At 43.6% G+C, this 69,054-nt stretch overlaps 3 protein-coding genes across 3 annotated transcripts; 1 reads left to right on the top strand and 2 right to left on the bottom strand.

The window, feature by feature from the left end:
* Positions 1-9,856: 9,856 nt before the first annotated feature.
* On the bottom strand, positions 9,857-16,506 carry LOC311123780 (phospholipase B-like 1; the record flags this gene model as incomplete). Its single annotated transcript, XM_084198012.1, has 11 exons — positions 9,857-10,039; positions 10,226-10,332; positions 10,662-10,847; positions 11,646-11,786; positions 12,511-12,711; positions 13,387-13,531; positions 13,897-14,031; positions 14,224-14,365; positions 14,589-14,672; positions 14,838-15,060; positions 16,431-16,506. The coding sequence occupies 11 exons, from the start codon at positions 16,504-16,506 to the stop codon at positions 9,857-9,859; spliced, it is 1,623 nt and encodes a 540-aa protein (XP_084054138.1).
* A 6,536-nt stretch (positions 16,507-23,042) lies between these two features.
* LOC311123778 (cytohesin-3) lies at positions 23,043-39,087 on the top strand (the record flags this gene model as incomplete). The annotated part of the gene is made up of 12 exons (XM_084198010.1): positions 23,043-23,121; positions 23,337-23,401; positions 24,172-24,238; positions 24,629-24,747; positions 25,487-25,567; positions 25,931-26,043; positions 29,667-29,815; positions 30,555-30,666; positions 36,008-36,084; positions 36,630-36,701; positions 37,021-37,175; positions 39,015-39,087. Exons 2-12 carry the CDS (start codon positions 23,364-23,366, stop codon positions 39,085-39,087), a joined length of 1,056 nt encoding a protein of 351 aa, XP_084054136.1. The 5' UTR covers positions 23,043-23,121; positions 23,337-23,363.
* A 6,485-nt stretch (positions 39,088-45,572) lies between these two features.
* Positions 45,573-58,249, bottom strand: LOC311123779 (voltage-dependent calcium channel gamma-5 subunit; the record flags this gene model as incomplete). Its single annotated transcript, XM_084198011.1, has 5 exons — positions 45,573-45,833; positions 46,236-46,381; positions 46,728-46,868; positions 55,139-55,225; positions 58,054-58,249. 5 exons carry the CDS (start codon positions 58,247-58,249, stop codon positions 45,573-45,575), a joined length of 831 nt encoding a protein of 276 aa, XP_084054137.1.
* Between the last annotated feature and the right edge of the window lie 10,805 nt (positions 58,250-69,054).

Here is a 69,054-nt window from a genome sequence, read left to right as displayed (position 1 = left end):
AAACAATTCCAGCGAGTGACTGTCGCCGACGCAATCAAGTGAAATATGCTGTTGAATACAAAGATGAAAGCAAGAATGAGTTGCAGAACATCTGAAAATTATGAGATATCTGTGGCATTGTGTTGTGTGACAAAACTGCACATTTTGGAGTGGCCTTTTATTGTCCCCAGCACAAGGTGCACCTGTGTAATGATCATGCTGTTTAATCAGCTTCTTGATATGCCACACCTGTCAGGTTAATGGATTATCTTGGCAAAGGAGAAATCCTCACTAACAGGGATGTAAACAAATGAGTGCACAACATTTTAGAGAATAAGCATTTTGTGCGTATGGACAATTTCTGGGATCCCTTATTTCAGCTCATGAAACATGGGACCAACACTTTACGTGTTGCGTTTATATTTTTGTTCAGTGTAATATGTTAGGTGAGGTCTGCATTCCAGTAAATGAGGAGTCCCAGTACAATAACATGTTTTTCAGATCAGATGACTTTAGCGAACTGACTGATGAGCTTAGCAGGTCCAGGTACTGAAGGGAGAGTAGTGGGAAATTGTTGTCTCCATTTACACAGAGGAGCTGTGTGTGTGTGTGTGTTGTGTGTGTGTGTGGATGGGGGTGTGTGAGTGGGTTGGTGGGGGTGTGTGGGTGGGTGTGTAGGTGGGTGTTGGTGGGTGGGTGGGGATGTGTGTCTGCGTCTTTTTGGTGCTAGAAAATACTTTAATTTTAAAGACTTTGATTTACTTTGAAATGGTGGGAGGAAGATGGAGAGAGAGAAAGAGCTAAAGGGAGAGAGAGAGAGAGACAGAGAGAGAGAGAGAGAGAGAGAGACGTGGAGAGAGAGAGAGAGCAAGCAATTGAACGATAGAGCGGAAGAGAGGTCACATTCACAAGGAGAATAAACAAATGGTTTATCCTAGAGGCTGTTGAAATACATCTGCATGATTCGCTCAGTGATGGTGATGGAAATTCCCTTCAGCCATTTGTTTAAACAGGAGAAGACTTACTAGGACAGAGTGCTTTATGACCGGCGTTAAATCAGTGCAGCCAATAACAATATCAGAGACATGAGACTGTTGTGCTAATGAGAGAGACGGTGGCTGAGGTTAGCACATGGTTTCATCATTTTACATATAACTGTAGAACACTTGGCAGGGGAGGGTTCTGAGTGTAGAACTATTTTCAATGGGGAGAGGGTTCTAACCTGAGAAGGGTTTGGGTGTTGATCACAGAACCTTGCTGGAGAGGGGTCTGATGGTCTAAACTCTTATGTTCTAATTTTAGAACAGTTTGGGTTCCGATGACAGAATTATATACTGGGTCTGAACTCTGGGTGCTAATTGTAGAACTATTTGGGTTCTGAGCATAGAACCCTCTAGTCTGTTCTGTGTATTGAACTTTGGAAAAGGGTCATTGAAGCAAGCAAGCAGCAGACAGCTTTAGCCGGGTCCTAAGAGCATTCAGTCTGACTCTACACAGGAGCTACTGCTACAGTAGTCTGATTACTACCAAGGAGATGAGGGTAAAAAATAGCCAATGGAGCCCTCCGAAAGAACATGGCTCAATTTGAAAGTTTCACACGTTTTTTATGAGACAGGCTTATAGTGAACAGTTTTTCAGGAGAAGATGGAGAGGAGAGGAAGATGAAGAGGAGAGGGAGAGGAGAGGGAGAGGAAGATGGAGAGGAGAAGGAGAGGAGAGGAAGAGGAGAGGAAGAGGAGAGGGAGAGGAGAGGAGAGGAAGAGGAGAGGGAGAGGAGAGGGAGAGGGGAGGAAGAGGGAGAGGCAGAGGAGAGGAGAGGAGAGGAAGAGGAGAGGGAGAGGAGAGGAAGAGGGAGAGGAGAGAACGAGGGAGAGGAGAGGAAGAGGAGAGGGAGAGGGAGAGGAGAGAAAGAGGGAGGAAGAGGAAGAGGAGAGGGAGAGGAGAGGAAGAGGGAGAGGAGAGAAAGAGGGAGAGGAGAGGAAGAGAGAGAGGAGAGAAAGAGGGAGAGGAGATAAAGAGGGAGAGGAGAGGAAGAGGAGAGGGAGAGGAGAGGAAGAGGGAGAGGAGAGAAAGAGGAGAGGGAGAGGGAGAGGAAGATGGAGAGGAGAGGAGAGGAGAGGAGAGGAGAGGAGAGGAAGAGGGGAGGGAGAGGAGAGGAAGAGGGAGAGGAGAGAAAGAGAGAGAGGGAGAGGAGAGGAAGAGGAGAGGGAGAGGAGAGGAAGAGGGAGAGGAGAGAAAGAGGGAGAGGAGAGGAAGAGAGAGAGGAGAGGGAGAGGAGAGGGAGAGGAGAGGCGAGGAAGAGGAGAGGGAGAGGAGAGGAAGAGGAGAGGAAGAGGAGAGGGAGAGGAGAGGAGAGGAAGAGGAGAGGGAGAGGAGAGGGAGAGGGGAGGAAGAGGGAGAGGCAGAGGAGAGGGAGAGGAGAGGAGAGGAGAGGAAGAGGAGAGGGAGAGGAGAGGAAGAGGGAGAGGAGAGAGAGAACGAGAGGAGGAGAGGGAGAGGAGAGGGAGAGGAGGAGAGGAGAGAGAGAGAGAGGAGAGAGGGAAGAGGGGAGAGAGGAAAGAGGGAGAGGAGAGGAAGAGGAGAGGGAGAGGAGAGGAAGAGAGAGAGGAGAGAAAGAGGGAGAGGAGAGGAAGAGGAGAGGGAGAGGAGAGGAGAGGGAGGAGAGAAGAGGAGAGAGGAGAGGAAGAGGAGAAGAGGAGAGGGAGAGGAGAGGAAGAGGAGAGGAGAGGAGAGGAGGGAGAGGAAGAGGAAGAGGGAGAGGAGAGAGAGGAGAGAGGGAGAGGAGAGGAAGAGGAGAGGGAGAGGAGAGGAGAGGGAGAGGAGAGGAAAGAGGAGAGGAGAGGAAGAGGAGAGGAGAGAGGAGGGAGAGGAGAGGGAGTGGAAGAGGAGAGGAAGAGGAGAGGAGAGGAGAGGAAGAGGAGAGGGAGAGTGAAAGAGAGAGGAAGAGAGAGATGAAAGAGAAGAGAGAGATCCAGCTGACAGACTGGATGGTTGTGGTGCCACATAGCTACAGTAATCTGTCAGGAATTACTGACTGAGTGGCTGTCAAAGGAGCTGCCATTGTGTGTGTGTGTGCATGCACGCTGTGTGCTTGCTTAAATGTGTGTGTCCCTGAGTGCACTCGTGAGTGTGTGTCTGAGTCTGTGTGTGTGCGTGAGTGCATGTGTGTGCCTGCAAGCATTCTTGTGTGTGTGTAAAGGAGGGAAAACATTACACCACACCACACCTGTACCTGAGAGAGGAAACAAGCCAGCTAAAAGCAATGAGCAGTGTAGCTGTAAAGCTTCAGCCAACAACACAGTACTGCAGTCCTACTGACCACTACTGACCCTCAGAGACAGAGGTGGACTCATATCTGGGGTATGTATTCAACTCAGAGACAGAGCTGGACTCAGATCTGGGGTATGTATTCAACTCAGAGACAGAGGTGGACTCAGATCTGGGGTATGTATTCAACTCAGAGACAGAGGTGGACTCAGATCTGGGGTATGGATTCAACTCAGAGACAGAGGTGGACTCAGATCTGGGGTATGGATTCAACTCAGAGACAGAGGTGGACTCAGATCTGGGGTATGGATTCAACTCAGAGACAGAGGTAAACTCAGATCTGGGGTATGTATTCAACTCAGAGACAGAGCTGGACTCAGATCTGGGGTATGTATTCAACTCAGAGACAGAGGTGGACTCAGATCTGGGGTATGGATTCAACTCAGAGACAGAGGTAAACTCAGATCTGGGGTATGGATTCAACTCAGAGACAGAGGTGGACTCAGATCTGGGGTATGTATTCAACTCAGAGACAGAGCTGGACTCAGATCTGGGGTATGGATTCAACTCAGAGACAGAGGTGGACTCAGATCTGGGGTATGGATTCAACTCAGAGACAGAGGTAAACTCAGATCTGGGGTATGGATTCAACTCAGAGACAGAGGTGGGCTCAGATCTGGGGTATGGATTCAACTCAGAGACAGAGCTGGATTCAGATCTGGGGTATGGATTCAACTTAGAGAACACAAAACATAGCAGGCGGAGGTGGAGCAATTGGGTAAAGATGGCTTTTATTTTGTGAACAGTTGAGTGATATTGCAGGACACTTGATGACAGATTGTGTGGTATTTGACTGAGTCCTAGGCGTGAGGTCGTAACAATGCTATATTACCATATTCCCAGTACAGAGCCGAGCCAAACTAAGCTGTACTGGCCTGGACTGGTTATGCTTCCACCATAGTTGCTGGAATTATGCTCAATGTGAAAAGAAAGTATCCAGCCAGCACAGTCCGGTTCAGGTCGCCCTGTGACTCAGACACGTGTTTTGGGTTTTGTCTTCCATGACACACTTATTCAATCTACTTACATCATTCAACATTCTCAGCTGTGTTGTTGCACATATTTCTGTGTAATTATAGTAACACAATGAGGAGACTATGGTGTGCGCTTGTATAAGTGTTCCTGAACTAGCCGTGATGGGAACTTAGTTTAACCCAGCCTGTGTTTGTGTGGTTACTATTGTTACGGCGGACCAGAGTCAGTGGGCCTAATCAGTGCAGACATCCTCGCTTCATTGTCACAGTGCAGACCTGGAGAAAATCAGGAAGTGGCTCCGCTGGCTCTGTTTATTAGTTGTTCCCTTGCCTTGCTGTCACAGTAGGCACTAGATGGCCATGCTAGATAGGAACATGTTTGCTATATTGTCAGAGCTTTGTAAGATGACCTTGCTTGAAAGGACAATAGTGGCCTATTGACATAGCTACAGTTGAAGTCGGGAGTTTACATACACTTAGGTTGGAGTCATTAAAACTTGTTTTTCAACCACTCCACAAATGTCTTGTTAATAAACTATAGTTTTGGCAAGTCGGTTAGGACTTTTTGTGCATGACACAAGTCATTTTTCCAACAATTGTTTACAGACAGATTATTTCACTTATAATTCACTGTATCACAGTTGCAGTGGGTCAGAAGATTACATAAACTAAATTGACTGTGCCTTTAAACAGCTTTGAAAATTCCTGAAAATGATGTCATGGCTTTAGAAGCTTCTGATAGGCTAATTTACATCATTTGAGTCATTTGGAGGTGTACCTGTGGATGTATTTCAAGGCCTACCTTCAAACTCAGTGCCTCTTTGCTTTACATCATGGGAAAATCAAAAGAAATCAGCCAAGACCTCAGAAAATTGTAGACCTCCACAAGTCTGGTTCATCCTTGGGAGTAATTTCCAAACGCCTGAAGGTACCACGTTCATCTGTACAAACAATAGTACGCAAGTATAAACACCATGGGACCACGCAGCCGTCATACCGCTTAGGAAGGAGACGCGTTCTGTCTCCTAGAGATGAACGTACTTTGGTGCGAAAAGTGCAAATCAATCCCAGAACAACAGCAAAGGACCTTGTGAAGATGCTGGAGGAAACAGGTACAAAAGTATCTATATCCACAGTAAAACGAGTCCTATATCAACATAACCTGAAGGGCCACTCAGCAAGGAGGAAGCCACTGCTCCAAAACCTCCATAAAAAAGCTAGACTACAGTTTGCAACTGCACATGGGGACAAAGATCGTACTTTTTGGAGAAATGTCCTCTGGTCTGATGAAACAAAAATAGAACTGTTTGGCCATAATGACCATCGTTATGTTTGGAGGAAAAAGGGGGACGCTTGCAAGCCGAAGAACATCTAGGATCAGTTTTCTCTTTTTGATCATAATGCATACTATTTTTTATGGATAGGGGGATCTGATCCTTGATCAGCCCTCTTACTCTGAGACACAGTGAATATGGGCCAGGGTGTTCTAGAATCTCTAGAGTATGTTATCTATCTGCACTATACTTGCAATCTTATACCGGCAGCCAGAGACAGCTATGCATTATGCAAAGGTCCTTAAGTAGCCTTAGCTAGCCTAGCTAGCAGTCACAAGACTAGGGACGCACGTCCAGGCTGGGGTAAGCATGGTCAGCATAACAGAGCAGTTTCAAAGCCAAGCCAGCCAAACGTTAGCATGGCAAGATAGCACAAACAGATCTGGGACAAGGCTAGTCCAGCGCCACTGTGTCTGAAACTTCTCCAGAGAGATTTTCCAACTTGATCCGACAAAGGGGATCACCAAGTCCAACTCCAACGGTTGTACTGATTCTATCAGGGCTAGAGTTCGTCACAGCATCACATGGATCAGGAGATGAATGACATCGGTTTATCATTGGCGTGGAGAATTTGCATGTCGTCTCCCTGTCTTCCTGATTCAAGACCTCTGACTGTGACTGATCGCCAGGGCAGAGAGAGGTCTGACTGAGGAGGTGGAGGGGACAGGATGATAATGTAGTCATAAGTACATAAAACGCAGTGGCGGCTCCTGAAAAAATTCTCAGGGGGGGCAATTTTTCTGATGATTTAGGACAACTTTAGAACATCAGACTGTTGAACAACAACTCTCTCAAACATTTGTAATGATGCTTTCATTTGTTTTACCTCCGACACGAAGTTGTCTGATTCAAATCTTGAGAAGAAAACATTCAGTTCATTAGCCATGTTCTGGCCCTCATATCCCCCAAGGTCAGCACTGGTTTTTCCCCTGCCTATATGGGGGGCACTAGCCATGGATTTAATCCCTTGCCAGGCCACCCTTGCGTTTCCTGAGGAGAGGGTCCTCTCCACCCTTTGCTTGTATGCCTCCTTGTCCACCAGTATCTGTCTTTTTATCTCACGTTGTACATCTCTTAAAGCCTGTCTATCACCCCCAGCATAAACTGCCTTCTTCCTATCAAGTAGTGATTTTAGATGTTTTGATACCCAAGGCTTGTTGTTAGGGAAGATTTTACAGGTCTTAGTAGGCACAACTGACTCAACACAGAAGTTTACATAGTCTGAAATAACCTCTGTGAGTTCATCCAGATCAGAGCTGGTGTCCTCAAATACCTCCCACATTGTACAGTCAAAACACTCCTGGAGACAAGTGATACTGTTGTCATTCCAGATCTGGACAGTTTTAACTGTGGGTTTCTCCCTCTCCAGGAGGCGACAGTAAATTGGCCTGAGGTAGACCACATTGTGGTCTGATGTCCCCAGAGGAGGTCTGGTGGTGGCAGAGAACGCCTTTGGTATTGTCCCATAGCACAAATCAAGAGTCCTATTTTTCCTAGTGTGACATTTCACATACTGATGGTATGTGCGCAAGACTTTGTGCAAGGTACAGTTGTTAAAATCCCCTAAAATAAATTTGGGTGCGTCGGGGGAGATGGATTCCAGTTTCTGTGACAGATTATAAATAATCTCTGATGCCTTTGTTATATTAGCTTTTGGTTGAATGTACACAACGGTAACAAACAATTGGGGGAACTCACGGGGCAGATAGTAAGGTCGCAGTCCCTGCTGTATTGGATTCCGCTGCCAGCAGCGTTTTCATTATTTAGTCCGTTCGTAGCTGGAAATCCATGGTTGGCAGAATGTTTGTAAACTAAGTGTACAAATTAAAAACATAAAATAACGCCACTAAGTGTACAAATTAAAAACATAAGATTAAAAACATAAGATAACGTCACACACACTGCAGGTCGCAACAGAGCCGCGCCCCCGGCTCTTTTCTTAGTTACGTTACGTATGACGAAAGCGCGTAAGTGCAAGCCCTCAGAAACCCATAGAGATTGTATTGAAAGCTCTGATATTTGAAAAAAATTGATTTTACATTAGAGGCTATGAGAGACTTCTGGGCGATTTTCAACCTGACTGAAATCGCCCCAAAACGGGCGGGGACATTTGAAGCACGACTTTAGCCTGATTGGACATTTAGTGGCAGTCTGGCAGATCAGACGTCTAGATTAGAACACTGATATGATATAATTGATTAGAAAAAAAATCCCTTCCTTTTCCCGTTTGGCAGTGCGTCGCCCATATCGCCCTAATGAACACACCGCCCCTGGCTTGTAATTATACTTCAGTATATCTGACAAAAATATTTTTTTTAAAAACTGAAGTAGCAAACTTTGTGAAGACCAATACTAGTGTCATTCTCAAAAATTTTGACCACGACTGTACACGTGCCACTTTCAACCAATTTGTGAGTCGGACATTTCCATGTTTCTTAGTTCCGACTAGAACGTGAACGCGGCAACTCATGCGTAGGGACAAGTCATTGGGTCGAACGGTCGTCTCGCGTTAAACTGCGCATGTGCAGGCCGTCAAAATCAAAGGCACTCCTTCGATATGTTGTTTTTGACGAAAATGAAAACGTGTCAGTTTGTCACTATCACGAAGGTGGAGTAATACCATGTTCAACTACTTGACATTGGCACAAATTAACGTTGTGCCTTTAGATGTCGAGAAAATTAACTATGGAAGAATTTTTCACTTCACTCCTTGACTTCTCAAACCCGGCCTGTTTCGCAAGTCTCGCGATGTTGTGCCTCTGGGTTTAGTGTGCTAAAAGAGTTAGCTAGCTAGCCAGGTTAATGTTACCTCATCATCTTGGTATCCGGACTCATCCTCCACAACTTGATCATGCAAAACTACAAATCCCTGCAAGCTCCTGCACGTCATCTCTCGCTGACACCTTTGCTAAAAGGTATTGTGTCAATAAAAAACTTGCACAAGACAATTCACAGAATTGTCCATTTAAATAAATGTAGCCAATTTATTAATTACTACATTTAACTAACATTAGATAGTTAATCCAGAGATTCTTACCTTTGCCTCAATTTAGCAGTCTCGCCCAGATCATCATGGCATTTGTAGTTCTTTATGATAGCCACATTAGCAGCTAATTAGTATTTCATTTTTTTTTTGGGGGGGGGGGGGGGTAAATACAGGCGAATATATTGATAAAAGTCACCTTGTCCTAGAGAGATTTACACGGTTATTTTAACGTAACGCCAGGGTAAGCCTACACGAAACACAGCCCTTATTTGAAGTTTTTCTAAAATCCCCTATGGAAAAACTGAATGGTGGAAAAACGCTAGGTTTTATGGGTATTATGACTCATACTGTGGTACTCTATGGTAAAAACATATTTTGGAAGCTATAGAAATGCATTTATTAAATGTCTACAATCATTTTTGCCACGTTTATTCTATTACAGACACCTTAATGCATACCTTTAAATTATATTATGTGAGCTAAACATTAAAATAAAAAATTAAACTATTTCAGTATAATTTTTTGAGAGTACTAATGTTACTGTCCCCACTAAAGACATGTCATTTTGTCATTGAAACATTTAATTGTACTGTGGAATTCCATTCATTCCTATGGAGGACTTTCTTCGGGGGAGTATCAATATGGTGGATTCAGAAAAAACACACAAACCTGAGAATGTTGTACAGACAACTAATTCCCTGATTATTGGCATCCGGTCATCACTTCTGGTTCAAGTCAAGACCAGGGATCCAAACTGTGGCATAAAAATGAAAAGTCTGAGCTGGTATCATTGTGTGTAAATGTCAATATTGGCCTGCAGGCTACATGTTCCCCAGCCCCGACTGACACAGTTCACTGGACTGCACTGTAAACATAGAATCATGTAATGACCTCTGCCTGCTCAGTCATTAACTCAGAGGAATATACACCACACAAATGAACACACATTATACAAAAGTAACAATCACATAAAAAAGATACACTATATTCAGTGCATCTAACCGTTTCGCTAACAACAAAAACCACAAAACAGACCTTAGATCAGCGTCTAGTGGCTACCTCTTCCCCTACTCCCTCTGTGCTTTCAGTCCCATGGGTCATTTTCATTATGCACCAAATGGAAGAAAACTGAATTAAATAGAGAGGGACTACCTGGACTTGTCCAATAAGAAACATTTATTTTCATCTTCCATTGCAAAAAAAATACAATTTTGTTGCATGCCCTAATGAACACAACCCTGACCCCCAGACCCCTCTCAGGGCTGGTATAGTGACAGGGTTGGCTTCATGGTGATGAAGCTGAAGTTGTATGACTGCGGCAGACCCTTGTGGGCTGTGCTGTTGAAGTGGCTCCAGGAGAACGGAAGCAGGCCCCCCTGAGTGGTGGGACCGTTCACTGCCTCCGCTGCTAACTGATGGGCCAGATGGAAGTCCGTCACCTAGGAGAGGGAGAGAGGGAGAAGGAGAGAGAGAGAATGATAATAAAAAATGGCCCTTTGTTTTACCTGAATGTTATTTTAGTATTATGATGTACTGTAGGAGTATAAATTGTGCCATCATGTTCCCTTTGATATTGTTATTTTATGAGTGAGAATGCCTGGACATGGTGGTAATTGAACCCTGACCTTGGTGTCATAGCAGCCTCCTGGACGTGGTTTCTTCAGCCTCAGGTCGTTGCGACAGCAGATGGTTTTACAGGGATGGCCCTTGGCGTAAGGGTCTTTCCTGTAGTCTGGAGACACAGTTCAAAAGCACTGAGTTCAGAGGTTGGAACAGCAGGCGTGACAATCTAGTAGACCCACACAGCAAGATGATCTATCCTCCTTGTGGGGTTGAATAATTTAATCTCCGACTGAATTCTCATTCTATTTATAGGGATAGCTTGAGCAGCCCGGAATGAAAGGCCCGATTCTTTCCAGCCCGATTATGGCTATAGCAAAAAAGATTACAGACACTGCAGGGCCAGCGGTCCTCCAGGCCTGGCGTTGCCTGCATCTGCCTAATTATAAAAGGACTACAGTTACCAACCCATTCCTGATAAAATCATACTGCAGCACTCACTGTTGTATCTCATGATGTGCTTGAGGGAGGCGAGGTCTGTAACCCTGGCCTGATCCCTGCGGAAGATCTTGGCTCTGGCACAGAGGTCGTAGGAGAAGTCCTCTCCATGCTTCCTCCACATGACCCCGTAGCCACTCAGGTTGTAGATGTCTGCATGGAAGGGCACGTTGTAGGATGGCCAGTAGCCTGCCGGAGGGACCAGGAGAAAGACAAGAATAATGTATGAAGGGTGAAGACATCAGATGCTGAGAGACCCAAACAACCAACATGATTCCTTGATTGATATATTTTATTTAAAAAGGCCCAATGCAGCTGTTTTTACCTTAATATCAAATCCTTTCTGGGTAACAATTAGGTACCTTACTGTAATTGTTTTCAATCAAAATGGTCAAAAATAAAAATAGCTTCTTAGCAAGAGCAATTTCTCAAGCAAGAAATTTGCTACGACTGTCCGGGAGTGGTCGGATTGGGGAGGGGAAAACGGAAAACTAGCTGTTATTGGCAGAGAGGTTTTACCGCGTGGTGATGTCTCTTACACTAAAAAAGGGCATTATCATAATTTCCACAATTACACAGTATTATTCCAACCTCTTAGTGTGGAAATATATAAATGTAAATGTAATATATAAAACACAGGAAAATCTCATTTTTGCCTGCACTGGGCCTTTAAGTGTCATGCACATATTGGTAGTAAAACACAATTTTATTTTACAATATACACATATAGATAATAATCATGGCTAGTACAGCTGCCATTTAATCACATTATACAAACAATACATTTATCCTTCTCCCCCAGGCTTTGAAAATAAATGTAGCAACATATCAGCTTGTCAATCAATTCATTACATTTGGGGGAAGCATATGAAGTTCAATCCAATAAGACTTTATTAATCCTAGAGTGTTAATTAGGATGGCATATAACCCATGTATATCCACCAGTTTAGCGTTATATCAACAGACTGAAATGAGACTGTCCCTTACCCTGTCGCAGGGCCTGTGTCTGGTCAGAGTGTAGCACCAGTCCTGGTATCTGCTCCACCACAGTCAGGGCCCCATCCCTTATACTCCTCCCCAACGACACCCTGCTCAGATCCAGCACCATGTACTGGCTGTTATAGGTTCCTGAGGAGGGGGGAGGGGAAATGTAGTTGTGTTATTAGTGGTGGTTAACTTGGTTTGTTGTTGATTATCTACTGGTTATTACAGGTCCTTGAAAAGACAGGAGAAACAAGTCTCCTCCTGATATGCAGTATGTCATGGCTTGGGACTGTGGTGAACCCATGCACTACACTGGAACATGCAGATACCCGGAAAAATAGGGTATTTGAATATGGAACTGGTGAGCAGAGTTCGCATGTATACCATCATAATGGGCACGTATCAGGTGTCACTTTCTGGTTACTGTAGGTTCCAGAGACACAGAGGCTATGGCCAGTCAGTCCCCTCAGTGAGAACAAGCTGTACTGTTCCTCCTAAGCAACAAGTTGTCATCTCCTGCTGCAATGGCTCTATTAACAAAGACAGACTACAGTACACCCTTAGAGAACAGGACGGTTCCATCATCTGTGGTCAGGGCCTAAGGCGATACATCACATGGTGTGTAACATACTATGCCATTTATCATACTATGCAACAATCAATTCAACATAAACTACCTAGTGTTACTGCACAGAAAACATGTAATCCTGCAATCATTAACAAGTACAGTAGCACACAAATCACAAAGTCGATTCCTCACACCTCACCACACCTAAACAAAAGCTCATAGGTTATTCATGCAAGTACAGGTTATTACACAAATCACAAAACCCAATCCCAGAAACATCCTCCACACCCCAGGCATTACCGGAGTTGTACTTAGAGAAGATGTGTGCCCACTGCTCCCCGGTGCGTGCCAGGGCGTGTGCCAGCCGCACCCTCTGCCAGGCCAGCAGGCTGTGGGGGGTGACCAGGGTGAACAGAGAGGTGTTGAAGACACTGTTGGTGGTCTGAGTCATCAGCAGCCCACTGCCCAGCAGGTAGAAGTCATCCAAGGATGTCAGGAAGCCTGGCAGGAAAGAGGGGAGAGGAGAGAGGGGGAGATCAGTGCATGTCTGGTTAGGAAAGGAGAGGAGGACATTGAGGGGTGAAGGAGCGGAGAGGACATGTGGGGGCTTGGAGTGGGATGTGGGAGTAGTATAGCATCCCTTGCACCATAGTGTAGAGAAAAAAAGAAGCCGGGCTAAGGGTAAGGACATATGTGAGGTGTAACATTCCTAGCACCACAGGGTAATTAAAAATGTCATTATAATGTAGTCGATTTCAGTCCCGAGAGACTGTGGTAAGCTTGTACACAGAAGAAGGGCTAGATAAATTCAAATCCTAGATCCCTGAGTGTATTTTAGTAGTTTTTAATGTAGTGGGTTTCTGCACTGAGAGTGAGATAATATTCCCTGCTTAACTCTAAAAATAGCACTTTTAAGCCACAATATATTGTTTGATAGGGAAAATGGCAAATCTTCAATAACATCACTTAATCCCCTTGACTTGAAAATGAGGAACCAGGCTTCCAAATCTGTCCCTCATACCATCATCGCCACCTAATCATCCCCAGCTTCCAATTGGCTCATTCACTCCTCTCCCCTGTTACTATTCCCCGGGGCGTTGCTGTAAATGAGAATGTGTTCCCAGTCAAGGGTTCAATATAAAGCGCTATATCAATCAAATTCAATCGTTCTTGTACCAGGGTAGCTGCTGAAGGACATCTTGCCCGTGGCGGTGTGTGTGTCGGCCAGCCTGAAGTCCCAGTGTTTGTAGATGCGCATGGTGGAAGCGTAGCTGAACCAGCTGGAGTGGGCTAACAGCAGGTTCTCAAAGCCTGGCAGAACCTACACAGAGAACAGGATAAAGACACCAAACACATGGTGTTACATCACAGGCTTTTGTGGTTGAGGAAAAAGTGTACCGTCACCACTACCTCATGCATGAACTGAAGAGAAAACTGGATCTGAGAAAGGTATGAATCCACTCCTGTAGAAAAATGTAAGCTCAATAAAAAAGGTATCTATATCATTATAAACCAATACGCTTTAACAGTGGCTGAATATCTTTTGTAGATTATGGAAATCGCATTGTATAACTCCACTCATGGGGATGATATGCAAGTCAGGTATAAATAAACTATAAACACCACCAATCATGAGCTAAACAAACGACCAGACCTCATCCCAGCCAAATTCACTTGACCTCTGACCTTTATGAGAGCTGAGCAGTGGCCCATGACTGGCACAGGGCCTCGGGAGGAGTTGAAGCGTGGCGTCAGCGCTGGAATCAGGTCCAGCAGGTCTCCAACTTCATTCAGAAACTGCAGCGCAAACATGGACAGAGGCTAGGACGTAAAGAGGGGGAAGAAAGGGGTCAGTTGGGATTTGCATAAAGGACTGGGAACTGTTTTTGGTTTGCAATTAGGGGTTTGTGAATCTACAGATTCCATTAGGTTGGAGGAAAATCTGATGCTCCCATACAGAAAATAATCTTCAAAACACACCTTTCCCCACACCTTTCTCTCACTCCCACACACCTCTCTCTGCCTGCTCTTAGCCCAGTATGCAGCTCCAGCCTGTAGCCCATCCAGTTGAGCCAGGATCAGTCCTGTATGCAGCCACAAGGGGTCAGTGTTTCTCCTCAACTTCACCTGCTCTCTGGTCCAGTAGTCCTGTTTACTGTGGACCGACTCAGGTATTCAGATATTATAATAATTATAGGCCTTTAATTTGTTACATTCACTGCTAAAATTGACTACATTTGACCGTCAAGATATTTGATGTAAAAATAAAATCTGTGATTCCGCGAATGGTGGTCCTCGAGCTTTCGATAGTGATTTGGTAGTCCCCAGAAAGGAAAAGGTTGAGAACCGCTGGTCTATAGAATAAACGGGAATCTTACATCATGAAATCTTTCAAGGGGTCCAGAATCTTCTCGTCTTTAATCATCTGAGGATATATGTTGGCATAGTGGCTAAACATCTGCCTGATGGAGAGAGAAAGCCAGAGTCAAAATTTCCTCAACATTTCCTAAAGGATTCTCACTCTCAATACTGATGATGTCTATAATGAATGTATAGGCATGAACAGCGCTAAATAAAGATAAAACGAACATCAGTGTCATTTGTAACAAAGCAGTGAAAGCACTCACTCTGCGGTGAGGAACCCTTCCAGATACCCAGCCAAGAAGGAAGTGGTCTCATCACTCTCGGGGGTCTCCCCATACCCTGCCCGAATCTCCAGTACCCCCCAGCCCGTCAGGAGGAGAGTATCATTGTAATAGCCATAGGCACCCCCTTCTTTCTCCAACACACCCTCCTTCAGAATCACACTCTTCTGGGCAGCATCCCAGTACACAGTGGCCTCTTGGATCTCTACCACAGGGATGAATAACACACCTTACATAATATTAGAAGAACACTCATAGGTGGTGGATATATATGGAGGACTAAAAGTGCCACAATTAAATAAATAAATACACCATTAAATAATTACTTAAATGTGTCATTAATTAATTAAAATTAGAATTAAATACATAAATGTGTAATTAAATGTATCATTAATTAATTCAAATACCGATTCATTTTATGTAAAATACATATATAATTATTTCACTATTTACATTTACATTTCATGATCCTGCATTGCAGTGATTCATGAATTACTTAAAACTGTCAAACTGACCCATCAAAGTCAGTGGGCGGGGCTAACGCGAATCTAGTCTGATCCATTGCTTTGGTCTGAAGTAGAGTAGGCCAACCTGGATAGAGACAATGGAGGATCTCCGTGAACTTTCCAGGGAGTTGGTTAGAGACATTTTAAACTTAGCAGAGGATGTAGAAGCAGGACCTGCTGACATTATCCGGAATTGATTTGTCTTGGCTTGATGCAGAGGGTAACCAATCAGGCGTTAGGTTCCGCCTACCAACTTTTGATGGGTCAGTTTGACAGTTTTAAGTAATTCAGGAAGCACTCCAACGCAGGACCATGAAATGTAAATGTAAATAGTGAAATTATTATATATGTATTTTACATAAAATGAATCGGTATTTGAATTAATTAATAACACATTTATGTATTTAATTCTAATTTTAATTAATTAATGACACATTTAAGTAATTATTTAATGGTGTATTTATTTATTTAATTGTGGCACTTTTAGTCCTCCATAGATATAAGCTAAGCAAGAGTGTCTTGTCTGTGTATTCAGCTGAATGAATTGTATGGATTGAAGAATAGGTATATTGAGCATTGCATACAGTAGGCCTATTACCAGGCAATGTTTACCTTGGAGTGCATGTTCAAATAGTTACAATGTCAATCTGTATTTTATCAATCCATTATACTGACTTTCACACTGTATAGAAATACTGATTGGAATACAGAATAAAAAAAATATCGGGAAGCAAATACGGCGGTAAATATGATTGTGTATGAATTTTTTTATCTGCGTCACCAAAAAAAAAAAGAAGTGTCTGGCAATATAGCCTACGCACCATACAAAATGTTCACTCTGGGGGTTTTCTGCTACTACTCCTACGAATTATAGCTGTCTGACATTACATGTAAATCAAACCGTGCCACAATCCACAGCAGGTTATAGCGCTCTGATCCATGTCTGCTTGCACATTTATGTAGTTTCTTGGTTGCAATGAATGAACAACCTACGTTAAACATAATTTGGCTACTTTATGAATATCGAAATGCAAAGAGCAATATTGAAAAATATTGAATGAAGACTTACGGTAAGTTTGCACGAGGGCTGCAGCCAAGACGCACAAAATAACAAGGAATTCTGTCTGCTCCCCACTCAAAGACATTTCTTAATTGATCGGTTCTAATGTTGATACGTTTAAAGTGCATATTCTAAAGGCAAGAACATATGACATTCGCTGGTCGCTACAGCGTCAAATTTAAATTCAACTGGGGGAATCGACTTAAATTCATGTGCGACCTAAGTAGATATTAACCTAGACATCTGATTGGACAAACGTTAAGAAGCGCTCTTCAATTGGCTCAAGGCTACATGATAAACATCAATTGACCTTTTGTAGGATGTTTGGCTACACATTTCCAACTACAATCCTATACTGAAAAAATACAGTGCCTTCGGAAAATATTCAGACCCCTTGACTTTTTCCACATTTTGTTACGTTACAGCCTTATCCTAAAATGGATTAAAAAAAATACAAAAATCTACAGCAATCTACACACAATAACCCATAATGACAAAGCGAAAACAGGTTGAATTTTTTGTGTGTAAATGTATATATATAAAAAAAACTATATATATATTTATATATATACAGTGCCTTGCAAAAGTATTCATACCCCTTGGCGTTTTTCCTATTTTGTTGCATTACAACCTGTAATTTAAATTGATTTTTATTTGGATTTCATGTAATGGACATACACAAAATAGTCCAAATTGGTGAAGTGAAATGAAAAAAATTACTTGTTTCAAAAGAATTCTAAAAAATAAATAACGGAAAAGTGGTGTGTGCATATGTATTCAACCCCTTTGCTATGAAGCCCCTAAATAAGATCTGGTGCAACCAATTACCTTCAGAAGGCACATAATTAGTTAAATAAAGTCCACCTGTGTGCAATCTAAGTGTTACATGATCTCAAAACGTGTACTTACCATGACTGTGATGTGGTTGTCTCACCTAGCATTCCTTAAGATGAATACATTAACTGTAAGTTGCTCTGGATAAGAGCGTCTGCTAAATAACTAAAATGTCAAATTGAATAAGTCATAAGATCTTAATATCATGGTGCACATCAGAACCAGGCAAGTACTCACAAGTAGCAGTGCTGATCTAGGATCAGAGTAGCACTGCTGGTCTAGAATCAGTTATCCCGTTTAGATTATAATGAATAAGATTATATGGACAGGAAGGACCTGATCCTAGATCAGCACTACTGCGAGACACTTTGTTAAGAAGGGCTCAGAGCTCCTTTACAGATTATTAGAAAGACTTGATAACACTGTGAAACTTTGGACAACATGTCTCTTGGAAAATAGATCCTTTATTTCAGTTCAAGAGGACTTCCTGGTTCAATTTAAGGTGTTGTGTTCACTTAGGGCCTGAAATATTGAAGAATTAAAACTTTCCACTCAAATATCCTCTTGGCATCAATGCATAATTCACATTAGATTTGGAGTTGCATGAGCTCAAATTAGTGCTCATCCCTGAGTGTGTATAATAAGTGATTATTTTCAGTCTAAGACTAAGTGAAGTAGGAAGTCTCCCATGGTGTGTGGCGTGTGGCCACTGGTCAGTATAATTGATTACACTGCAACAGTGAGTTCCTTAAGTGACCGTTCAGTAGCAGTAGCACTTTGACTCTGGCTAGACAGGGGTGTCTGACCTCTCACCTCTGTGCCCTCGTTGACCCTTGGAGGTCACATTGATGTGGCTGGTCATGGTAGGGAGGAGAGGGAGAGGAGAGGAGGAAGGGAGTCAGACGGGAGGTGGAAGAGAGGGATGAACACAAGCACAAACACACACACATATCGTTCATGTATAATGCATTAGATACTCAGGCTGACGGTGTATAGCCTAAAGTAGCAGTTCATCCACAATGATGATATCAGATTACCCAGTGTTTCCACATGCATACACACAGCAGGGGGATTGTCACTGAACACAGCAGCCATCAATCCCAGACAATTTGTCCCTTTCTTTTGGGTGAGTGGGTTTTTTGAGGGAAAGTAGGTGACGTGGCGCTCTAGAGACATAGGTTGCCTGGGGGGGCGATCTGCTCTACAAATACTGGCTTTATGGGCCTGGTTAAAGAGCCAGAGTAACACTGAGAAGAGAACGCTCTCTCTCTTCTCTTCTTTTATCTTCTCTTTCTCTCTCTCTCTTCTCTCTCTCTCTTCTCTCTCCTCTCTCTTCTCTCTCTCTCTCTCTCTCTCTATATATATCGTCTCTCCTCTCTCTCTATCTCTTCTCTCCTCTCTTTTCTCTCTCTCTTCTTTCTCTCTCTCTTCTCTCTCTTCTCTCGCTCTCTTCTCTCTCTCCTTTCTATCTCTTCTCTCTCTCTTCTCTCTCTCTTTATCTCTTCTCTCTCTCTCTCTATCTTCTCTCTCTTCTCTCTCTCTTCTCTCTCTTCTCTCTCTTCTCTCTCTCTTCTCTCTCTCTCTATCTTCTCTCTCTTCTCTCTTCTCTCTCTCTCTCTCTTCTTTCTCTCTCTTCTCTCTCTATCTTCTCTCTCTCTTCTCTCTATATATTCTCTCTCTTCTCTCTCCCTTCTCTCTCTATCTTCTCTCTCTCTTCTTTCTCTCTTCTCTTTCTATATTCTCTCTCTTCTATCGCTCTTCTCTCTCTCTCTCTCTCTCTCTCTCTCGCTCTGAGCTTGGCTGTCTTGTGGTAGTGGTATCTATCGTCTGTTTTTTATTGATCTCTCTCTGTCCCCCTCTTGCTATCTCTCTCTCTATCTGTCTGTAATATATATATATCTCCTCTCTCTCGCTTTGTCATGCTCTCTCTTTTCTCCCTTCTCTCTGTATCTACTCCATTTCTTTGTTTCTCCCCTCTCGCTTCACTGAGTGTACAAATCATTATGAACACCTTCCTAATATTGAGTTGCACCCCATTTTTGTAAATCCACTTCAATCAGTGTAGATGAAGGGGAGAAGACATGTTAAAGATGGATGAGACATGGGTGGTGTATGTGTGCCATTCAGAGGGTGAATGCGCAAGACACATTTCAGTGCCTTTGAACAGGGTACGGTAGTAGGTGCCAGGCGCACCGGTTTGAGTGTGTCAAGAACGGCAACGCTGCTGGGTTTCCCATTCATCCAACTTGACATAACTGTGGGAAGTATTGGAATCAACAGCGGCCAGCATCCTTGTGGAACGCTTTCAACACCTTGTAGAGTCCATGCCCCAATGAATTGAGGCTGTTCTAAGGGCAAAAGGGGGTGCAACTCAATATTAGGAAGGTGTTCCTAATGTTTTGTACAATCAGAGTGCTTCCCCCCACTCTGTTTCACTGTAGAAGTCAGTCAGAGACTCGGCCATGAGAGGAAATTATCACACACTTATGAGATCCTCTGTCACCCATCTGCGTTTGGCTCTGATTGGCTGCTCGTCCGTGATAAGAAGCCACCGAGAGTCGACACCATCCCATCCTGACTTAATGGTCTATGGTATCTCTGTCACTTAGTCTTTACAGAGAGAGAAAACAAGAAAAGTCAATAGCTGTTGACAATGGAAGGAGAGAAGAGAAAGAGAGAGGAGGGAAAAAATCTGAATGGTAAAGCTGCTTAGCTCTATGAATCAGCTGGGATTTGACATCCACTCTCCTCCCCCCTCCACTCTCCTCCCCCCTCCACTCCAAGCCATAGGATGGATAGAGAGAGAGAGCTGGCGAGGCGAATGCGCGGCGTAGAAAAGCTCTATCTGCTACGGCTCTGGATGTGAGAATGACCTACATCCTGTGAGCCTGAGCATGCATGCCTCTCTGCCTGCTTTCAAACAGGTAGTCGGCTGCTCATTTGTAAGAGCGGCGGTGTGTGAAAGGAGGAGGAGGTAGTGGAGGCCGTCCTCAGAGAGAGGTCTGGGGAGAAAGGTTGAAGTACGTGCTGCTGGTAAACGGAGGGATAAGTAGGAGGGACTGGGGAGCCTCCTTATTGAATACAATACGTGTGTGTCTCTGTATGATTTACCACTGTGTGCTCAGTTCACAAACAGTACAGTCAAACACGTATGTTATATGATACCTGTGTGTGTGTGTGTGTGTGTGTGAAGGGGGTTTGCATGTGGCCCAGATATCTCTGTGGTACTAATTACCTCAAATGAGGAAGCAGACTATCTGAGAACTAATATTGGACGATGCACATTTTAGCAGATGTTCAGTGCTGGTGTGTGTGTTTGCCTGCCTGCTTTAGTGTGTGTGTGTGTGTGCGTGGGGGGGTTGGTTGTAATTTATGGAGGAGTTTTCCTTTTGCCAGAGAGGAAGTCAAGAGCTCTCAGAAGTTTCATTCCAGTATACTGCTAGAGAATGCAGAGAATTATGTGTCGATTTAAGAGTAGGTGGAACTGGAACTTGTCCCTAACCACAGATCCAGGGTCAGATTCTTTTCTATCCCCCAAATGGTTAGGTTTAGGATTGGGGTTACACTAATCTGATCCTAGATCTGTGGTTCGTCAGCCTTGTGTGTTGATTTACAGCACACTAGCTATCACATCTTAATCCATGGGAGTGTCTGACTAGTGACTATGTGTGTAAGTGATTGTATCATAATCCCATACTTATATCTCTGTCACGATCGTTGACGAACGAGAAGGACCAAGGCGCAGCGTGATAAGCATTCATGTTTATTTATATACTGAATAAACACCACGACAAAATAACAAATTAACGGTACGTGACGTCCTACGGTACACACAACAAACTTCACACAGAACAAGATCCCACAACCCACTAGTGCCAATAGGCTGCCTAAGTATGGACCCCAATCAGAGACAACGAGCGACAGCTGCCTCTGATTGGGAACCACACCGGCCAACATAGATCTACACATACTAGATCTAAACATAGACAATCAACATAGCACAACACGACACAGAAAATACACACCCTGACTCAACAAATACGAGTCCTTAGAGTCAGGGCGTGACAGTACCCCCTCCCAAAGGTGCGGACTCCGACCGCGCCACATAAACATAACAGGGTAGGGGCCGGGTGGGCATTCCGCCTCGGAGGCGGATCCGGCTCCGGGTGTGACCACCACTTACTCTCCACCTCCCTGTTGCGCCCCTGGTCTGGTCTGGACCTCGGCGCGCTGCTTCCCCTCTCCTTCCTCCCACGACGTACCAAGCCCTGTCTGGACCCTGGTGTGGGAGACCCCGAACCTGGAGAGGGGCTGACGTCTGGGTCTGGACTGGAACCGCTGACTGGAGCTGGACCCGACGACGGTGGATCGAACTGCTCTGGCTCCAGAGTGGAGCCGCTGACCGGAGCTGGATCAGGCACCGGTGGAGCGGACTGGTCTGGCTCCGGAGTGGATCCGCTGACCGGAGCTGGACTGGACCCCGGTGGAGCGGATTGCTCTGGCTCCGGAGTGGAGCAGCTGACCGGTGCCGGACCAGGCACCGGTGGAACAGGCACGGGCCGTGCCGGACTGGACACACGTACCACTGGCTTGGTGCGGGGAGCAGGAACGGGCCGTGCCGGACTGGACACACGCACCACTGGCTTGGTGCGAGGGGCAGGAACAGGCCGGACCGGGCTGGCGACGCGCACCACTGGCTTGGTGCGAGGGACAGGAACAGGCCGGACCGGGCTGGCGACGCGCACCACTGGCTTGGTGCGAGGGGCAGGAGCAGGCCGGGCCGGGCTGGCGACGCGCACCACTGGCTTGGTGCAAGGGACAGGAACAGGCCGGACCGGGCTGGCGACACGCACCACAGGCTTGATGCGAGGAACAGGAACGGGCCGAACCGTACTGGGAACACGCACCACTGGCTTAGTGCGGGGAGCAGGAACGGGCCGGACCGGACTGGCGACACGCACCACTTGATTGGTGCGAGGAGCGGGACTGGGTTCCTTCATTAACCCCCGCTCCTTCTGCTGCCTAACCAGCTCCTCTCGCCGTGCCTCTACACTCTCCTTCTGCTCCCTCTGAACCAATGGCCCCCCTAATCTGGTGGCCTCCTCTGCTAACCAGCGGAACCGCCCTATCGCGGCCTCCTGCTGCCTCGTCGTCCACACCGTGTGCCCCCCCCCAATTTTTTGGGGGGATTGTCTCTCCCCCGTGATCAGGTCCTCCATCCCTCTTGCCAGCCTCTCGCTCATCTCCTACCAAGTCCATCCTCTCTGCTCCTCATCGGCACACTGCTTGGTCCAGGTATGGTGGGATCTTCTGTCACGATCGTTGACGAACGAGAAGGACCAAGGCGCAGCGTGATAAGCATTCATGTTTATTTATATACTGAATAAACACCACGACAAAATAACAAATTAACGATACGTGACGTCCTACGGTACACACAACAAACCTCACATGGAACAAGATCCCACAACCCACTAGTGCCAATAGGCTACCTAAGTATGGTCCCCAATCAGAGACAACGAGCGACAGCTGCCTCTGATTGGGAACCACACCGGCCAACATAGATCTACACATACTAGATCTAAACATAGACAATCAACATAGCACAACACGACACAGAAAATACACACCCTGACTCAACAAATACGAGTCCCTAGAGTCAGGGCGTGACAATCTCTCTCTCTCTCTCTCTCTCTCTCTCTCTCTCTCTCTCTCTCTCTCTCTCTCTCTCTCGCTCTCTCTCTCTCTCTCTCTCTCTCTCTCTCTCTCTTTCTTTCTCACAGTACCTGAAGACCTCTCCTTGGAAGAGAGAGATGAGCTGTCAAACATACGACGCAGGAAAAAAGAGCTACTGGATGACATTGAGGTGATTCAAGAAAATGAAAAGAAATATAAAGATTTTATATTTTTATAAAGATATCACTTGATATGATATGACATTATGTGGGTGGTTAAAATGTTACTTTGACTCTAATGACTCACATTGAGTCTGTTTAAGTTGATTTATAATGCACTGCTAAAACAACTACAGTTCAGTGGTGAATTCAACCCAGCTAATTCTCCCTCTAATCCTCTTGGCAGCGGTTGAAGTTTGAGATTGCGGAGGTGATGACTGAGATCGAGCAGCTAACCTGCGTGGGGGAGAGGTGAGTAACACACTACCCCCCTCATCAACACCCCTCTCCTCTCCTAGCTCGTCTCGTCTCCTCTCCTCTCCTCTCCAATTCATCCAGCCACACACCTGTCCCAGTGTGTGTTAATAATCCATCTTTGTTTGTGGAGCTGAGCCGTCCCCTCGGCAAAAACATTTGCTAAACGCCCCACAAACGCTCCTATTCAGGGACTGACAACTGATTGGCTGTTCAGGGCTCATTGGTGAAGAGGTGGAGAGAACATGTGTTAGTGAGGATTTAGCTTTTGTGTGTCTCAGGTGCAGCTGGGGAATGGGTCAAGCTATTTTGGGAACACAGGGAGTACACAGTATACACACATGCAATAATGTAAACACACAACACACACACAAAGAAAGAGGCATAAGGTTTTCATTATCTTTTCATTAGATTGAGTTTGAGTTAGATTGAGTTTCTCCTGCTTATCAGTTAGTAGGTGCAACAAACTGCAATCCAAATGGAAAGATAAGTCAAAAGATAATTGTTTTAAGAGGATTTATACATTCTCATATTCATAGCTGACTAAGAACATTAATAACTGAATCGACCTGAATTTCTCCTGAACCCACCCCTATGTAAACGAACAGTGTAAACTCACCACAATACCGTTCAGTATCCTGGACAAATACTGTAGAAAATACACAAACCTGACAGTTGACCTGGTGAACAAATACAGGCGTCAGTTGTTGATAATGCCACACCTGTTCTAGAGAACTGATGGATCTCTCTGCTCTGTCCAATCACAGTAAAACAACCCAAAGAAATAAACAGATCGCCATGGGAAGGAAGAAGTTCAACATGGACCCCAAAAAGGTTTGTCTAAAGTCCATGAAATCCATGCTAAATACATGATTTACCCACTTGCACTGACGTTAATCTGGTGTTATTGACTTTTTTATTGAATGTTTTATGATACCTATAAAAATAGATATAAACTTAGATGTGTACCTGTTTAACAATGTAGAAAAGGTTAAACTATAAGTCATGGTCATCCCATCGAAGATGTTATCTGGTTTTGTTGTGTAATCTGTATAAATTACTCATTGTAACGCCTCCTAGCTCTCCTTCAGGTCAAAACAGATAACTGTGTGTGTGTGAGTGTGTGTGTGTGTGTGTGTGTGTGTGTGTGTGTGTGTGTGTGTGTGTGTGTGTGTGTGTGTAGATGTAGCTTGGAGTGCTAACCAAACTGTGTGTGTCTTCCAGGGAATCCAGTTTCTGTTGGAGAACGACCTTCTTCAGCACACTCCTGAGGACGTATCCCAGTTCCTCTACAAAGGAGAGGGCCTCAACAAAACTGTCATAGGGGACTACTTAGGAGAGAGGTAACACACTGCTCTAACCTCCTCTGTTTTCATCTCTCTCTCTCTCTCTCTCTCTCTCTCTCGCTCTCTCCATCTTTCCCCCTCTACCTCTCTTTCTCCCTCACTCCCCATCTCACTTGCTCCCTTCTCCGTTCTCCCCCTCCCTCTCTCTTTCCTACACTCTGTCCATCTCTCAGTGAGATTTCTCCCTTTGTGCGTGTATAAGCCCGGGCATAAAGCCTCAGGAAATTGATTGTCTGGATTTACAGAGCACAGCGGCGATAGTAGACAGGGGGCCATGCCAGTAAAACTGCCTGGCTACATTTGTTTCTTATCTCCGACATGTGGGACACCTCACAGGGATGTGACTGTCAAAACAACCTGTGTAGCAACAGACAGACAGAGCAGAGTCTGGCTCTGTGGCTGGGATAGAAAAGTCCTCTGAACACAGCAACATATTGTATGTTAACTTCGTTGGTTGCATGCGATTTTTGTAACACAAACAAATAGCAATTTATTACTACCCACAGTGTTGTCCTATTGTATAATGGTTTGATAGAGTCATAATCTAGAGAGGGGGTGGAGGTGGGTTTAAAAAGGGCCTCTCCCCTAACAGACCTTTCAGTTACTAGAGGGATTGAAATAAACGTTGCTTATAGTTCCATTTTGGCAGTGCTAGACTTGACTAACACTGAATACCAGACATTTCCTGACCGGAATCTGAGAACCTGACATACTGTATGTACCTCATCTCTCCCAGGGACGACTTCAACCTCAAGGTCTTGCAGGCGTTCGTAGACCTTCATGAGTTTGCAGATCTCAACCTCGTACAGGCTTTACGGTGAGCTGTCTCTGCATATTACTGTACCAAGATTCCCAGCAGTTCAATCACATGTTTTAAATAATATAGTAGTATTTATTATTGATAATGTGCAGTCAATACACTTTATGATGATGTCCTGCTTTCAAGACACTTTTGGAGCCTCTGTTTTCTTTCTCATTGGTTTTCCTGTGTTCTCTCTGTCTCGCTCGCTCTCTCTCTCTCTCGCTCTCTTGCTCCCTTTCTCCCTCTCTGTCTCTCTCACACTTTCTCTCCTCACATCTCTGTTTCTGTCTCTGTCTCTCTCTCTCTCTCTCTCTCTCTCTCTCTCTCTCTCTCGCTCTCTCTCTCTCTCTCTCTCTCTCACTCTCTCTGCCGGTGTAGACAGTTTCTGTGGAGTTTCAGACTGCCTGGTGAGGCTCAGAAGATCGATCGTATGATGGAGGCCTTCGCCTCGCGGTACTGCTCCTGCAACCCCGGTGTCTTCCAATCCACAGGTACACACACACACTGGTCGTACTCTGTCGTAAGGGGAGCGCTAGACCGCCCCTGCTTTAGATCAATGTGTCAGTCTCCCTGTCTCTCTACTTTATAGCTCCACTCCAGAACTCTCTGGTCATAAAACCAGTCTTTGTTGTATAGTAAATGTTTTACATGCTATACCTCTTTAGATGGAATGGAGTCGCTCTATAAAACCTCTACAATACCCAACCCAACCCTACATTACATTTACATTTCTCTTTGTGGAAAAGCAAGTCTTGAATTGCTATTACTAATAAAATAAAATAAACCTGTATACTCACATTTCTAGAATCACTCACTATCAGTCTGTACTTGACTCTCTGTCTGATGACTTAATGCATCACTGGCCATTGTTCAAATAAAATAAAATAAAATAAAATAAAATGTTATTGGCCACATGCGCCGAATACAACAGGTGCAGACATTACAGTGAAATGCTTACTTACAGCCCTTAACCAACAGTGCATTTATTTTTAATAAAAAAGTAAAATAAAACAACAACAAAAAAGTGTTGAGAAAAAAAGAGCAGAAGTAAAATAAAATAACAGTAGGGAGGCTATATATACAGGGGGGGGTACCGGTGCAGAGTCAATGTGCGGGGGCACCGGCTAGTTGAGGTAGTTGAAGTAAAATGTACATGTGGGTAGAGTTAAAATGACTATGCATAAATAATTAACAGAGTAGCAGCAGCGTAAAAAGATGGGGTGTAGCCATGATTAGCTGTTCAGGAGTCTTGTCTTATGGCTTGGGGGTAGAAGCTGTTGAGAAGTCTTTTGGACCTAGACTTGGCACTCCGGTACCGCTTGCCGTGCGGTAGCAGAGAGAACAGTCTATGACTAGGGTGGCTGGAGTCTTTGACAATTTTGAGGGCCTTCCTCAGACACCGCCTGGTATAGAGGTCCTGGATGGCAGGAAGCTTGGCCCCAGTGATGTACTGGGCCGTACGCACTACCCTCTGTAGTGCCTTGCGGTCGGAGGCCAAGCAGTTGCCACACCAGGCGGTGATGCAACCAGTCAGGATGCTCTCGATGGTGCAGCTGTATAATTATTTGAGGATCTGAGGACCCATGCCAATTCTTTTCAGTCTCCTGAGGGGGAATAGGCTTTGTCGTGCCCTCTTCACGACTGTCTTGGTGTGTTTGGACCATGATAGTTCGTTGGTGATGTGGACACCAAGGAACTTGAAGCTCGTGAGGCACGCATTGTTGACTAGTGAGGCACGCATTGTTGCAGACAGACCGGCGGTTCATTGTTGCAGACAGACCGGCGGTTCATTGTTGCTGTGTCATCACTACTGGCATGGCTCCTCTAATAATGACTTTGATCACTGGTCAATAACAGAGGGTCATTAGTGACTAGTGAGGCACGCTCTGGCCGGTCTCTGTCCTTCCATCATCTCTGTCCCCTCCATCATCTCTGTCCCCTACCATCATCTCTGTCCCCTACCATCATCTCTGTCCCCTACCATCATCTCTGTCCCCTACCATCATCTCTGTCCCCTACCATCATCTCTGTCCCCTATGATCATCTCTGTCCCCTATGATCATCTCTGTCCCCTACCATCATCTCTGTCCCCTACCATCATCTCTGTCCCCTACCATCATCTCTGTCCCCTATGATCATCTCTGTCCCCTACCATCATCTCTGTCCCCTACAATAATCTCTGTCCCCTACCATCATCTCTGTCCCCTACCATCATCTCTGTCCCCTACTATCATCTCTGTCCTCTACTATCATCTCTGTCCCCTACCATCATCAATGTCACCTACCATCATCTCTGACCCCTACCATCATCTCTGACCCCTACCATCATCATGTCCCCTACCATCATCAATGTCCCCTACCATTATCAACCACTGACAAAGAAATGATCAGTCTATAATTTTAATGGTAGGTTTATATGAACAGTGAGAGACAGAATAACAACAACAAAATCCAGAGAAACGCATGTCAAAAATGTTATAAATTGATTTGCATTTTAATGAGGGAAATATGTATTTGACCCCCTCTCAATCAGAAAGATTTCTGGCTCTTAAAGGGAGTGCTCCTAATCTCAGTTTGTTACCTGTATAAAAGACACCTGTCCACAAAAGCAATCAATCAATCAGATTCCAAACTCTCCACCATGGCCAAGACCAAAGAGCTCTCCAAGGATGTCAGGGATAAGATTGTAGACCTACACAAGGCTGGAATGGGCTACAAGATCATCACCAAGCAGCTTGGTGAGAAGGTGACAACAGTTGGTGCGAATATTCGCAAATGGAAGAAACACAAAATAACTGTCAATCTCCCTCGGCCTGGGGCTCCATGCAAGATCTCACCTCGTGGAGTTGCAATGATCACGACAACGGTGAGGAATCAGCCCAAAACTACACGGGAGGATCTTGTCAAGGATCTCAAGGCAGCTGGGACCATAGTCACCAAGAAAACAATTGGTAACACACTACGCCGTGAAGGACTGAAATCCTGCAGCGCCCGCTCAAGAAAGCACATATACAGGGCCGTCTGAAGTTTGCCAATGAACATCTGAATGATTCAGAGGAGAACTGGATGAAAGTGTTGTGGTCAGATGAGACCAAAATCGAGCTCTTTGGCATCAACTCAACTTGCCGTGTTTGGAGGAGGAGGAATGCTGCCTATGACCCCAAGAACACCATCCCCACAGTCAAACATGGAGGTGGAAACATTATGCTTTGGGGGTGTTTTTCTGCTAAGGGGACAGGACAACTTCACCGCATCAAAGGGACGATGGACGGGGCCATGTACCGTCAAATCTTGGGTGTTAACCTCCTTCCCTCAGCCAGGGCATTGAAAATGGGTCGTGGATGGGTAATTCCAGCATGACAATGACCCAAAACACACGGCCAAGGCAACAAAGGAGTGGCTCAAGAAGAAGCACATTAAGGTCCTGGAATGGCCTAGCCAGTCTCCAGACCTTAATCCCATAGAAAATCCGTGGAGGGAGCTGAAGGTTTGAGTTGCCAAACGTCAGCCTCGAAACCTTAATGACTTGGAGAACATCTGCAAAGAGGAGTGGAACAAAATCCCTCCTGAGATGTGTGCAAACCTGGTGGCCAACTACAAGAAACGTCTGACCTCTGTGATTACCAACAAGGGTTTTGCCACCAAGTACTAAGTAATGTTTTGCAGAGGGGTCAAATACTTATTTCCCTCATTAAAATGCAAATCAATTCATAACATTTTTGACATGCGTTTTTCTGGATTTTTTTGTTGTTATTCTGTCTCTCACCGTTCAAATAAACCTACCATTAAAATTATAGACTGATCATTTCTTTGTCAGTGGGCAAATGTACAAAATCAGCAGGGGATCAAATACTTTTTTCCCTCACTGTAGCTGCTTCTGCTGGGTCCCTCGGGGGACTGGTGCTCTGACACACACCGGGTTAAAAAGGCCAGGGGTTATAGAACAGAGTGGGGTGGTGTGTGTGTGGCGGGGGTGGGGATAGTGGGTGGTATAGTAATGACTGCAAAGTCATAGCGGCATGGGTGGGGGTGTGTGTGTGCACACTCACCGCCCCCCCCCCCCCACACACACACACACACACTTCTCACCTCCTCTCCCTGCTGTCCTCCCCAGACACGTGTTATGTCCTGTCCTTCGCCATCATCATGTTGAACACCAGCCTACACAACCCCAACGTCAGAGACAAGCCCCCCGTAGAGAGATTCATCTCCATGAACAGAGGCATCAACGAGGGAGGAGACCTACCGGAGGACCTACTCAGGGTGAGAGTGAATGTTTGGTGTGGGGGGTTGGGTATAGTTGATGACTGTGTGTGTGTGTGTGTTTGTGTGTATACTATGTCATGTAGAAGCTTTACTCTCTTCTATCAAGGGTGATACTGTAGCAAAATGCTAGCTCATCTAATGTGCTCTTCGTTCAAGCCAGTAATGCTAATGATGAACATATCATCTAACAAGCTCAGAGAGATAATCACACAGCTTCAGCTCAACCGCAGTTCAAAAGGGCACACACATAACACTTCTTGCAGTTGGCTTGTTGTTCATTTCTCTCCCAACAGTTCTCAAAGTTGTAACTCAGATTGTCAAATGTGTCCCAGTGTTTAGCATCCAGTTTCAGACCCAACGAATGAGCACAGCATCCAACACTTTTTTTTCTCTAGAACTCCTTAATAGAATCTTGTTCCATCATGTTTTATGCACTGTTGATTTAGTGATGGACTGGGATGGCTGTTAGAAGATGCGGGGGGATGTTAATTTGCAAGTGTTATGAGCTGAACACTATTGCTTTCCACCCCCTTTTCCCCATCACCATTACCCTCTCTCTCTCTCTCGCTCTCTCTCTCTCTCACTCTCTCTCGCTCTCGCTCTCTCTCTCTATCTATCTCTCTCTCTCTCACTCTCTCTAACCCCCTCTTCCCCCCCTCTTTCCCAATGCTTTTCCCCTCTCCCCTTCTCTCTCTCCCCATCACTCCCTCCTCATCCCTCTCTCTCTCCTCTCCAGAATCTCTATGAGAGCATTAAGAGTGAACCCTTTAAGATCCCAGAGGATGATGGGAACGACCTGACTCACACGTTCTTCAACCCAGACAGAGAGGGATGGCTGCTCAAACTGGGTTAGTAGAGATGAGAATGCAGTCCCATACTAAGAATGCCTGCATGACACCCACCTCTCTGTTCCACTATCTCCAATGAAGCAATGTATTGTAGATGCATTCTAAGTGCTATGCTATTGCTATGCACGGTTTTTGGTTCCTCTTACACCAATCTCCTGCTATGAACCAGTACATTATTTCACTGGCTGACCCTTGCAGCTAAGATCCAGATTTTTCTGTAGACTGTAATGTTGCAGTCTCTCAAGCAATGTGTTCTGCTGCATGACTCACGTCCTATTGGTACAATATGAACAGGGTTCAGTGTTCTCACGCAGTGGGCTGTTATGTGTAGTGTTGTCTATTTTAAACCTCTGGATTCAAGGTTTTCAGGATGTTGAAGATTCAGGAATAAATATTTCACAATCTTTGGCCAGTTTAAAGTATATTTGAGCAGGATTTTATATAAATGGTTGTATGTTAATGTTGAAGTTGAATGAATCACCATGGTAAATCAACATGATAAGGTGCATTTGAGGTCACAACTGTTAGTAACATTAAACTGTATGACCCAGAGACATGTAGCAATGTCTCTCTACACGCTGTCAAGCTGACCTGTTACCATGGTTGCAGCATTAATTGAGGGAGCGGTCATCATCAGCTCTCCCACAATGCATTGCTCACAAAATAACCAGGGGCTGTGGAACTGACGGGTGTCATAGCAACACTCAAAGACACTCATTTTTTTGTTTTATATTATACCGAGCTCTCTCCTTCCTAAATATATACATTTTTACCCTCTAATCACATTTTTCTCAATTGTTTCTCTCCCATGTTTTTTTGTTTTTATTTATTTACATGGGGTTTTGATTGTCATCCCTTGCCTCCCCTTCCTCCTCCCAACATTATCTCGGTGTGATATCTTTTTATTTTTAATTTTTTTCTTTAAAAGAAAATCCCCCATATGTTTTTTTTTCTAGCAAATATATATATACAGTGGGGAGAACAAGTATTTGATACACTGCCGATTTTGCAGGTTTTCCTACTTACAAAGTATGTAGAGGTCTGTAATTCTTATCATAGGTACGCTTCAACTGTGAGAGACGGAATCTAAAACAAAAATCCAGAAAATCACATTGTATGATTTTTAAGTAATTAATTTGCTAAAAGTATTATTATATTATTGATCGATTGACTATGACTTTTCAGATCACCCAGTAATGCTATCTGCAGGGTTAGCTCCAGGTAAATATTGCAATCCTTTAGCCATTCCTGGACCTGTGTCCAAAAACAAGCTACAAATGGATTGTACCAAAACAAATGATCTAATGATTCTGTCTCTTCGCAGCAAAATCTGCAGAGCTGAGAAGATTGTATCCCCCATATAAATAACATTATATTGGAAACAAGAATTGTATATAATAATTGAAATAGAAAATTCTAAGTTTTGAATCCGGCGTCATTTGTGTATCAGTTCATAAAAACTATGCCATGGGATCGGAACGTCAAAAATCTCTTCCCAACTATTTTGCAATCTATATGGGACGGCTGTCAATCCTTTGGTCCTTAAATTAAACTGGTATACTTTTTTATTTATCACAGTTTTCTTTAACCAATTATGTTCTTTATTGCAAGGCCGACAGACAAGTTCCTTACTTTTCCCCCCTTCCACTTTCCTCTTAAATTTTTGCGGTAATGCTGCAATTATTTGGTTGTAATTTTGGGTAGAGCAGGCATTTACATATGTTTTTGTTAGCTGCATGTGCGACATAACTCCACCAGTCCTACCGATGATATCATTTACGAAGATTATACCTTTTTTAAACATTTTGTCCAAAAAATTGTTTTTTTGATCAATTAGTATATTTGAGTTTAACCACAATATTTGTTGCATTATTTGTTCTGTCATTTCTGGAGGATTAAATTGAAATTGCAACCAACTTTCTATGGCTTGTTTTAGAAATAGTGATATTTGGGAGATTATTTCCTTTTCAAATAACTTAAAGTGAGAGGTTGTAATCTGAATAAAGGGAAAAAGGCCATTCTTGAACATTCGGATTTAAGTATAACTTTTGTATGACTGAAGCTTTATAATGATAGGTCTAATGCTTTAATATTTAATAATTTCTGTCTTCCGAATTCATATTCATTTTATAAATAGGCCCGTTTAAATTTGTCTGGCTTGCCATTCCAAATAAAATGGAATATTTTTTTCTCATATAATTCAAAAAACTGTTCGCTAGGCGTAGGCAAGACCATAAGCAAATAGGTAAATTGGGATAATACTAAAGAGTTAATCAGGGTGATTTTTCCACAAATTGACAGGTATTTACATTTCAATGGTAGCAAGATCTTATCTATTTTTGATCACTTTCTATAAAAAAAGTGAGATCATTTATTTCATTTGGGATATGTATTCAGAGTATATCTACATCACCATCAGACCATTTTATTGGTAAACTACATGGCAATATACATTTTTTATTTTTTAGTGATCCAATACATAATATAGTACATTTATCATAATTTGGTTGAAATCCAGAGAGGTTAGAAAATGTACCTAGATCCTCTATGAGGCTGTGGAGGGATTCAAGTTGTGGATTTAAAAGAAAACATGAATCATCAGCGTACAATGACACCTTTGTTTTTAAACCCTGGATTTCTAATCCCCTGATATTATTGTTGAATCTGATTTTAATAGCTAACATCTCGATGGCAATAATAAATAGATATGCCGATAGTGGACAACCTTGTTTCACTCCTCTTGACAGTTTAAAACTTTCTGAGAAATAGCCATTATTTACTATTTTACACCTAGGGTTACTATCTCGGTGTGATATATTTTCTAAATGTATTTTGGGGTTTTCCGGTTGGCTGGCTGTAAGGTTACATACACATTATTTTCTGTTGTGCTTATTCCATCTGATCTCTCACCTCTCTGTCCCTAACCTCCATCCCTCCATCTCTCTTTTCATTCCCTTCTCCCATTCCCTCCATCTCAACCCACTTTTCATTCCTGTTTTAATTCCGTCCTCCAGTCAGTACATGGAGTGTTTAGGACAGTTTCCTGTTTCAACAGCCGTTGTAACGTTGCCATCCAACTGCCTTATTATGACTTGTTAGGGTTAAAGGCCAACTCAGTGCAGGTGGGCCAAGCCTTGTCACACTTAAACACACACACACACCCTGGCTCAGACATGCTGCACATTCCACTGGCTCTATGTAACGTCTCTGCAGTCTCATCAAACCCAGTATATATGTATGCAAATAGTCCCAGTGTGCCTTAAGAGCTGTGAATAGTTATATTATAGTGCTCTCTCTCCCCATCCAATTTACAGCTGGAGTATTCTCTGTAATAATTCTAATTTGGCCCAGTAAATATAAACCCTGAAGGCTATGAATGAATTAGTCTATTTTAAAGAGGATCACTCTGTAAACTGTGGAAATTAAGAGAAAGGATTTTAAGCATTTTACCTCATGTAAATACGTCAGGCAAAACTCGCCAGAAAGTCTATGAAACAGCGTGTATATGATTAGTGACTTTTTAGCATGGACTTATCGACCTAAAAGACAGAAAGGAAATGAGAGATTCAATTAAATGAATAAGATGGTACTAAAAACTCTCTGGTAGTACTTAGAACATGTGTTTTTCCATGGACACTACTGCACTAAAGGATGGTCAGTGATGAGCCCTGTAGGAATGTTGGGACAAAGCTCTCCCACAATAACTTTGTTAGGACAAATCCCACTCACACACACCCAGGAAACCACAAGATGCACAGTCAGCCTGCCACACCACATCCTATGACATGTCTCACCTGGAGGGCCAAAAAACGGAAAACTGGATCATTCCAGATATTCTCAGCTGTGGATTAATGACTATCAATTGTAGAAATAGAATGGAGATACACAGAGAGCAAAAAACAACCACCACTTTGTAACTCAAAAGTATCAAATTGGATCAGGGCTTATTTGTGTGGCATGTACAACATGGTAGCCCAGTTTACCCAACTAATACACAGATAATCGGCATAGCACTGAAATGTGACTGTGTGGAAAGAAAAACATCAATTTGAATGTCTTGAATGCCTGCTCCACTTACAATCAAACAGCCAGCTGTATTTAGTATGGTTTTATGTGAATTCCACTGCCAGTGCTGAGGGCTAAGTGTGTGTGTGTGTGTGTGTGAGTTCTCCATTTTCCAACACAGTATTGGAGTATTTTTATTGCTGTCTTCCAACAGGGAAATCTTCTCAGCATCCCTGCCTTGTATCACTGTGTTTGCATGTTTCATTTCAGCTGAACGCTGCACTGTATTGGGTTGTAGTTGCCTAAGGGGGAACTCTGTTAAAAACTATTTGAACTGTGTGTTGCCCCCCTCTCTACCCCTCTGATTTGGTATACCCATGCTACAAAACGTAAGAATCTTTGCTTGGGGGTTTGGTGTGTGTGTGCATGTGTGTGCATGTGTGTATGTGTGTGTGTATTATTCCTCCAAGGGTGTTTTAGATGCCAAGTTAGGTTCATATCAAGTGTGTACCTTCCTTCTTCTGGAGATCCAATAGCATTTTATTCCATTGCCTCTAAAAAATGTATGAGCAAAGTTAGCAATAATTCAGAAGTTGTGTGAGTAATCATTTCCATAACATTCACTATGCAGTAACTGGAAGAGATGGTGTAACCAATCACGTTGCTGAACAAATCCTGTGATGGAATTGCATCACCTCTCAATCAGTGGTGCCAAGTACCAACAGCAGAGTTCATTGGCTTTGATCTTTCTGTGTCTTAGCTCCATTCAAACACAGGAGGAGGATGGGCTGTTTTAGAGGAAGTGTACTGTAAGGTCTCTGTCTCTCTCTGTCTCTCTCTCCTCTCTCCTCTCTCGTCTCATCTCTCTCTCTCTTTCTCTCTCTCTTTTCTCCCTCCTCTCTCTCTCTTTCTCTCTCTCACTTTCCCTCTCTCTCTCGCTCTCTCCCCTCTCTCTCTCTTTCTCATACTCTCTCACTCTCTCGCACTCATCTTCAATTCCTCCTGTGCCAGTGGTATACATGCTTTACATGCAGTATATAGATTTTCTGCCATTGTTTGAGTCAAATCTCACAGCAACTTTTGAATTTCCTTACACATGCTCATATTTATTTATCTTGCTCATATTCTCAAAGAGGGGTGGCTGATGTGTAACACTAGAGCTGTCACGTTGTTGTGGTCAAGGTGGCCATTACTTTGCCTACTTTCCACCTCTGGTCTTGTTGGAGTGCCTTCCTCCTGTTGTTCATACTGTGAGGAGTATGGTGGAGGCTGTCAGTCCCTCACTAATACCATTGTGTCATCACTTCCTGTTTCCACTTCCTATTTCCTGTCTCAGGGGGACGAGTGAAGACCTGGAAGAGAAGGTGGTTTATCCTGACAGACAACTGCCTGTACTACTTTGAGTACACAACAGTAAGTCTGTGTGTGTATGTGTGCATGAATGCGTGTGTGTGTGCATGCATGTGTGCGAGCGCAGTATTTTAGGCAAGTACGCTTTTTGCCTGTGTGTGTGTGTGTACACGTGCTTACATGTGGTAGTATAACTGGAAGCTCTTTATCGTAGTATCTTTATCATAGCATTTGCCTCTCTATCCAGAGATAGTTGCTTTATCAGCAGTCTGTCCTCTACCCTTGTATTATCCTAGTGGATCATATAATTATCTCTCTGTCCTCCAGACTGCCTGCCGGACACTAACATCATTAGTTATATTAGAGAGAGCAGAGCAGAGGGGAATGAAGGTTGTTTTCCAGTCTATGAAACAATGTCACAGCACATATTTCTCTCTCTCTCTCTCTCTCTCTCTCTCTCTCTCTCTCTCTCTCTCTCTCTCTCTCTCTCTCTCTCTCTCTCTCTCTCTCTCTCTCTCTCTCTCTCTCTCTCTCTCTCTCTCTCTCTCTCTCTCTCTCTCTCTCTCTCTCTCTCTCTCTCTCTCTCTCCCCCCCCCCCCCCCCTCCAGGATAAGGAGCCTCGTGGGATCATCCCCTTAGAGAACCTCAGTATCAGAGAAGTGGAAGAACCCAGGAAACCAGTGAGTGCTTCATGATACTGCATCATAGCCCTTATGAACCGTTATTATGTCACTATTATATTAGGTGGTACTGGTAGTCAACCTCATCCACAAGGTTCCACTCATCCAGTGGAGAAACCCAACCCATGATATCACCAGGGGTCAAAAGTCAACATAGTCTTGCATTTTTCTAGTAATGTATTTGACCTGGAACATGTAACCTAGTTGGGGATGGGGTCTCTCTAAATGTTGGGCAATACAACCACCCTTTCACCTCCACCTTGTTGGGATTATGCTACAATGCTACCACCCTTTCACCACCACCATGCCCCCCCTCCAGAACTGCTTCGAGCTCTACAACCCCAACCACAAGGGTTCGGTGATCAAGGCGTGTAAGACGGAGGCGGACGGCCGGGTCGTCGAGGGCAACCACAAGGTGTACAGGATATCAGCGCCCACGACTGAGGAGAAAGAGGAGTGGATCAAATCCATCAAGTAAGACTCCTGACCGTCACATACACTATCTAGGCTGCAATGCTAGTTAGCTTCCCTCCACTCCCCACCACATTCACTATCTAGGCTGCAATGCTAGTTAGCTTCTCAAAACCACTCTCCACCACATTCACTATCTAGGCTACAATGCTAGTTAGCTTCCCTCCACTCCCCACCACATCCACTATCTAGGTTGCAATGCTAGTTAGCTTCCCTCCACTCCCCACCACATTCACTATCTAGGTTGCAATGCTAGTTAGCTTCCCTCCACTCCCCACCACATTCACTATCTAGGCTGCAATGCTAGTTAGCTTCCCAAAACCACTCCCCACCACATTCACTATCTAGGCTGCAATGCTAGTTAGCTTCCCTCCACTCCCCACCACATTCACTATCTAGGCTACAATGCTAGTTAGCTTCCCTCCACTCCCCACCACATTCACTATCTAGGCTGCAATGCTAGTTAGCTTCCCAAAACCACTCCCCACCCCATTCACTATCTAGGCTGCAATGCTAGTTAGCTTCCCTCCACTCCCCACCACATTCACTATCTAGGCTACAATGCTAGTTAGCTTCCCTCCACTCCCCACCACATTCACTATCTAGGCTACAATGATAGTTAACTCCCCCAGGGGAAATCGGGAAGGATTCGTTACCGCTTAAAGCACCCCGGGGGATGGGGAGCGAGCCCAGCTAGCCTGGCCAGGAAAGGAGGCTAAAAATCTGTAGCCACAGAGGCTAACCAGCTTGCAGTGTGTGTGTGTTATCTTCTCCAGAGGGAGTCAAGAAGGATTTAGCCAAGATAAAAGGCTTTCATGTCAATCACATTTCCTCAGTAAAATAGGGATGGTCATATAGTCAATCTCCTTATCCTCTTATCTTTAATCACGATTTAGGACAGTTTTTAAATAAACAGTTAAGACTACTTTTAGGGGACAATCTGTGTGAGTTTGGAAAATTCTGAACTGGACTATGAAGCTCTTATATAACTGTATCAAATACATTTTATGTAGGCTAACTCAATATATTTGCTATACTGTAGCGCCATTGTAATAAGTCAATATTTGGTAACATATTCATATCCATTTCAATGTGTCGCAATGTCTTTTCATGGATAAACTTGATCCTATTTCATTCTCTGTTTAATTTATTTCCAGAAAGAAAGGCACCCCGGGGTTTCTTCTTTAGTTTTTCTGAAATTAGGTTGCAGTAAATAACCAAACCAAAAAAAAGGAGAGGAATTGTTGTCATAGCTCAGAGACATAGTCATATATGGGGCTCAATGTAAAGGGAGTAAGAGAGAGAGAATCCACAGTGGGGGGTTGAGCCGGTTTTGGCTTTGTGCTGGTGCTAACAGGATTTTACACCCGTGAAACTGAAACTGCGCTCTGTGCCGGAGCCAGAATGGCTCTCTGACTCACTTCGCTTTGTGCAGAGTGCCTTCTCTCCCAGAAAAAAAGAGAAGGAGTGTTGATAATTTAGAGCGCTGTTGTTTCCCCTGCACTCCAACCTATAAACCTGGAAAACTGCAGAGAGGAGAGAGCGTGCTAGAATGAGAACACTTGGAAGGGTTCTAGAACAGGGAATCAGGGAACGACATTCCACAGAATCTCTGAAAGAGATGGAACCGGAGTGCTGAGGAAAATAAGAAAAAAGGGGTTGGATAGGTTCTCTTCAGAAACCATGGAAACAAAACTAGGTCACCGAACAAACTTTTATTTTTTTGATCTAGTTAGTTATTAAGGCATGGGTTTGTAGAAATGTGGCTGCATTTCCATATCAAAGATGCTCAAGTTTCCCCTTGGCGTATTATTATATATTTATTTTGATTGGCTGTTCCAGGGCGAGCATCAGCAGGGATCCCTTCTACGATATGTTGGCCACCAGGAAGAGACGGATCGCCAACAAGAAGTGAGGAGGGACATTCCTTCCCGGGACACCCCTCATCCCAGTGCACCCCAAACCCCCTTCCCTCAGCCCACCAATCCTCTTCCCCAGACAGACTTTACTCATGAAATTAAACACCCCTTCCACAATCCCCCCTCCCTCCCTCCACTCCCACGGACAGACTCCACTCATTAAGTTCCCTCCCTACTATCCCTCTCGCCCTGGACCCCCAGAACTCAACTTGTCACTAGAGAGATGGATGGCCAACCAAAGATAGCCATCTGACCCTTCAGATCCTGATAGAACTCCCACCCGGTCTTGAAGGCAATGAGGAAAGGCTCCGGTCTTGAAGACAACCCCCCTCCCCGTTCTGGACACTTCCCTAGCCCTGGCTGCAGTACCAGGGGCTGGAGTGACAGGGACATGACATGATGTCCCAGGACTAAAGCAGAGGACCAATATATGGGCCAACATAGGGAGACATCCCTCTATAGCACCGGTGTGGTTCAGCTACACTACAGACTACCAAGGGAAGCAAGTGGGATATATTAACCTGTATTAACACTCTCTCTCTCTCTCGCTCGCTCTCTCTCTCTGTCTCGTCTCTTTACTCCCCCGCAATGCCCTCCTGTGTTTCCCACACTGCTTCTGATTACTTCCATGTGTTTCTAGCAGGGGTTGGAATGGAAATTATTTCCCAATCGTTCCGTTCCGAGCAGAACCCATATTTATTTCATTCCGTTCCGGTGTTCCGACCAGAAAATAAAGTTCTGAACCGGTTCGAACCCCAAAAAAGTAACGGTTCATATAGTTCCTTTTCGTAATTTTTTTTACCTGTGAAATCAACGTGTTTTTACATTTAGCTAATATTTACTCCACCAATTAGTGCCGATAGAGCAGCTTGCTATGGAATGGGTTAGATCGTTGTTTACATGTTTAATTGGTCAGATAATTGCAGGTGCGAGATGCGACTGAAACTTCATGGGTGGGGCAAGAGTGAGAGAGAGGGGTGGACATGGAGGGGGCTTGAAGCGCTAAACATCATGACATGACTTGAATTGGAATGTGTGTAGGCTATTACTAGCATTCTAACTTCACCAAATTACAGAATATGATATACTATAAATTAGGAATATTTTTGGAACTCAAAATAACATTATTACCTGATTCTCAAGATTTGAAAATAACAGTTATGTTGCGGAACACTAGAGATCACTTTCGTACACGGTTCTGTTTCCGTTCCTCAAAACATTTCTTTATTTTTCTGTTCTGTTCCCTGAACCGGTTCTAACCCCTGCTTTCTAGGTGTCTTCTGCGTTTGGATGACTTGAAAAACAAAACTGCCATTTATCAGAAGCACATGCATGTATGTCTGTTTGTAGATATATCATAAAGTGCGTGAGAAGTGGGTGTGCTAACTTGTGTGTGTATCTACACAGTATCTATGCATGTACAGTTGAAGTCGGAAGTTTACATACACCTTAGCCAAATACATTTAAACTCAGTTTTTCACAATTCCTGACATTTAATCCTTGTAAATATTCCTTGTCTTAGGTCAGTTAGGATTACCACTTTATTTTAAGAATGTGAAATGTCAGAATAATAGTAGAGGGAATGATTTATTTCAGCTTTTATTTCTTTCATCACATTCCCAGTGGGTCAGAAGTTTTCATACACTCAATTAGTATTTGGTAGCATTGCCTTTAAATTGTTAAACTTGGGTCAAACGTTTCGGGTAGCCTTCCACAAGCTTCCCACAATAAATTGGGTGAATTTTGGCTCATTCCTCCTGACAGAGCTGGTGTAACTGAGTCAGGTTTGCACACGCTTTTTCAGTTCTGCCCACACATTTTCTATAGGATTGAGGTCAGGGCTTTGTGATGGCCACTCCAATACCTTGACTTTGTTGTCCTTAAGCCATTTTGCCACAACTTTGGAAGTATGCTTGGGGTCATTGTCCATTTGGAAGACCATTTGCGACCAAGTTTTAACTTCCTGACTAATGTCTTGAGATGTTGCTTCGATATATCCACATAATTTTCCTTCCTCATGATGCCATCTTTTTTGTGAAGTGCACCAGTCCCTCCTGCAGCAAAGCACCCCCACAGCATGATGCTGCCACTCCCGTGCTTCACGGTTGGGATGGTGTTCTTCGGCTTGCAAGCATTCCCCTTTTTCCTCCAAACATTACGATGGTCATTATGGCCAAACAGTTATATTTTTGTTTCATCAGACCAGAGGACATTTCTCCAAAGGTACGATCTTTGTCCCCATGTGCAGTTGCAAACCTTAGTCTGGCTTTTTTATGGCGGTTTTGGAGCAGTGGCTTCTTCCTTGCTGAGCGGCCTTTCAGGTTATGTCGACATAGGACTCGTTTTACTATGGATATAGATACTTTTGTACCTGTTTCCTCCAGGTCCTTTGCTGTTGTTCTGGGATTGATTTGCACTTTTCGCACCAAAGTACGTTCATCTCGAGGAGACAGAACACGTCTCTTTCCTGAGCGGTATTACGGCTGCGTGGTCCCATGGTGTTTATACTTGCGTACTATTGTTTGTACAGATGAATGTGGTGCCTTCAGGCATTTGGAAATTGTTCCCAAGGATGAACCATCTTGTGGAGGTCTACAATGTTTTTTCTGAAGTCTTGGCTGATTTCTTTTGAATTTCCCATGATGTCAAGCAAAGAGGCACTGCGTTTGAAGATAGGCCTTGAAATACATCCACAGGTACACCTCCAATTGACTCAAATTATGTCAATTAGCCTATCAGAAGCGTCTAAAGCCATGACATCATTTTCGGGAATTTTCCAAGCTGTTTAAAGGCACAGTCAACTTAGTGTATGTAAACTTCCGACTTCAACTATATGTATGTAAACACAGTAGTGTGCAAGCCAAGAGCAGACATTTAACAGAGCGACTATCTTAATATCATCTCTGACATCCATCAGAAAGGTTTGTGTGTGATCATTTATGAAGACAGGAGAAAAAATAGTTCCTCTTGTGAATTTTCAGGTGGATAGAGACATGGCAGAAAGAGGAGAGGGGATGTGAGAGATGGAGTGAGTGTGTCAGAGAGGGAGGGAAGGAGAGAAAGTTTCAGGGCTGCAGTAACTGTACATGACCATGTGACTTGACCAGGAACAAATCTGGGCCTTACACTCCTGGCCCTGAACATGAACCATGTAATCATCTCACTATGGTGCTCAACTCTTTTTCCCAGGTGTCATTGCAGCAGTTCTGCTGCTACCTCAGAATACAAAGCTAGGTTACTGCTGAAATTAGGAAGAACAAAAAACTAGAAAAACTACAACATTACAGTCTTGAGTCAGCTGGACTGATTTCATACATTGTGTGGACCACAGAATATTAAAATGTGCATACTTTTTACTTTGGTTTAGGGGTGGTTACATGGACCTATATTTAGCCTACTATTGGATTGAAAATCATTTTCAATGGAGTGTCTGCAATGCAATTGAACGTACTTTGAAAATGCGTTGTAGTCTAAGAGTAGGCTTGAATATGGGTGTGTGAAACAGCCCAATAGGGTACCAGTCATTTTAAGCTTTTCTTTCAGTGTCTCGAGGTCCAAACCTAGCCAACAGTGTCAGTGAGGGGCGATGCATTGATGTGACCCGTATGCTTTTTATTTTTAACCTAAGATCCTTGCTTGCTTTTTGTGTTCCCCTTAAAAAATATAATCTACTATTTTGTTTGTATTTATTTTCTATGTCAAATGGTTCCATTCTGTCCGTAACTGTTAAAACTATAGACTTAAGTTATGTATATGTAAATAATGTATAGGTTTTATGGGTCTCCTTTTTGTTGTTGTATGCACACTCTGAAACATGTTACTCCTACTGGCTGTACTTTGCATCAGGTCAAGTTTGGGGTCTTTTGTACACAAGTCTTAAAAATGATCATAAACAAATACTATATAACGTGATGTCAGGAAAAGTCAATTTCCAGCAGGTATGAGGAGGATGATGATGGGGGTGATTATGATAAGGCAGATGTTGATGATGAGGATGAACAGGATACGGGTGGTAGTAATATTGATGATGACGATGACGATGATGATGATGATGATGATGATGATGATGATGATGATGAAAGTGATGATATCAAAACTATAATGCTGACTGATGAAGTTGAATCCAGTAGAGTTTTTCTGTGTTTGTAAGATATGACCCCTGATCTCAGGGCAGAATATTACCTACTACTGCCCCTTGTGTGGGGCTATAGCTAAATTAACTTTTATATCTCAGTAAAAGCTATTGGTCACGTTGTACATTACGTGGAAAGCTACATAAAGTATACATAAAGACTACATCCATTGTACGACGCATTTATTTATTATTTATTGAGCTTGACCTACATATTTGCATATGCAATTAATCATCCAGTTATCAATAGATAATATGCTGAAATGTATATTTTATTAAACTTAGTAGGTCATGTAGCATAGGTAATTCATTTCTTAATTTATGTTAATCTTTTAAGTACCAACTGTCATGGGTAGTAATTATTTAAATAGTCTTTAGATACAATATTTGCCTGTTTATTATATGGTGGAAAAGCAGTGGAAAAGAAAATGTAACTGAAAAAAAAGAAACATGTCCTGAACAGGAACCAACCAACTGTTTAGAGACAGATGGTCAATATGGAGTGGTGTAAAAAGTCTACAGTACGAGAAACCCTTTACTGATGGTTAAAGTCTATGAGAAACCCTTTATCGATCAGCAAACAGATGTAGAAAAGGTCAGAGTAATATGAGTTCCCCCCTTAATTGGCCAATAAATAGATACACTGTGCCTAGATAAGGCGTGCAAATAGATCATTTGAAAGAGGGGGACAGAGTTCTTAGTGGGCAGACGGGTGTTTACTTCCTGATTCTATACCCTTCTGACCTGAAGGGATTCTGTCTGCTTTATAGTGTAAGTGATGCAACACTGACTCCCAGTGTATTGATGTGACATTACAATACATGGAAGCAAAACTTCAATCCAATCCATTAACCGGTGTTATGATACTGATGGTTTGTCGAGACTGATGGTTTGTACGGTTGCGGCTACCAGTACAGTGCCATCTAGATGTCACGTTGGGGATAGCAGTTGTTGACAATTGCATTTTAGCTAAACCCTAACCATATTCCTAACCTCCGTTAATTCTCCTAACCTGCTGTTAGTTCTCAAACCATCAGTATCACGAAACCGGCCTGAGTTAATGAATGAAATGAAACATCAATATCTTTGCAGTCCATACACAGGCAATGTCATTAAAAAGATTTCACAAAGTCTATTTATTTCCCACATTTAGATATTCTCCAGATATTGTACAGTACAGTTTGTATGCAACAGTTGCTATGCTGAAGGCCTGAAGCTTACACTCAGAATTAATCAATTTAAGCCACAACTACACATTTTACTTGTTTTACAATAGTTCGCTATATTCATACAATGTACAACAGTTATAAATATGCATGTATAAAAAATATGTCTAAGAATGAATACCAATAACTTAAAAATAATTCATTTTTACATTATAGATAAATAAGGCATTGTTTGGGGGGAGATTCCGTAAACATGAAAACGTAATGTTGGCAGATCCATGAGTCAGCAGGGACACATCAATTAAAAAACTCCAACATGAAGCAAACTACACAATTTAACATATTACACATACACATTTAAAGGTGCAATCTGCAGTTGCTTCATCCATTTTTGAACCTCTAAAGAATATGATGTTATAATATTACAAATGCCTCATGTGCTTAGTTCAACTGTCGTACCCCATCAGAACCCAAAATAAAAGCTTGTTTCACGACAATGTTTGTAAACAAACACTATATAGCTTCAAAATATGGTAACTATAATTTTGATATCATGGATGGCCAGTCCTTGCATCCATAGCTCTGTCTATGAATTTGAGAGTGGTTCCATTTCTCCAGCCCCATCCCTCAGCTTTTTACTGAAACAGGGGTGGGGAAATCACTTTGTTATTGTTTCAACCGCTAATTGCCACTTTAACATAGTGACATGTTTTGTTCCCATTCAAACATTTGTGTAAATGTTAGTTTGGTCCTCATCAAGTTAATTAAGCAGTGGCAGTATCCTAATATAATAGAAAATATATGTGAGAAGTGAATACTCCTGAAAAAACTCTGCACTTTGCTGCCATCTGTAGGTAAGATATGGTACAGCGGCATCAACTGTTGCCTCAGCAGCAATCATGGTTGGTTGCTGTATTCAAACAAGGTCCAGGACACAGCATCACAATGGGAACGAACAACAACAAAATAAAGTGACATACAGGGAAGCCTCTCTCTATTGGGACTGATCTCCCAGTAAACTAAGCAGGCGGATGGTTCGATCCACACCCAGCAACCCTCCCCAGATTCCAGATAACTTAACAAAGAAAAAAGAAAGCTGACCTTAGATCAGTATCTAAAAGCAACATCACCTATGACCTCTCACCCTTGACCCCTGGCGACCTGCCCTGACCTGATGACCCCTTCAGCAGGGCGAGGAGGAGACCTGGTCGTAGTCGGGGCACTTGAGCAGGGCCGGGTAGCTGGCGCTCATCTGGAGCGAGGTTTCGCTGGAGATGTCCGAGGGGCTGCGTCCACGTGCCCAGGTCTCCGGGTGCAAGAACTGACCGGAGTGGTCAGAGCAGTTACTGAGGCGCGGCCGGTAGAAGCCGGGGTGGTGGCGCTGGTACATTTCCTCGGCTGTGTAGCGCTTCATGAACAGGTAGACGGACATGACACCCGCACTCTAGAGAGAGAGAGAGAGACAGAGACAGAGACACAGACAGACAGACAGACAGACAGACAGACAGACAGACGATAAAGGTTAGAGGACACTGCGCTCTGTAGTATAGAGAGCCAGAAGACCCAGAAGAGAGGGTACCACACCAGCAGACGACAGATAACTTAGCGCGTTGGGCTGTAACCAAAAGGTTGCTGGTTTGAATACCTGAGCCTACAAGGTGAAAAGTCGATGTGCTCTTGAGCAAGGCACTTAACCCTAATTTGCTCCAGGGGTGCTGTACTACTATGGCTGACCCTGTAAAACAACACATTTCACCTCACCTATCCGGTGTATGTGACAATAAATAAATAAAATTGGTAGTGAACTATCATACTATGTAGATTTTTTCTACAACAAATGTTGTACCTCAGTGAGCAGAAAGGAGATGGCAGCGAAGGCGAAGGACCAGCCGTACCGGTAGCTGAAGTAGGACTCACTGCTCTTAGTCCTGTTCAACATCTCATCATTAATACTGGATATATACAGCACGAGACCTACCACCAGAGCCAGACCTGAGAGAGAGAGATTAAACAAACCTTCAAAGCCTGAACATCAGTCAGAGACAGACAGACAGACAGACAGACAGACAGACAGACAGACAGACAGACAGACAGACAGGCAGGCAGGCAGACAGGCAGACAGACAGACAGACAGACAGACAGACAGACAGACAGACAGACAGACAGACAGACAGACAGACAGACAGACAGACAGTGATTGTGTTAGAGAGATAGACATTGTCACATTCAGTAGCTGAAGCAGTGTCAGCAGAAGACAAGGAGGAGGAGAAGCAGGGAGAAGAGGAGAGAGAAAAGGAGGTGAAGAGGATGAGGAAGAGATGGAAGACGAGAAGATTACCTGAGAGGATGAAGAAGATTCCAGAGACAAAGGCCAGGATGGTGCGATGAGGTCGGACGTGTCCGATGTTGTTGAGCACAAAGCCGATGAACATGAAGAACAGACTGACCAGAGGAAACGGAGTGGCTGAACGAATCATCTCTGAGAGAGAGAGAGAGAGCGAGAGAGAGAGAGAGAGAAAAGACCAAAACAGCAATATAGAGAAAGACAGTGATTACTATACAGAAACAGAATTTCACAGACACATATAACTATGCTTTTCTACAAACTCTTATACTCTACTTTATCACAAACTCTGAACATAGAGGGTCCAAACAATATTCCTATCTACCAGAGAGCTTTCAACAGGCATCAACCAAAACCTAATGAGGCTGTGATTTTAGAGAAAGTAAAACTTCCCTCAGTGTGACTCCTCAGAGTTATTTCCTAATAAGTATTCTGAACTAGAGAGGAGTCAGCAGGGTGGAGAGACAGAGACAGTGGGAGTCCTGATGACTCACTTTGTTGTGTATGGGCAGACTGGGCTCAGGGCAACTGGAAAGAGACTTGAATAGTAAAGAGCTAGTCATTCAGACACTCTAGGAGGAGGAAAACAAAGTTCAATAAAAGTGCATTAGAGCCTTAATTGGGGATGTGAAAGCTTTAATACTGATGATAAAGAAGCACAATTTTAGAGTGAATATATTATCTCTCGCATTCAGTCTGTTCTTCCATTTCTTCACGTTAGAACGCTGGTTACAAGCCATGCCTGACATTATCATTCCTTGAAACATATTGTTTCCGCATTTGACAGGAACTCAGAAAACCTCAGTAATATTTCTTCCAATGCACACACAGCTTCTCTATGCTACACTGCTCACTCTCTCAGCTTCAGCTTTTCAGGTATAAAGACTGTTCAGCAAAGTAACCAGAAGAGGGTGCCATATGTTGATAAATGGTGTCACTTGTCCTTGTTTGTCCTGAGTGCATTCTCAGTATTATAACCACCCACTCACTCTGAACACAGGCTCTGCTGTAGCCGGCTGCAACCGGGAGACCAATGGGGCTGCGCACAATTGGCCCAGCGTCGTCCAGGGTAGGGGAGGGAATGGCCGGCAGGGAGGTAGCTCAGTTGGTAGAGCATGGCGTTTGCAACGCTAGGGTTGTGGGTTCGATTCCCACGGGGGGCCAGTATGAAAAAAAAAAAAGAATAATGTATGCACTAACTGTAAGTCGCTATGGATAAGAGCGTCTGCTAAATAATGTAAATGTAAAACACAAAGAGTGCTTCATCTACTTGCACAGAGAGAGCGAGAGAGAGAGAGCGCGAGAGAGAGAGAGAGAGAGAGCGCGCGCGCTTTCTTATGCAAACACCACAACCTAGGGAGTGACCCTTTAGAGCAATGGTTCTCAGCTGGTTTTGCCTGGGGACCCAAAATTGACAGACAATTGAGTCGCGACCCAATATTATGGACTGTTGATGATTACATTTTGTAATGTTGTATTGCAGCTGCCTTCTTGGCCAGGCAAAATAGACTGTCTCAATGGGCTACTATTATGGTATTAAAGAAAGTCATTACACAGCCATATTAACTGAGAAAACATTTATTATAAATTCAAGAGAATAAGCCATTTAATTAGGCGACCAGTTCAGGAGTAGGGTGTAATAAATGATTAGACTCAGAACATGACATAAAAACCAGTCCAATAATGTTAATGAACAGTAACACATACCAGTGTTTAAAATAGAAAAAACAACAATCATTAGGATCTCGTAATCACCAATTACCATGTGAATAGTTTCACAACCTTGAAAAGTTTTTTTTTAAAGGTGTACGTTTTTAACCAGTTCAATCAAATTTAATATGAATGTCAGAATTAATTAACAATAATAATGAACATACTGAACAATAACTCATTTACCAGTTTATTTATTGTGTGTGTGTGGGTGTGTGTGCGTGCATGTGTGTGGCCTATCAGTGGGAAAACTGGGGGTGTTTCTTCAGTTTGATATGTTTATTGAAGTCTGGGGTGATGGTTGACAGGGCAACTCGGAGGTCATGCTGGCTGTCCAGTTTGTTTCTGCTTTTAGTTTTCAGCACGGCCATAGCATCGAAGCCACTTTCACACAGATAGGTAATGCTGAACGTTAGCATGATTCTGATTGCATGACAGGCGAGAGTAGGATACTCTCCCGTTACGCTGCACCAGAACTGTGGCAGTGACGTTTCCGGGAAGCGCATGCTCAGTCCGCGATCAAATGACAGCTCCACCAGCTGATCCTCTTCGTTGCTTGGCAACGTGATGCTTCCCATCTCCACTCGAAAGGGGTCCTGTATCCAGTCATTTTGTCTCCTGTTCTCCTCCGGGAAGTAGTTGAAAACGTTCCCTGCAGCTTAACAAGATGCTGTTTAACTGTTTGTTTTTTCAGTGTGTCGCTGTGCGCTTTGTTGATCAGATTCTGAATCTCGAAATCAGCATTGGGAAACATGTCAATCCTCCCGTTTGAAACATGACTTGCCCAAATGGTAAACTTAATCTTGAAGGCATCCACTTTGTTCCTGCTCTGTTCAAATAGGTTGTGCTTTGACACATTGAGCGAATTCAGGCAACCTTCGCGAGCCATTCCTCACAATCGAAATGTTCAGCCAGAGGTGACTTGTTTTCCGAAAGAAACGCAGCAATCTCCGCTTGAAGCTCATAAAAGTGACCCAACAATGTACCTCTGGAAATCCAGCGGACCTCTGCATGATAAAGCACCTGCTAGTGCTCACTCCCCATATCCCTCCAGAAGGCCTGGAAACACCTGCTTTTCGTGGAACTCTTTTTATATAGTTGACACATTTGATCACATCCTGGAGAATGGCGTGGAGCTCACGCACCATGTCCTTCGCTGCCAATGCCTCCCTGTGTAGGAAGCAGTGGTTCCACGTCGCTCTTGGTGCTCTCTCCAGGATCCGCTTTACTACTCCGGAGTGCTTTCCCTTCATGGCAGCTGCCCCATCAGTGGTCACACCGACGCAACCATCCCAGGCCGGTCCCATGGAGCCCAAGTACATATCCATTGTGTTAAAGACAGCCTCTGCAGTGGTGGTGGTGGGCAAATCAGCACTAAAAAAGAACTGCTCCTCAAAGTTATTATCCCAGATGTGTCTGACATAGACCATTAGAATTGCATGGTTAGCCACATCTGTGGATTCATCAAGCTGCAGTGCGTAATGGCCATTTGCACTGATTCGCTCTGATGTCTGGCGCGTTATGTCCTCAGACATGTCCTGGATTCTCCTCCTCATGGTGTCATTGGATAGGGGTATGGTTTTAAGTTTGTTGTCGGCTGACTCTCCACCCATGGCAGCACCCGCTGCTCGTTGAGAAGAGTAAGAACGATACGTGCTTTGACGTCAGAGTCTCCAAAAGTCTCCAATAACACCAGAAAAAGTCGCTAGATTTGTTGCTAGTCGCCTTTTTGAAAATGTGTCGCTAGAGGGGTCTGAAAACTTGCTAAATATAGCGACAACGTCGCTAAATTGGCAACACTGAGTGCACGCAGGCCTGTGTGTAAGGGTAACGTTGTGTAAAGTCAGCAACATATAAGCGGTGCGGCGGTCTCCTTTCAAAATAAAAGTTTAGGTGCGGCGGTTACCTTTCAAAATAATAATATTATTTTTAATATACAGTACCATTCAAAAGTTTGGACACACCTACTCATTCAAGGGTTTTTCTTCATTTTTACATTGTAGAATAATAGTGAAGACATCAAAACTATGAAGTAACACTCATGGAATCAGGTAGTAACCAAAAAAGTGTTAAACAAATCAAAATATATTTAAGCATATCCCAGTTTAGGTCACCAAGCAGTACGAACTCTGAGGATAGATGGGGGGCAAGCAATTCACATATGGTGTCCAGGGCACAACTTGGGGCTGCGGGGGGTCTGTAGCAAGCGGCAACAGTGAGAGACTTATTTCTGGAAAGGTGGAGGTGATCTCAGCGATCACTGCTTCATTGCCTGCGTCCGTAATGGGTCCGCGGTCAAACGACCACCCCTCATCACTGTCAAACGCTCCCTAAAACACTTCAGCGAGCAGGCCTTTCTAATTCACCTGGCCCGGGTATCCTGAATGGATGTTGACCTCATTCCGTCAGTAGAGGATGACTGGATGTTCTTCAAAAGTGCTTTCCTCTCCATCTTAAATAAGCATGCCCCATTCAAAAAATTCAGAACTAAGAACAGATATAGTCCCTGGTTCACCCCAGACTTGACTGCCCTTGACCAGCACAAAAACATCCTGTGGCGTACTGCATTAGCATCGAACAGCCCCCGCGATATGCAACTTTTCAGGGAAGTCAGGAACCAATATACACAATCAGTTAGGAAAGCAAAGGCTATCTTTTTCAAACAGAAATGTGCATCCTGTAGCACTAACTCTAAAAAGTTTTGGGACACTGTAAAGTCCATGGAGAATAAAAGCACCTCCTCCCAGCTACCCACTGCACTGAGGCTAGGAAACACTGTCACTCCCGATAAATCTACGATAATCGAGAATTTCAATAAGCATTTTGCTACGGCTGCCCATACTTTCCACCTGGCTACGCCTACCCCGGCCACCAGCTCTGCACCCTCCGCTGCAACTTGCCCATGCCCCCCTCGCTTCTCCTTCACCCAAAATCAGATAGCTGATGTCCTGAAAGAGCTGCAAAATCTGGAACCCTACAAATCAGCTGGGCTAGACAATCTGGACCCTTTCTTTCTAAAATTAGATGCTGAAATTGTCGCAACCCCTATTACTAGCCTGTTCAACCTCTCTTTCGTATCGTCTGAGATCCCCAGAGATTGGAAAGCTGCCAAGGTCATCCCCCTCTTCAAATGGGGTGACACTCTAGATCCAAACTGTTACAGACCTATATCCATCCTACCCTGCCTTTCGAAAGTATTTGAAGGCCAAGTTAACAAACAGATCACCGACCACTTCGAATCCCACCGTACCTTCTCCGCTATGCAATCCGGTTTCCGAGCTGGTCATGGGTGCACCTCAGCCACGCTCAAGGTCCTAAACGATATAATAACCGCGATTGATAAAAGACAGTACTGTGCAGCCGTCTTCATCGGCCTGGCCAATGCTTTTGACTCTGTCAATCACCGCATTCTTATTGTTAGACTAAATAGCCTTGGTTTCTCAACTGACTGCCTCGCCTGGTTCACCAACTACTTTTCAGATAGAGTTCAATGTGTCAAATTGGAGGGCCTGTTGTTTGGACCTCTGGCAGTCTCTATGGGGGTGCCACAGGGTTCAATTCTCGGGCTGACTCTATTCTCTGTGTATATCAATGATGTCGCTCTTGCTGCTGTTGACTCTCAGATCTACCTATACGCAGACGACACCATTTTGTATACATCTGGCCCTTCATTGGACACTGTGTTAACAAACCTCCAAAAAAGCTTCAATGCCATACAACACTACTTCTGTGGCCTCCAACTGCTCTTAAACGCTAGTAAAACTAAATGCATGCTCTTCAATCGAACGCTGCTTGCACCCGCCCGCCCGACTAGAATCACTACTCTCGGCGGGTCTGACTTAGAATATGTGGACAACTACAAATACCTAGGTGTCTGGTTAGACCGTAAACTCTCCTTCCAAACTCACATTAAGCATCTCCAATCCAAAGTTAAATCTAGAATCAGCTTCCTGTTTCGCAACAAAGCCTCCGTCACTCATGCTGCTAAACATGCCCTCGTAAAACTGACTATCCTACCGATCCTTGACTTCGGCGATGTCATTTACAAAATAGCTTCCAACACTCAACTCAGCAAATTGGATGTAGTCTATCACAGTGCCATCCGTTTTGTTACCAAAGCCCCATATACTACCCACCATTGTGACCTGTACGCTCTCGTTGGCTTGCCCTCACTACATATTCGTCGCCAAACCCACTGGCTCCAGGTCATCTATAAATCACTTCTAGGCAAATCCCCGCCTTATCTTAGCTCATTGGTCACCATAGCAACACCCACCCATAGTATGCGCTCCAGCAGGTATATCTCACTGGTCATCCCCAAAGCCAACACCTTCTTTGGCTGCCATTCCTTCCAGTTCTCTGCTGCAAATGACTGGAACGAACTACAAAAATCTCTGAAGCTGGAGACACTTATCTCCCTCATTAACTTTAAGCATCAGTTGTCAGAGCAGCTTACCGATCACTGTACCTGTACACAGTCCATCTGTAATTAGCCCACCCAACTACCTCATCCCCATATTGTTATTTACATTTATTTATTTTGCTCATTTGCACCCCAGTATCTATATTTTCACATCATCTTCTGCACATCTATCACTCCAGTGTTAATACTAAATTGTAATTATTTTGCACTATGGCCTATTTATTGCCTTACCTCCATAACTTACTACATTTGCACACACTGTATATAGATTTAATATTTTCAATTGTGTTATTGACTGTACGTTTTTGTTTATTCCATACAGTGAGGGAAAAAAGTATTTGATCCCCTGCTGATTTTGTACGTTTGCCCACTGACAAAGAAATGATCAGTCTATAATTTTAATGGTAGGTTTATTTGAACAGTGAGAGACAGAATAACAACAAAAATATCCAGAAAAACGCATGTTAAAAATGTTATAAATTGATTTGCATTTTAATGAGGGAAATAAGTATTTGACCCCCTCTCAATCAGAAAGATTTCTGGCTCCCAGGTGTCTTTTATACAGGTAACGAGCTGAAATTAGGAATACACTCTTAAAGGGAGTGCTCCTAATCTCAGCTTGTTACCTGTATAAAAGACACCTGTCCACAAAAGCAATCAATCAATCAGATTCCAAACTCTCCACCATGGCCAAGACCAAAGAGCTCTCCAAGGATGTCAGGGATAAGATTGTAGACCTACACAAGGCTGGAATGGGCTACAAGATCATCACCAAGCAGCTTGGTGAGAAGGTGACAACAGTTGGTGCGAATATTCGCAAATGGAAGAAACACAAAATAACTGTCAATCTCCCTCGGCCTGGGGCTCCATGCAAGATCTCACCTCGTGGAGTTGCAATGATCATGACAACGGTGAGGAATCAGCCCAGAACTACACGGGAGGATCTTGTCAATGATCTCAAGGCAGCTGGGACCATAGTCACCAAGAAAACAATTGGTAACACACTACGCCGTGAAGGACTGAAATCCTGCAGCGCCCGCAAGTTCCCCCTGCTCAAGAAAGCACATATACAGGGCCGTCTGAAGTTTGCCAATGAACATCTGAATGATTCAGAGGAGAACTGGATGAAAGTGTTGTGGTCAGATGAGACCAAAATCGAGCTCTTTGGCATCAACTCAACTTGCCGTGTTTGGAGGAGGAGGAATGCTGCCTATGACCCCAAGAACACCATCCCCACCGTCAAACATGGAGGTGGAAACATTATGCTTTGGGGGTGTTTTTCTGCTAAGGGGACAGGACAACTTCACCGCATCAAAGGGACGATGGACGGGGCCATGTACCGTCAAATCTTGAGTGTTAACCTCCTTCCCTCAGCCAGGGCATTGAAAATGGGTCGTGGATGGGTAATTCCAGCATGACAATGACCCAAAACACACGGCCAAGGCATCAAAGGAGTGGCTCAAGAAGAAGCACATTAAGGTCCTGGAGTGGCCTAGCCAGTCTCCAGACCTTAATCCCATAGAAAATCCGTGGAGGGAGCTGAAGGTTTGAGTTGCCAAACGTCAGCCTCGAAACCTTAATGACTTGGAGAACATCTGCAAAGAGGAGTGGAACAAAATCCCTCCTGAGATGTGTGCAAACCTGGTGGCCAACTACAAGAAACGTCTGACCTCTGATTGCCAACAAGGGTTTTGCCACCAAGTACTAAGTCATGTTTTGCAGAGGGGTCAAATACTTATTTCCCTCATTAAAATGCAAATCAATTTATAACATTTTTGACATGCGTTTTTCTGGATTTTTTTGTTGTTATTCTGTCTCTCACTGTTCAAATAAACCTACCATTAAAATTATAGACTGATCATGTCTTTGTCAGTGGGCAAAAGTACAAAATCAGCAGGGGATCAAATACTCACTGTATGTATCTCTGTGTTGTTGTTGTTTTTATCGCACTGCTTTGTTTTATCTTGGCCAGGTCGCAGTTGTAAATGAGAACTTGTTCTCAACTGGCTTACCTGGTTAAATAAAGGTGAAATAAAAAAATAAAAAAAATTGTTGCTTAAGCATATTGTTCAATTATGTAAAACTTCATATACATTGCTTTGGCAACAGTGGCAACCACCTAATCATGCGAATAAAGATTGAGAGAGAGAGAGAGGGGGAGAGAGAGAGCGAGAGGGAGAGAGAGAGAGAGAGAGCGAGAGAGAGAGTGGGATAGAGAGAGAGCATCAAAGACAGATACAGACAGAAGGAAAATGAGAGAAATATAACTTACTAAGTACACTGACTGTGGACTCAGAGGTCAGCTGTAAGTTCATGGGCATGATGTACTCTATGGTGAAACAGCGACCTGCCTCTTCACCTGGAAGAGAAGAAGAGGGATTATAGAGGTTATAAAGAGGTTATAGAGAGGTTATAGAGAGGTTATTTATTCAACCTTTATTTTGACAGGGAGTCATGCTGAGCCCAAGGTCTCTTTTACAGTTGAGCCCTGTAATTACAAAAAGATACACATCAAATATGAAACTTGCAGAATCACCTTTATTCTCCAAGTATATTTACACATACTCAGAATTTTACCTGGTGATATGGTGGTGCCAGTGAGATAACATTTAGAGACAGAATTTGCCCAGATCACACAGATCTAATAATGCAGTGCTTTCTGACATCAGTAGCACCTGATTCATCTCAAGAGTCCAAGTCAAAGTCATACCTGAACTGAGCTATATGATAGGAGCTCAGACAGACACTTATTAATACATTACACTGACTCATAAACCTTTCTCACAAAGACATCACTCTCTCTCTCTATTCAATGGGCTTTATTGGCATGGGAAACATATGTTTACATTGCCAAAGCATCTCTCTCTCTCTCTCTCAATGAGTGACACAGGGCAGCATGAAATGTATCTCTGTCTGAGAGATCTAGCAGCATTATCCCATTGTACATAATCTACCAATCGTACAGAAGAGCATGCCAGTCAATTGTATGGCTGCTGTGTGTGTAAACCATACTGTATATGTGTACCTTGTGAGTGTGTGTATGCCACATTGTGAGTGTGCATTCGTTGGTGGGTTATCAAGTTTTCGAATGCATGCATGTGCGCAGCGAAATGCTTAGGATAGAGGGAAATAATGAAAATGACATGAAAGTCACATACACTACTTAATTGAATAAATCACACTGCAATGGTGAATAGAGTGGGACTTTGTGACTTTCATTTATTGTTCAACGTTTATAATAACATTATTTCTTTATTATTATCATCCTAATTTTCTGTTCATCAGTACTACACTTAATAGGGTCAGGGTGTATGTGTTCTTCATCGGTTTGCCTCCCAGTGCAGATACACTGATCAAAAATATAAACGCAACATGTTAAGTGTTGGTCCCATGTTTCATGAGCTGAAATAAAAGATCCCAGAAATGTTCCATATGCACAAAAAGCTTATTTCTCTCAAAGGTTTTGCACAAATGTGTTTACATTCCTGTTAGTGAGCATTTGTCCTTTGCCAAGATAATCCATCCACCTGACAGGTGTGGCATATCAAGAAGCTGATTAAACAGCATGATGATTACACAGGTGCACCTTGTGCTGGGGACAATAAAAGGCCACTCAATTGCATTTTATCGATGTCAATTTGAATGCACAGAGATACCGTGATGAGATCCTGAGGCCCATTGTCGTTCCATTCATCCGCCGACATCACCTCATGTTTCAGCATGATAATGCACGACCCCATGTCGCAAGGATCTGTACACAATTCCTGGAAGCTGAAAATGTCCCAGTTCTTCATTGGTCTGCATATTCACCAGACATGTCACCCATTGAGCATGTTTGGGATGCTCTGGATCGACATGTATGACAGCGTGTTCCAGTTCCTGCCAATATCCAGCAACTTCGCACAGCCATTGAAGAGGAATGGGACAACATTCCACAGGCCACAATCAACACCCTGATCAACTCGATGCGAAGGAGATGTGTTCTACTAAGCTATATGGAATGTTTAAAAAAATAAAATAAATGAAAACAAATGTTTGGCCTTACTGCTATTAGCCCATACAAACGCATTGAATAACATATTCTTACATGGAACAACAGATAGTCCCAAAAAAAGGAAGTTTGTTCTGAAGTGTCTGTCCTATATCTGAGAGATATAAGGAAGATCAGAAAACATGTTTTTATTATATATATATTTTTTACATGTATTTAATCCCTTATTTTTGGCACTAAAAAGTCTCCATATTCATTTTTTCAACTGGTACCGGGGGACCTTCAGATGAGTCTTGTGAGGCCGGTGGGTGTCCTAGAGCAAAACACCCGACATGTACGTGTTCGTGAGAGGGGTCATATTAGTGTGTAGACCAAACTGTTTTGACGCTACAGACAGAAGTTGACAGATCGGCTTTACCGACTTTAGACAAGTCCCAAGACGCTTGTGGGGGTCGTAGACAAAACGGAGAACACCATCGTGTCCATTAGAGTCTCATCGTTCCATAGAGGGGTCATAATATTTAGGTCAAACTGTAGGTCAAACCGTTGTAGGCCAAACCGTTCAGACGCTTCTCTTGTGAGAAGACCGGTTTTCTGGATTTCTCATGGTCTGACAAACACCGCTCTAGCTCTGTCACCTTTCACCGCAGATGCGGAAGTATGACATCGGCAGATTGAGACACATCCAATAGCTTAAACTGACATATTTTTACGAGGATTGTTTTATTATGCTAATTAGATTTATGTGGGGGCGCGGACAACGACTCTAGGGGGTGTTAAGAATCTTTAGAGCTTCAACATTGCTATTTAATCATTCTTCTTCTCATTCCTAACAACCACCAGACAGTGAGAAACAAAGAGGAGCAAATGTGTCCCTTACCACTGACACAGGGTCAGATCTAATGGTTACACTCTAAAAGGGTTCTTCGGCTGTCCCCATAGGAGAACCCTTTGAAGAACCCTTTTTGGTTCCAGGTAGACCCTTTTGAGTTCCATGTAGAACCCTTTCCATAGAGGGTTCTAAATGGAACCCAAAATAGTTATACTTGGAACCAAAAAGGGTTCTACCTGGAACCAAAAAGGGTTCTCCTATGGGGACAGCTGAAGAACCCTTTTGGAACCCTTTTTTCTAAGAGTGTACAGCTAGAATTGGTCTGAATTGGTCTGATCCAGGATCATCTGGAGATGGTACTGACCTGCCAGGAAGCAGACTCTCCAAAGTCCAGAGTGCAGGGAGGTCCTGATGTCAGTGGTCTGGTTGAGGGGCAGGATGACCCCCTCCTCCAGGTACAGCCAGTAGTCTGTAGAGACCGCAACTCCCAGAAGCCCCAGCCCGCTCACCGCAAACACGCTGCTCAGCAACGCCAGGGCCTTCCTGCCGCACACGCTCATCACGGTAGGGTCAAAGGTGACCCGAACCAGCAGGGGGCACTGGGTCAGAGGTCAGGGGTGAGAGGTCAGATCTGTGGAGAGAAGTAGGGGGTTGTTACTGTTAATGGGGTGACACGGATGTAGTTCGTGACACAAGCAGAGAGACTTACTGGTAACGAACACAATGGGGGTGCAAAGGACCATAAAAGGAACAGACACACATACGCACAATTCACTGGCATGCTCCTCTGTACGATTGGTAGATGTCATGCTGCCCTGTGTCACTCATGGAGAGAGAGAGAGAGAGAGAGAGAGAGAGAGAGAGAGAGAGAGAGGGCGTTCAGCTGCCATGAAAAGAAGACGGGCGGCTGCGTGCGTAATGGAACTTCTATTCACTCTGGAGAAAAAGAGGGAGAGCTAGCTCGCTGACAGCAGCAGGACACAAACACAAACACAGCCGCCCCGACTCAGTGCTGATGTTCTAATACTACCCTTTCAGTTGACTCTCTCTCTGCTCTGTGGCATGAAGAGCAACACCTTACAGCCACACAAGAAAGAAACCGTGGGAGTATGTGTGGCTGGGTGCTATGAGGTGTTTGAATAGACATTTCAAAGGTAGACCGAAAACTTTTCTCAGTGAATAGACCCTGGTCTAAAACACAGCTGTTGACTCATTGTGGTGAATTCCCTTGGACTTGAGTGGGTTTTTAAATGACTGTGTGGGAGGTGTGGGCGTGCTGGCAGGCGTTAAGAGTGTTGGAGGAACGTCAAGCTCTGAAGGAGGACATGCGTACATGATTGGTGTGTGTGCGTGCGTGCGTGCGTGCGTGCGTGCGAGAGAGAGAGAGAGATTGAGTGACCAAATCATGAGAAAACAAAAAGAGAATTACTTGACACATTGGAAAGAATTAACAAAAAAACAGAGCAAACTAGAATGCTATTTGGCCCTAAACAGAGAGTACACAGTGGCAGAATACCTGACCACTGTGACTGACCCAAACTTTAGGAAAGCTTTGACTATGTACAGACTCAGTGAGCATAGCCTTGCTATTGAGAAAGGCCACTGTAGGCAGACCTGGCTCTCAAGAGAAGACAGGCTAAGTGCACACTGCCCACAAAATGAGGTGGAAACTGAGCTGCACTTCCTAACCTCCTGTCAAATGTTTGACCATATTAGAGACAACCAGTGAAGAACAAACACCATTGTAAATACAACCCATATTTATGTTTATTTATTTTCCCATTTGTACTTTAACTATTTGCACATTGTTACAACACTGTATATATACATTATATGACATTTGAAATGTCTTTATTCTTTTGGAACTTCTGAGTGTAATGTTTACTGTTAATATTTATTGTTTATTTCACTTTTGTTTACTATCTACTTCACTTGCTTTGGCAATGTTAACATATGTTTCCCATGCCAATAAAGCCCTTAAATTGAAATTGAATTGAGAGAGAGAGAGAGAAAGAGAGAGAGATAGAGAGAGAGAAAAAAGTGGTAATTGAGGAGATTTTGGAATAAAAATGGGACAAAGTGACAAAATAGATAAACGAAAAATAGAAAATATGAAAGCTGATGATCTCTGTGATTCATATTTTCAGAACAGGGTACTCTCAGTCTCTCTCTATCTCTCTCAGTCTCTCGCAGTCTCTCGCTCTCTCTCTCAGTCAAATTCAAATTCAAATTCAGATTGCTTTATTGGAATGAAATACAATTTGTAGATATTGCCAAAGCAGTATAGTGGTACAGCATTTCAGTAAATACAGTACAATGCAATGGGGATAATGAAATACAGTTAATTTCAGTAGTAATAATAATAGTACATATAATCATGTATACAGGTACAACACTACTGCTGTTGTATTGTGTACTCTTCGGTCGATACATTTAATTAAATAAAAATAAGAAATAAACAACAAACTATATATATACACACAAAGTTTGGACACACCTACTCATTCAAGGGTTTTTCTTTATTTTTACTATTTTCTACATTGTAGAATAATAGTGAAGACATCCAAAATATGAAATAACACATATGGAATCATGTAGTTACCAAAAAAAGTGTTAAACAAATCAAAATATATTTTATATTTCAGATTCTTCAAAGTAGCCACCCTTTGCCTTGATGACAGCTTTGCACACTATTGGCATTCTCTCAACTAGCTTAATGAGGAATGCTTTTTTTCAACAGTCTTGAAGGAGTTCCCACATATGCTGAGCACTTATTGGCTGCTTTTCCTTCACTCTGCGGTCCAACTCATCCCAAACCATCTCAATTGGGTTGAGGTCGGGTGATTGTGGAGGCCAGGTCATCTGATGCAGTACTCCATCACTCTCCTTCTTGGTCAAATAGCCCTTACACAGCCTGGAGGTGTGTTTTGGGTCATTGTCCTGTTGAAAAACAAATGATAGTCCCACTAAGCGCAAACCAGATGGGATGGCATATCGCTGCTTGAATTCTAAATAAATCACTGACAGTGTCACCAGCAAAGCACCCCCACACCATCACACCTCTTCCTCCATGCTTCATGGTGGGAACCATACACGTGGAGATCATCCGTTCACCTACTCTGCGTCTCACAAAGACACAGCAGTTGGAACCAAAAATCTCACATTTGGACTCATCAGACCAAAGGACAGATTTCCACCAGTCTAATGTCCATTGCTCGTGTTTCTTGGCCCAAGCAAGTCTCTTCTTCTTATTGGTGTCCTTTAGGCCTGATTCACGCAGTCTCCTCTGAACAGTTGATGTTGAGATGTGTCTGTTACTTGAACTCTGTGAAGCATTTTTTTGGGCTGCAATCTGAAGTTGCAGCAGAGGTAACTCTGGGTCTTCCTTTCCTGTGGCGGTCCTCATGAGTCAGTTTCATCATAGCGCTTAATGGTTTTTGCGACTGCACTTGAAGAAACTTTCAAAGTTCTTGACGTTTTCCGGATTGACTGACCTTCATGTCTTCATGTTCTCTTTGCTTATTTGAGCTGTTCTTGCCATAATATGGACTTTTTTTTAACCAAATAGGGCTATCTTCTGTATACCACCCCTGCCTTGTCACAACACAACTGATTGGCTCAAACGCATTAAGAAGGAAAGAAATTCCACAAATTAACTTTTAACAAGTGGCGCAGTGGTCTAAGGCACTGCATCGCAGTGCTAGCTGTGCCACTAGAGATCCTGGTTCGAATCCAGGCTCTGTCGTAGCCGGCCGCGACCGGGAGACCCATGGGGCGGCGCGCACAATTGGCCCAGCGTCGTCCAGGGTAGGGGAGGGATTTGGCCGGCAGGGGATGTAGCTCAGTTGGTAGAGCATGGCGTTTGCAACGCCAGGGTTGTGGGTTCGATAAAATAATGTATGCACTAACTGTAAGTCGCTCTGGATAAGAGCGTCTGCTAAATGACTAAAATGTAAATGTAATGTAAACAAGGCACACCTGTTAATTGAAATGCATTCCAGGTGACTACCTCATGAAGCTGGTTGAGAGAATGCCAAGCGTGTGCAAAGCTGTCATCAAGGCAAAGGGTGGCTCCTTTGAAGAATCTCAAATCTCAAATATATTTTGATTTATTTAACACTTTTTTGGTTACTACATGATTCCATGTGTTATTTCATAGTTTTGATTTCTTCACTCTTATTCTACAATGTAGAACATTGTAAAAATAAAGAAAAACATTGGAATGAGTAGGTGTGTCCAAACGTTTGACTGGTACTGTATATATATATATCTCCCGCTCTCTCATCCAGCTTTACAGATGCTTGTACATGAACACACATCCACACACACACACACACACACAAAGACATCTACTAGTTATAATCTGATTCTACCATTTCATTATCTGTAGCCTCTGAACTCTGACAGGAAACATTCACCATGGCAGACTAAAGCCAGACTGAATACTGAGACAGTCTTCTATTTACATTCACAACCCTGTCACTCACTCACACCAGGCAGTGAGTCAAAAGTCAAATTTAGACATGCTCCACTTTAGTGTGACTTATAAAAACGAATGATCTGTGTCATATTGGGTATGAAAATTCCCCAATTAGCAACAAGGTGATTGGTGAGGGAATGAGTAAGAAGGACATTTTATAGACGCCATTTGCTGATGATTCAGTGCTGATTGTGTTCAAGGTTCCTGACATCATCACTGGTAAAAAGGAGGTGGTAAAAAACATCAGAGGGGCAAACTGTCAACAAAAGAGAAAAATGTGACGGCTACAAAACACCTCAACTTGTGAAAAAGGCCTGTCCTACTGTATATGCCCAGCAATCCATATTGCCTGGCCCATAAGCATCCTCTATGTTACAAGCGTGTCATCAGACCTACACCCAATCTGTTATACAACTGGATGGTTAGAAGTGGCTGAAGCATATTCAGTCAGTTAGTTTCAGTCAAGACCCTCCTGGTACTACCCCTGATTGAATTAATATATGACACAGTGTTGACCGATAGTAGCCTATACTTCAGCTCTACGGTTGTGATGTTCTGTTTCTAGGCTACGTATTGACATGTATCTATTTCTATAAGACTTGCAACCTGCTGATAGCCGCACATTTCTCCAGAGCCCCATTCCTTTAGTCTCATAACTCATAAACCTATCCATGGAGGGCTTCACTGTGACTGGGGTTTGTAGGGGGATTTATAGACCAGTCTATAATACATGGAACTACAGCCAGTTTGCTGGGAAATGTCCAGCCTTAGAGGATTTAGGTCTACAGATGAACAAAATGTACTGTATAGAATTCAAATGGACTAGTCGAAACTGCAGACCATTTTTGCAACAGTAAAAGCAAACCTTCATTTTGTAGAAAATGTGCTTATTATCTTGGTCTCTCTAGGCATATTGAGTAATTATATTACCAGTCTATAAGAGAACGTGCTCTTCCAAAACATATCTGTGCAATCCAGACTTAATTAGTTAGCTAAATGGGCATAATATAAATTGAAATGAAGTATTTTAAATCATTTACCAAAGATGGATGAAGGGGAGGACCATTTGGACACACTTTCTCAATAGAGATTCCATCACACTAATAGGTGATATGGCTACAGGCTACAAAATACACAAGATATAAAACATTTGTGAATTCAGACACCACTGATCCTTTCAATCAGGGTTGAATTAGTTTTGAATAATAATTTTAGCAGATGCTCTTATACAGAACAGCTTACAGGAGCAATTAGGGTTAAGCGGCTAGCTCAATGGCACATTGACAGATTTTTCACCTAGTTGGCTCGGGGATTCAAACTAACCAACTTTAGAGGGTGGCATTTGTCATTTTGGGGTTGTCGACTTGCAGAGGACAATGCAGGTAGTCTATAAACAGATTGTCGGCGGCGACACCATGTCATTTAATTGGCGCTCTATTGTGCAGTTGATTCAAAGGTGACAGGGCGACAAGCAGCAGCGCGATTCCCTATAATTTCCCGGCCCGACGAATTCTCTCTCTCTTTCACACACGCACACACAAAGAAAGAGAGAGAGAGAGAGAGCAATCACAGCAGCAAGATTTGTGACCTGTTGCCACAGGAAAAGGGCAACCAGTGAAGAACAAAAACCATTGTAAATAAAACCCATATTTATGTTGATTTATTTTCCCTTTTGTACTTTAACTATTTGCACATCGTTACAACACTGCATATAGACAAATGTATTTTGGAACTTTTGTGAGTGTAATGTTTACTGTTCATTTTTTATTGTCTATTTCCCTTGCTTTGGCAATGTAAACATATGTTTCCCGTGCCAATAAAGACCTGTGAATTGAATTGAGCGAGAGAGCGAGAGTCACCGAACGAAAACAACTTCCCATTGCTCTGATCCGCGAAAAGATATCGATCAGAAACAATGATGAAATAAAACAGACCAATAAACTGTCCATCAATGGTGAGATAAAATAAATAATTTGCAGAGATAACTATTGATCACGTCACTTTGTATTACAGCTACAAGTTGAACGTTTGAGTGAAGTGAAATTCCTTTGAGCCGGACACCGCTGCGTGCATGGGAACTATCCATGGACCTGAAATTACGACCTCAAAAATTAGTCAAAGAGCCCCGCACTGTAGTGCGCAAAAATGTTTCTTAAATCGGGATCTAATCACACATCTGCATTCAAACAATTCACTGTGACTACAGAAATCAATTTTAACTGCGGACTCAATCCAAATATCCCCTCTTAAATTCAAATGCGAAGGTCATAGAAAACGCAACTCATTGGGAAACAAAAACGTCCAATTTAAATTGCTTACCCGACCAAATAAACTCGGTATGATATCAGATTGCGTACCTCAGATCTGTGTGCGGAGGATGAGTGTGGGTCCTCTCTCAGTAGTTCTCCCTCCTGTGTGTGTCTTCATCTGCACCCCTCACAGGCAGTAAGAAAAAGTGTTAGAGCGCCGCGGGGTAAACAGACAAGACGGACGCGGCAGAGCCAAGGTGCGCAGCTTAGGCACTCGCTTCTTGGCATGCAGGTGCACTTCCTCCAGAGATTCAGCAGGCGACCTCACTCACTCACTGGCGACGACAGACAGATCTGCAGCCCGCACCAGTACGTAGCTATCCTGCTCTGCTCAGACGCTTTGTGCCATCTGATCTCACCACGCTGCGCTGAATGCTGAATGTGGAGGCTACAAGATAGATAGAGCAAGAGAGAGAGCGAGAGAGACATAGAAATAGAGGGAGGGAGAGAGAGAGAGAGAGAGAGAGAGAGAGAGAGAGAGAGAGAGAGAGAGAGAGAGAGAGAGAGAGAGAGAGAGAGAGAGAGAGAACGTGCGAGAGCACGAACCAAAACAAACTATTTCATCAGGTTACATACCGTCTTGCACTTTTTCTGAGAAAGGTGACGTCAGTATCACCCCCTAAATAAGTTCAGTCACCAATGATAGATGCACGTATGGCTTACTGCATATTTAGAACGTTTTGAGATCATCAATAATGAAATAATACGTTTACCTCTGGATTTCCCTAGATTACCTGAGAGAGATCTTATTGATATACAGTACCAGATACTGTATGTTGTTTAACATATGGCCCAAATGTGCAATTCCTCAAAGTATCCTAAAAATACAACTGCAACATGTCTTCTTATTTAGTGAAAACATGTCACACATTTCTGGTAGAGTGAGCAGAAAGTAACTTCTCACTAGTAAAAAAAGACAAAATAAGCCCCAGCAAAACAGCTGATACAAAGGCATCATAATCACTGTGCCTTTATTCTGTCTGGCACCAAGGCCAGCTCCTGCCCTGAATGAAAGCCAGATGAAGGAGAGATAGAAGGCTTTGGGCTGGATTTAATCCATATAGCAGAAGTATCGCAGAAGATCCGTGTTACAGCTCGGTTTAAATTGAAAGGCAATGCATAGTGATAAGTTGTCTGCTACAGTCACTTTCTCAACAGGGGAGAAAATATTAGTATTCTTGGATCCGTACACACTTAAATTGTGCAAGGAATGTATAACGCATTTGGCACAACCGTTGTGATATGACAGAGAGTTATTCTGTACAAAAATAACAACACAAGCAACACAGACAAAACAGTCCATTGTATCAGAAAAATATCTGTTGTATCACAACCATTGTGTCAAATGCGTTGTAAATAAGTTTTACAATCTGAATGTGTAGGGGGCCCTTGAGTGCTTTACATGAAGCAAACTGTTTACTCATGTATTCAGTATCAGCTTATGTAACCAACAAGGTATATCTCAAGGGTATATCTTATCTAGATTGACTTCCATTAGATTCCAAAAGCATTCTGCATTATTATGGCTTTATGAGCAGGTTCACTTGCTCAGCAACTGGAACATAATAAAAGCCAATGGGGGGGGGAGAGCGAGAGAGGGGGGGGGGGGGGGGGGGGGGGGGGGGGGGGGGGGGGCAGAGAGTGGGAGAAACAACAGACACATTATGAGGCAAACCGCAGCCCAAAACAAAACAAACAGCAGGACTGTGCTGATTCGTCTGAGGGCTCAGTAGGCTTTGATTGCTGCCAATTTGTCTGTGTGCAGGTTGAGGGTGCTAGACCGCTAAACGCTCCTATCTGGCAGGCCAGAGATAGAGACTTCTGAGGGAGGGGACGTTTGAAGGGTTAATATGACGAGGGCAGACAACCTTTATCCTTTTGCCACTCTGAGGAGACGGAAAAGTTTATTCTGTGACGTTTCTGTCCTTCGGTGAGAAGATACTTAATGTGGCATTTGGATATTGGTGGTTGTTACGTTCTCCCCTCGGGTGTAGTTCGTCTGAGGAGGAGACGTAAATGCCTGTGCACAAGGTAAACTAGATGGATGGGGAAGAAATGTGGGGGGGTAATGAACTAAAATAACCAGACAACATCCAGATCTCAAGATTAGCCCTTGGGGGACGTTTAGTAAGGTACTTAAACAAAATATACAACACCCATAAAGAAACAGTAATGAAACAAAACTCAATCAAACAAACCAGGGAAGGTAAGAGAAGGGAATATTTGGGAATGGGGTCCAATTAATGAAAATAAACAAAAGGTCCCTCCTCTTCTACACACCTAAACCTTCCTATCACACTCTAACCCTAACCCACTTTCCTGCCTGTTTACCAAAAAATACAGGAGTGACACCCGCCCGGCTAACCTAGTGTGTAAAACAATGGGTTATCTACATGTGAATGTACACCCATGGGCAGATCTACCTTTCCCTTCTCCAGGACCTAGGTAGGTTGGAGTACATCAGGAGGACAGGCTGGAACACAAACAAAGATAAATGAACACAACCAATAGCCAAACAACAAGTGCCCTCTCCCCCCCTCTTCGAGCTCACACGGCAAACAGGTATACTCTCGTCCTATCAGCTACAGCTGCCAGGACTCCGGACCGAAGCCACGCCCACCATCATCAGCCGCAACTCAGCACACCTGTAATGCCCAGCAGGGACGGCTTGTTCAATAGGGCGATATGGGCGACGCACTGCCAAACGGGAAAAGGAAGGGATTTTTTTTCTAATCAATTATATCACGGCAACAGCAGTTATCAGTGTTCACGTCTGATCTGCCAGCCACTAAATGTCAAATCAGGCTAAAGTCGTGCTTCAAATGGCCCCGCCCGTTTTTGGGGCGATTTCAGTCAAGTTGAAAATCGCCCAGAAGTCTCTCATAGCCTGTCATGTAAAATCTATTTTTTTCACATTTCAAAGCTTTCAATACATTCTCTATGGGTGTCTGTGGGCTTGCACTTACGCGCTTTCGTCATACGTGACGTAACGTTGAACGTAACTAAGACAATGGCGGCTAGAAGCGTCTCTGTTGCGACCTGCAGTGCGGCGTTATTTTATGTTTTTAATTTGTAGACTTAGTTTACAAACATTCTGCCAACCATGGATTTCCAGTGGTTGGTTTTGGACTGATCTTGTTGATCGTGTACATACCCGCTACGAACGGACTAAATAATGAAAACGCTGCTGGCAGCTGAATCCCAATACAGCTGGGAGACTTGGCTGGATGAGTCCCGGACAGAGAAGTGGAGCCGGCCACCTTCACCCTGGTCAGAGCGGACCGCGATCCTGGTAAGAGAGCGACTCTGTACCCCGACATTGAACTGCTTTCTGTGTCATTGCGACCTTACTATCAATTCAATTCAATTTAAGGGCTTTATTGGCATGGGAAACGTGTGTTAACATTGCCAAAGCAAGGGAAGTAGATAGTAAACAAAAGTGAAATAAACAATAAATATTAACAGTAAACATTACACTCAGAAGTTTCAAAAGAATAAAGACATTTCAAATGTCATATTATGTATATATACAGTGTTGTTACAATGTGCAAATAGTTAAAGTACAAATGGGAAAATAAATAAACATAAATATGGGTTGTATTTACAATGGTGTTTGTTCTTCACTGGTTGCCCTTTTCTTGTGGCAACAGGTCACAAATCTTGCAGCTGTGATGGCACACTGTGGTTTTTCACCCAGTAGATAAGGGAGTTTATCAAAATTGGGTTTGTTTTCGAATTCTTTGTGGATCGCTGTAATCTGAGGGAAATATGTGTCTCTAATATGGTCATACATTTGGCAGGAGGTTAGGAAGTGCAGCTCAGTTTCCACCTCATTTTGTGGGCAGTGTGCACATAGCCTGTCTTCTCTTGAGAGCCAGGTCTGCCTACGGCGGCCTTTCTCAATAGCAAGGCTATGGTCACTGAGTCTGTACATAGTCAAAGCTTTCATTAAGTTTGGGTCAGTCACAGTGGTCAGGTATTCTGCCACTGTGTACTCTCTGTTTAGGGCCAAATAGCATTCTAGTTTGCTCTGTTTTTTTGTTTGTTCTTTCCAATGTGTCAAGTAATTCTCTTTTTGTTTTCTCATGATTTGGTTGGGTCTAATTGTGTTGTTGTTGTTGTTGTTGTTGTTGTCCTGGGGCTGTGTGGGGTCTGTTTGTGTTTGTGAACAGAGGCCCAGGACAAGCTTACTTAGGGGACTCTTCTCCAAGTTCATCTCTCTGTAGGTGATGGCTTTGTTATGGAAGGTTTGGGAATCGCTTCCTTTTAAGTGGTTACTATCTGCCCCGTGAGTTCCCCCAATTGTTTGTTACCGTTGTGTACTGTTGATAATCACAAGTTTACTGGAGAACTGAGACCAAGTAGAGACTTTGGACAGGGTGGATATGGTATAATAAAGGCAGTTTATTCAGAGGTAAAGATATCTGGAATCGCGTGCACGGACTCGTGCACGTGTGTAGGTCACCTAAATCATCAGAAAAATTGCCCCTCCTGAGAATTTTTTCAGGAGCCGCCACTGATGCCCAGAACACACAAACACACTACAAAGGAAAATGGGGAGAAAGAAAAACACGAA

Source organism: Coregonus lavaretus (genome assembly GCF_964263955.1).
Source record: "Coregonus lavaretus genome assembly, contig: HAP1_SCAFFOLD_2012, whole genome shotgun sequence".
NCBI classification, from domain to species: Eukaryota; Metazoa; Chordata; class Actinopteri; order Salmoniformes; family Salmonidae; genus Coregonus; species Coregonus lavaretus.
Note: the sequence above shows the minus strand (reverse complement) of the source record. Positions and strands in the feature narration are given on the sequence as shown.